Below are 70,536 nucleotides of genomic sequence, written 5' to 3'. Positions count from 1 at the left end.
CATCATTTGAGAAGGAACGTGTTGAGGTGAGCGTTCAGCCTCCTGAAAGACACGCACCCTTGTAGGCAGCGGCCTGTGAGTGAGGAGGAGGAGTGGGGCAGCTCACAGACTTAAGGTGCGTCACACCCAGTGGAGGCATCCAGGTAGATGAAAGACACAGATTGTTGACCGGTTGTGGTGGATTAGATTGCAAAGGACCTCCGTACGGATCGGGGACACAGCGGAGAGAGTTTATCCTGCTGGTGCAGCTTCTGTAGACAACCAGGTAGAAACAAACACATCGTTTCATGAATCGGTACCTGAACCTGTTTGTCTCGAATCCAGGACGACATTTCAGTGGAGTTGTTTTTTTGTTTCCTAACCCCGTGTTGATTTTCCTAACACCACCCAGCTGTTGTAGCTAAGTTTCATTTTCCTGTAAATCACAGGGCTGTACACATGCAGTTGGTTTAATTTTGGTCTACAACAGGAAAACGTGTGAAGTGATACTGATTGTTCAGATGATGTTTTTCTTTTGTCTCTCTTCACAGAATCTACCTGTTGGACTTCAACAGACTTTGGAGAAGCAGAACTTACATTTTGTTTCCAGACTTTCTGAAAATGAACTCATTTCTGTTCAGCCAGGAGCAACATCTTTCTCAACAAGCAGCTTCATTTGTCTCTCTGTGTGACAACAGTGAACCCAGAATGAGAGAGATCACGGACGAGCTTCACTGCATCGCTGCTGAAGTGAACGACATTCAAGAGGAATTAGACAAAGTTATTACTGTCGGACTTGGTATTGGAGGAACTGTAGCTATACTAGCAGTGTTAGTTGCTCCTTCAACTGGAGGTTTGAGTTTTGTTTTAGCTGGAATAGCTGCTTGCTTTGGATGTATCGGTGGTTTCATTTTCGTTGTAAAACAGAAAATAATACAAAATGAAAAAATACACAAAATGAATAACCTATTAGAACCGTTCAGAACGATTATTACACTTCTTACGAAAAAGCTGGAAGATGTAAAGAGTGCATGTGGAAGTGTTCGGAAACAGTCAGTCGGAGCTGAGGCCTTAAAATTCATCAGACTGGAAGTCAACATACTGGAGATGTTCTTCATCACCGAACGACTGCCAACTTATCCAGATGCACGGCGGATTAAAGAAGTGTTCGATGGGTACCAGAAGGTTGTCAATGAGTTTGTAAGGATGAAAACAGAACTGCAAACGTTTTACATTTAGTTAAAGACATTGGGCCTCATCTATCAACCGTTCTTAAGAAGACATTTCTTCTTAAACCCCACTTACACTGATTTTACGAAGATTCTGGCATTTGTCAATGTTTTCTTCTTAGGTAAGAACAAAATCTACGATAAGAACACAGGTGCGAACAAATCCGAGGTGAATATGACTTAGACTTTTTCTTATGACAATTCTTAAGAACAATTCTTTTTAAATTCTTAAGAAGATATTGGTGCATGAGGCCCAATGACTGCTGCTGTGTACACATTAAATCTCTGGGATCCGGTTTAACAGTCTCTGACTAACGCTGAACAGCTGACGTGGATAAATAGAAACCGTGGAGCTGCGATAGCTTGATTCACCACGGCAACAGGTAAACAAAGAGCAGTCTCAATTTAAATCAGACAAGATTATGTAATCCATTCTTGGTTTGGATCTGGATCAAACCTTCAGTGTGTGCTGTTTACTACTTGTAAATGGTAAATACTTGTATCATGCTTTATCACCTTATGATCTCAATGTAATTTAGGGTTCAGTGTCTTGCTCAAAGACACTTGGGCATGTGGACAGGAGCTGGGGATTGATCCACCAACCTTCTGATTAGTGTGCAACCCACTCTACTGTCTGAGCCACAGCCTCCCAGCTGCAGCTTGTTCGCGGGTTTATGATATGTTTGATCCAAAACATCAGGCTTATCCTGATCCCAGCAGGAGGGGGACTCGGGAACAAACTGTAGGAAAACTGTACAACTGATCAAATTATGGAAATGTTTGTATTGTGTAGTTTTTATACGCTGATTAATATGTTGGACTGGATTTGTTGATAAAGTAGAAAAAGTAGACATTAGAGCTCCTGTTATCCCTTTTAGTACAGTTAAAAAAAAAAAAAAAAGAATTCTGTCTGAATAACATGTATAATAACTGGCATTTATAATTTTAAATTGATTACAATGACATCAGAGATGAACTAGTCGAAATGTATTTGTGAATATTGTATTTTGATGTGTTTGTTGTGGGTCAGATGGAGGTCTCGCTGTGAAAGAAGATGTTTTTGTTGTTTTATTGTGCCGTTTCCTGTCTCTTCAAATTAAAATACTTAAAGTGAGCCCATGCTGGTTGTTGTTCTTTACGCAGCTGTAGCCTCCATCGTGATCCGTCTTCGTATTTAGAGCTTGGCGATCTGGATTTGATGGATCAGGATGAACGGGTCAGATGCAGCTTTGAAACAAACAGCACCGGAGTAAAAGAGATTACCTGAACCTCGATTAAATCAACTTTTTGTCATATCTCTGTTTCACTTTTTTTTTTTAAATGTCGCTGAGCAGCAATTAATGTCGACATGTCGTAAATGTAAATACAAACTGACACGAGTTCAGACTGTGTGTGAGCAGCGAGCTGAAGTTACCACATTCACGGACTCGGAGGCCTGCAGCACACTGCCGGCGTGGCGCGTGTCTCTGGTGTCTGTTGCATTTCAGACTGTCAGCAGCTGCAGCTCTGCACCTGTGCAGCTTTCGTCTCTCACAGTGAGGCCAGGAGCAAGGTGGGATGATGCTCCGCCCACGTCACATGTCAATGAGACACAATTATGAAGTTAAGTGAATTATTAATAAATCCTTCAAATGTCTGATTAAAGCAGATAAAACAACATAATTTAAAACACTTACAAACTCAGTGCAGTGAAATATTCCCGAAACTGACCACATAAACTAAATTAAACTGTAAACACGTGTGTCGGAGACGTTGACATATCTGCTGACAGGTTTCTGTTGCTTCAATAAAAAAATACAATACCTAAACATGAGGCAGCGTCTGCCTGGATGGACCTGAACGTCCTGAAGTGAGGACGTCTGTGCACAACCATTTCACACCCAATTATAGACTAAACGAAAAGTTTGTGTAAAAAAAATAAATAAAATGTCACACTGCCGCATTCTGAAAGGTACTTTAGGGTTTTTTTTAAAGTAAAGGACGTCCCCATGTGACACAACAAATATAACTGTCCTCAGAAGATGTGCCCACAACAGTTGAATTGTGGTTTTAAGGACTTTTTGGTTATCTAAACAGGGGGAAGCCTCTCAACGCTGCGAGCAGCCAGCAGAGCTGAATCTGAAACTGAATCTGGAACTGATTCAGTAATCCTCTAAGTGTCCAGTAGGGGGCGCTCTCACCACAGCTGCTTCGGTAATCCTCTATGTGTCCAGCAGGGAGAGCTCTCACCACAGCTGCTTCAGTCTCCAGACAGATGTCAGAGGATGAACAAGTGAAAACTTGAAAATTTGAAACAACATTACAAAGTTCCAGCTCTTCACAAGTTGGAGTCCTGACATGGAAGAACAACGCCGGTGTTGTACTGGAGCGTTTTGATGAAGAGGAGCTGAGGTTTCTGTGTGTTGAAATGTCAGGTAACAAGTTACCTGAAGTGTGTGTGTGTGTCTGTGTTTGTGTGTGTGTGTTTGTGTTTGTGTGTGTTACACCTGGGGAGAAGTAATTCATGTAAAAAGGTCATAAAGAACCTGCTGAACCTTGAACATAATACAATATTGTTACCATCATCTTTATTTTATTGCCTCCCACTAACATGTGATGTAATCATTTTCTTTGCTGACAGGGGCTCGTTGTGACTGCTGCCCGTCGACTCCTTCTCGTTTTTATTACCTGCTAGGTGTTTGTTTAGCTCGCATATCTGGAGGGATATTTGAGTTGACTGACAACAACAGTCAACTCCCAGCAGAATAAACAGAGAACACAGAAAGAAAGCCCACAATACAACAGCTGCAAGGAAAAACTCCCTTTTAACAGGAAGAACCCTCCAACAGAACCAGACTCAGAGGAGGAGAACATCTGTATCAACCAGCTGGAGAGCAGAGAGAGAGAAAAGGGAAGTTTGTTCTTCTTCTCCCTGAACCTTCTCTGCTGCTGCAGGGTTCTGGTCTGTGGTTTCTGACCCACCAACAGTTCACTGTTTCACTCTGCTGCTATTTTATCTCTCTCCTCTCCCCACACTTCTGTGTGTTGTGTTGCGTGTTGCAGTTGTTCACGGGTGTCAGTCTGTTCTCTGATGATGATATTCACATAAAAAGGTCATAAAGAACCTCGTGAACATTAAACATAATAAAATATCAGTGGAGAAGTTATGAAGTGTGTGACCGTCCAGAGTCTGGGTTCTGATTGGTCGCTGTCGAATGATGGCAGGTGAAAAGAGAATGGAAATAACTTTATGATCATCATTTGAGAAGGAACGTGATGAGGTGAGCGTTCAGCCTCCTGAGAGACACGCACCCTGGTAGGCAGCGGTCTGTGAGTGAGGAGGAGGGGTGGGGCAGCTCACAGACTTAAGGTGTGTCACACCCAGTGGAGGCATCCAGGTAGATGAAAGACACAGATTGTTGACCGGTTGTGGTGGATTAGATTGCAAAGGACCTCTGTACGGATCGGGGACACAGCGGAGAGAGTTGATCCTGCTGGTACAGCTTCTGTAGACAACAAGGTAGAAACAAACACGTTGTTTCATGAATCGGTACCTGAACCTGTTTGTCTCGAATCCCGGACGACATTTCAGTGGAGTTGTTTTTTTGTTTCCTAACCCCGTGTTGATTTTCCTAACCCCACCCACCTGTTGTAGCTAAGTTTCATTTTCCTGTAAATCACAGGGCTGTACACATGCAGTTGATTTAATTTTGGTCTACGACAGGAAAACGTGTGAAGTGATACTGATTGTTCAGATGATGTTTTTCTTTTGTCTCTCTTCACAGAATCTACCTGTTGGACTTCAACAGACTTTGGAGAAGCAGAACTTACATTTTGTTTCCAGACTTTCTGAAAATGAACTCATTTCTGTTCAGGCAGGAGCAACCTCCTAAGTTTGCTGATTTACTGAAACATCTTTCTCAACAAGCAGCTTCATTTGTCTCTCTCTGTGACAACAGTGAACCCAGAATGAGAGAGATCACGGACGAGCTTCACTGCATCGCTGCTGAAGTGAACGACATTCAAGAGGAATTAGACAAAGTTGTTACTGGAGGACTTGTTATTGGAGGAATTGTAGCTATACTAGCAGTGTTAGTTGCTCCTTCAACTGGAGGTTTGAGTTTAGTTTTAGCTGGAATAGCTGCTTTCTTTGGATGTATCGCTGGTTTCATTTTCGTTGTAAAACAGAAAATAATACTAAACGTAAAAATACACAAAATGAATAACCTATTAGAACCGTTCAGAACGATTATTACACTTCTTACGAAAAAGCTGGAAGATGTAAAGAGCGCATGTGGAAGTGTTCGGAAACAGTCAGTCGGAGCTGAGGCCTTAAAATTCATCAGACTGGAAGTCAACATACTGGAGCTGTTCTTTATCACCGGACTGCCAACTTATCTAGATGAACGGCGGATTAAAGAAGTGTCCGATCGGTACCAGAAGGTTGTCAATGAGTTTGTAAGGATGAAAACAGAAATGCAAACGTTTTACATTTAGTTAAAGACATTGGGCCTCATCTATCAACCGTTCTTAAGAAGAAATTTCTTCTTAAACTCCACTTACGCTGATTTTATGAAGATTCTGGCATTCGTCAATGTTTTCTTCTTAGGTAAGAACAAAATCTACGATAAGAACACAGGTGCGAACAAATCCGGGGTGAATATGACTTAGACTTTTTCTTATGACAATTCTTAAGAACAATTCTTTTTAAATTCTTAAGAAGATATTGGTGCATGAGGCCCAATGACTGCTGCTGTGTACATACATTAAATCTCTGGGATCCGGTTTAACAGTCTCTGACTAACGCTGAACAGCTGACGTGGATAAATGGAAACCGTGGAGCTGCGATAGCTTGATTCACCACGGCAACAGGTAAACAAAGAGCAGTCTCAATTTGAATCAGACAAGATTATATAATCCATTCTTGGTTTGGATCTGGATCAAACCTTCAGTGTGTGCTGTTCACCACTTGTAAATGGTAAATACTTGTATCATGCTTTATCACCTTATGATCTCAATGTAATTTAGGGTTCAGTGTCTTGCTCAAAGACACTTGGGCATGTGGACAGGAGGAGCTGGGGATTGATCCACCAACCTTCTGATTAGTGTGCAACCCACTCTACCGTCTGAGCCACAGCCTCCCAGCTGCAGTTTGTTCGCGGGTTTATGATACGTTTGATCCAAAACATCAGGCTTATCCTGATCCCAGCAGGAGGGGGACTCGGGAACAAACTGTAGGAAAACTGTACAACTGATCAAATTATAGAAATGTTTGTATTGTGTAGTTTTTATACGCTGATTAATATGTTGGACTGGATTTGTTGATAAAGTAGAAAAAGTAGACATTAGAGCTCCTGTTATCCCTTTTAGTACAGTTAAAAAAAAATAAAGGATTCTGTCTGAATAACATGTATAATAACTGGCATTTATAATTTTAAATTGATTACAATGACATCAGAGATGAACTAGTCAAAATGTATTTGTGAATATTGTATTTTGATGTGTTTGTTGTGGGTCAGATGGAGGTCTCGCTGTGAAAGAGGGTGTTTTTGTTGTTTTATTGTGCCGTTTCCTGTCTCTTCAAATTAAAATACTTAAAGTGAGCCCATGCTGGTTGTTGTTCTTTACGCAGCTGCAGCCTCCATCGTGATCCGTCTTCGTATTTAGAGCTTGGCGATCTGGATTTGATGGATCAGGATGAACGGGTCAGATGCAGCTTTGAAACAAACAGCAGTAAAAGAGATTACCTGAACCTCGATTAAATCAACTTTTTGTCATATCTCTGTTTTCACTTTTTTTTTTTTTTTAAATGTCGCTGAGCAGCAATTAATGTCGACATGTCGTAAATGTAAATACAAACTGACACGAGTTCAGACTGTGTGTGAGCAGCGAGCTGAAGTTACCACATTCACGGACTCGGAGGCCTGCAGCACACTGCCGGCGTGGCGCGTGTCTCTGGTGTCTGTTTCATTTCAGACTGTCAGCAGCTGCAGCTCTGCACCGCTGCAGCTTTCATCTCTCACAGTGAGGCAAGAAGCAAGGTGGGATGATGCTCCGCCCACGTCACATGTCAATGAGACACAATTATGAAGTTATGTGAATTATTAATAAATCCTTCAAATGTCTGATTAAAGAAGATAAAACAACATCATTTAAAACACTTACAAACTCAGTGCAGCGAAATATTCCCGAAACTGACCACATAAACTAAATTAAACTGTAAACACGTGTGTCGGAGACTTTGACATATCTGCTGACAGGTTTCTGTAGCTTAAATTAAAAAAATACAATACCTAAACATGAGGCAGCGTCTGCCTGGATGGACCTGAACGTCCTGAAGTGAGGACGTCTGTGCACAACCATTTCACACCCAATTATAGACTAAACGAAAAGTTTGTGTAAAAAAAATAAAATAAAATGTCACACTGCCGCATTCTGAAAGGTACTTTAGGTTTTTTTTTTTAAAGTAAAGGACGTCCCCATGTGACACAACAAATATAACTGTCCTCAGAAGATGTGCCCACAACAGTTGAATTGTGGTTTTAAGGACTTTTTGGTTATCTAAACAGGGGGAAGCCTCTCAACGCTACGAGCAGCTGGCAGAGCTGAATCTGAAACTGAATCTGGAACTGATTCAGTAATCCTCTAAGTGTCCAGTAGGGGGCGCTCTCACCACAGCTGCTTCGGCAATTCTCTATGTGTCCAGCAGGGAGAGCTCTCACCACAGCTGTTTCAGTCTCCAGACAGATGTCAGAGGATGAACAAGTGAAAACTTGAAAATTTGAAACAACATTACAAAGTTCCAGCTCTTCACAAGTTAGAGTCCTGACATGGAAGAACAACGCCGGTGTTGTACCGGAGCGTTTTGATGAAGAGGAGCTGAGGTTTCTGTGTGTTGAAATGTCAGGTAACAAGTTACCTGAAGTGCGTGTGTGTGTTTGTGTTTGTGTGTGTGTGTTTGTGTTTGTGTGTGTTACACCTGGGGAGAAGTAATTCATGTAAAAAGGTCATAAAGAACCTGCTGAACCTTGAACATAATACAATATTGTTACCATCATCTTTATTTTATTGCCTCCCACTAACATGTCATGTAATCGTTTTATTTGCTGACAGGGGCTCGTTGTGACTGCTGCCCGTCGACTCCTTCTCGTTTTTATTACCTGCTAGGTGTTTGTTTAGCTCGCATATCTGGAGGGATATTTGAGTTGACTGATCACATCAGTCAACTCCCAGCAGAATAAACAGAGAACACAGAAAGAAAGCCCACACTACAACAGCTGCAAGGAAAAACTCCCTTTTAACAGGAAGAACCCTCCAACAGAACCAGACTCAGAGGAGGAGAACATCTGTATCAACCAGCTGGAGAGCAGAGAGAGAAAAGGGAAGTTTGTTCTTCTTCTCCCTGAACCTTCTCTGCTGCTGCAGGGTTCTGGTCTGTGGTTTCTGACCCACCAACAGTTCACTGTTTCACTCTGCTGCTATTTTATCTCTCTCCTCTCTCCACACTTCTGTGTGTCGTGTTGCGTGTTGCAGTTGTTCGCGGGTGTCAGTCTGTTCTCTGATGATGGTATTCACGTAAAAAGGTCATAAAGAACCTCCTGAACATTAAACATAATAAAATATCAGTGGAGAAGTAATGAAGTGTGTGACCGTCCAGAGTCTGGTTCTGATTGGTCGCTGTCGAACGATGGCAGGTGAAAAGAGAATGGAAATAACTTTATTATCATCATTTGAGAAGGAACATGTTGAGGTGAGCGTTCAGCCTCCTGAGAGACACGCACCCTCGTAGGCAGCGGCCTGTGAGTGAGGAGGAGGAGTGGGGCAGCTCACAGGCTTAAGGTGTGTCACACCCAGGGGAGGCATCCAGGTAGATGAAAGACACAGATTGTTGACCGGTTGTGGTGGATTAGATTGCAAAGGACCTCTGTACGGATCGGGGACACAGCGGAGAGAGTTGATCCTGCTGGTACAGCTTCTGTAGACAACCAGGTAGAAACAAACACATCGTTTCATGAATCGGTACCTGAACCCCGTGTTGATTTTCCTAACACCACCCAGCTGTTGTAGCTAAGTTTCATTTTCCTGTAAATCACAGGGCTGTACACATGCAGTTGGTTTAATTTTGGTCTACGACAGGAAAACGTGTGAAGTGATACTGATTGTTCAGATGATGTCTTTCTTTTGTCTCTCTTCACAGAATCTACCTCTTGAACTTCAACAGACTTTGGAGAAGCAGAACTTACATTTTGTTTCCAGACTTTCTGAAAATGAACTCATTTCTGTTAAGGCAGGAGCAACATCTTTCTCAACAAGCAGCTTCATTTGTCTCTCTGTGTGACAACAGTGAACCCAGAATGAGAGAGATCACGGACGAGCTTCACTGCATCGCTGCTGAAGTGAACTCCATTAAAAATGAATTATACATAGGCGTTACTGGAGGACTTGTTATTGAAGGAATTGTAGCTATACTAGCAGTGTTAGTTGCTCCTTTAACTGGAGGTTTGAGTTTAGTTTTAGCTGGAATAGCTGCTTGCTTTGGATGTATCGCTGGTTTAATTTTCTTTATAAAACGGTATATAGTACAAGACGGAAAAATACACAAAATGCATAACCTATCAGAACCATTCAGAACGATTATTAGACCTCTTAAGAAAAAGCTGGAAGATGTAAAGAGTGCTTGTGGAAGTGTTCGGAAACAGTCAGTCGGAGCTAAGGCCTCAAGATTCATCAGACTGGAAGTCAACATACTGGAGCTGTTCTTGATCACCGAACAACTGCCAACTTATCCAGATGCACGGCGGATTAAAGAAGTGTCCGATGGGTACCAGAAGGTTGTCAATGAGTTTGTAAGGATGAAAACAGAAATGCAAACGTTTTACATTTAGTTAAAGACATTGGGCCTCATCTACCAACCGTTCTTAAGAAGAAATGTCTTCTTAAACCCCACTTACGCTGATTTTATGAAGATTCTGGCATTCGTCAATGTTTTCTTCTTAGGTAAGAACAAAATCTACGATAAGAACACGTGCGAACAAATCCGAGGTGAATATGACTTAGACTTTTTCTTATGACAATTCTTAAAAACAATTCTTTTTAAATTCTTAAGAAGATATTGGTGCATGAGGCCCAATGACTGTTGCTGTGTACATACATTAAATCTCTGGGATCCGGTTTAACAGTCTCTGACTAACGCTGAACAGCTGACGTGGATAAATAGAAACCGTGGAGCTGCGATAGCTTGATTCACCACGGCAACAGGTAAACAAAGAGCAGTCTCAATTTGAATCAGACAAGATTATATAATCCATTCTTGGTTTGGATCTGGATCAAACCTTCAGTGTGTGCTGTTTACTACTTGTAAATGGTAAATACTTGTATCATGCTTTATCACCTTATGGTCTCAATGTAATTTAGGGTTCAGTGTCTTGCTCAAAGACACTTGGGCATGTGGACAGGAGGAGCTGGGGATTGATCCACCAACCTTCTGATTAGTGTGCAACCCACTCTACTGTCTGAGCCACAGCCTCCCAGCTGCAGCTTGTTCACGGGTTTATGATATGTTTGATCCAAAACATCAGGCTTATCCTGATCCCAGCAGGAGGGGGACTCGGGAACAAACTGTAGGAAAACTGTACAACTGATCAAATTATAGAAATGTTTGTATTGTGTAGTTTTTATACGCTGATTAATATGTTGGACTGGATTTGTTGATAAAGTAGAAAAAGTAGACATTAGAGCTCCTGTTATCCCTTTTAGTACAGTAAAAACAAAAAAAACAAAAAAAAAAGGATTCTGTCTGAATAAAATGAAGGGCTGTCAGTATGTATAATAACTGACATTTATAATTTTAAATTAATTACAATGACATCAGAGATGAACCAGTCAAAATGTATTTGTGAATATTGTATTTTGATGTGTTTGTTGTGGGTCAGATGAAGGTCTCGCTGTGAAAGAGGGTGTTTTTGTTGTTTTATTGTGCCGTTTAATTTCTCTTCAAATTAAAATACTTAAAGTGAGCCCATGCTGGTTGTTGTTCTTTACGCAGCTGCAGCCTCCATCGTGATCCGTCTTCGTATTTAGAGCTTGGCGATCTGGATTTGATGGATCAGGATGAACGGGTCAGATGCAGCTTTGAAACAAACAGCACCGGAGTAAAAGAGATTACCTGAACCTCGATTAAATCAACTTTTTGTCATATCTCTGTTTCACATTTTTTTTTTAAATGTCGCTGAGCAGCAATTAATGTCGACATGTCGTAAATGTAAATACAAACTGACACGAGTTCAGACTGTGTGTGAGCAGCGAGCTGAAGTTACCACATTCACGGACTCGGAGGCCTGCAGCACACTGCCGGCGTGGCGCGTCTCTCTGGTGTCTGTTTCATTTCAGACTGTCAGCAGCTGCAGCTCTGCACCGCTGCAGCTTTCGTCTCTCACAGTGAGGCAAGAAGCAAGGTGGGATGATGCTCCGCCCACGTCACATGTCAATGAGACACAATTATGAAGTTATGTGAATTATTAATAAATCCTTCAAATGTCTGATTAAAGAAGATAAAACAACATCATTTAAAACACTTACAAACTCAGTGCAGCGAAATATTCCCGAAACTGACCACATAAACTAAATTAAACTGTAAACACGTGTGTCGGAGACTTTGACATATCTGCTGACAGGTTTCTGTAGCTTAAATTAAAAAAATACAATACCTAAACATGAGGCAGCGTCTGCCTGGATGGACCTGAACGTCCTGAAGTGAGGACGTCTGTGCACAACCATTTCACACCCAATTATAGACTAAACGAAAAGTTTGTGTAAAAAAAATAAAATAAAATGTCACACTGCCGCATTCTGAAAGGTACTTTAGGTTTTTTTTTAAAGTAAAGGACGTCCCCATGTGACACAACAAATATAACTGTCCTCAGAAGATGTGCCCACAACAGTTGAATTGTGGTTTTAAGGACTTTTTGGTTATCTAAACAGGGGGAAGCCTCTCGACGCTACGAGCAGCTGGCAGAGCTGAATCTGAAACTGAATCTGGAACTGATTCAGTAATCCTCTAAGTGTCCAGTAGGGGGCGCTCTCACCACAGCTGCTTCGGCAATTCTCTATGTGTCCAGCAGGGAGAGCTCTCACCACAGCTGTTTCAGTCTCCAGACAGATGTCAGAGGATGAACAAGTGAAAACTTGAAAATTTGAAACAACATTACAAAGTTCCAGCTCTTCACAAGTTAGAGTCCTGACATGGAAGAACAACGCGGTACCGGAGCGTTTTGATGAAGAGGAGCTGAGGTTTCTGTGTGTTGAAATGTCAGGTAACAAGTTACCTGAAGTGCGTGTGTGTGTTTGTGTTTGTGTGTGTGTGTTTGTGTTTGTGTGTGTTACACCTGGGGAGAAGTAATTCATGTAAAAAGGTCATAAAGAACCTGCTGAACCTTGAACATAATACAATATTGTTACCATCATCTTTATTTTATTGCCTCCCACTAACATGTCATGTAATCGTTTTATTTGCTGACAGGGGCTCGTTGTGACTGCTGCCCGTCGACTCCTTCTCGTTTTTATTACCTGCTAGATGTTTGTTTAGCTCGCATATCTGGAGGGATATTTGAGTTGACTGATAACATCAGTCAACTCCCAGCAGAATAAACAGAGAACACAGAAAGAAAGCCCACACTACAACAGCTGCAAGGAAAAACTCCCTTTTAACAGGAAGAACCCTCCAACAGAACCAGACTCAGAGGAGGAGAACATCTGTATCAACCAGCTGGAGAGCAGAGAGAGAAAAGGGAAGTTTGTTCTTCTTCTCCCTGAACCTTCTCTGCTGCTGCAGGGTTCTGGTCTGTGGTTTCTGACCCACCAACAGTTCACTGTTTCACTCTGCTGCTATTTTATCTCTCTCCTCTCTCCACACTTCTGTGTGTTGTGTTGCGTGTTGCAGTTGTTCGCGGGTGTCAGTCTGTTCTCTGATGATGATATTCACATAAAAAGGTCATAAAGAACCTCGTGAACATTAAACATAATAAAATATCAGTGGAGAAGTTATGAAGTGTGTGACCGTCCAGAGTCTGGGTTCTGATTGGTCGCTGTCGAATGGTGGCAGGTGAAAAGAGAATGGAAATAACTTTATGATCATCATTTGAGAAGGAACGTGTTGAGGTGAGCGTTCAGCCTCCTGAGAGACACGCACCCTCGTAGGCAGCGGCCTGTGAGTGAGGAGGAGGAGTGGGGTAGCTCACAGGCTTAAGGTGCGTCACACCCAGTGGAGGCATCCAGGTAGATGAAAGACACAGATTGTTGACCGGTTGTGGTGGATTAGATTGCAAAGGACCTCCGTACGGGTCGGGGACACAGCGGAGAGATTTCATCCTGCTGGTGCAGCTTCTGCAGACAACCAGGTAGAAACAAACACATCATTTCATGAATCGGTACCTGAACCCCGTGTTGATTTTCCTAACACCACCCAGCTGTTGTAGCTAAGTTTCATTTTCCTGTAAATCACAGGGCTGTACACATGCAGTTGGTTTAATTTTGGTCTACAACAGGAAAACGTGTGAAGTGATACTGATTGTTCAGATGATGTTTTTCTTTTGTCTCTCTTCACAGAATCTACCTGTTGGACTTCAACAGACTTTGGAGAAGCAGAACTTACATTTTGTTTCCAGACTTTCTGAAAATGAACTCATTTCAGTTCAGCCAGGAGCAACATCTTTCTGAACAAGCAGCTTCATTTGTCTCTCTCTATGAAAACAGTGAACCCAGACTGAGAGAGATCACGGATGAGCTTCACCGCATCCCTGCTGAAGTGAACTACATTCAAGAGGAATTAGACAAAGTTACTACTGTCGGACTTCTTATTGGAGGAACTGTAGCTATACTAGGCGAGTTAGTTGCTCCTTCAACTGGAGGTTTGAGTTTAGTTTTAGTTGGAATAGCTGCTTTCTTTGGATGTATCGCTGGTTTAATTTTCGTTGTAAAACAGAAAATAATACAAAATGAAAAAATACACAAAATGAAGAACCTATCAGAACTGTTCAGAACAATTATTAAACTTCTTAAGAAAAAGCTGGAAGATGTAAAGAGTGCTTGTGGAAGTGTTCGGAAACAGTCAGTCGGAGCTAAGGCCTCAAGATTCATCAGACTGGAAGTCAACATACTGGAGCTGTTCTTGATCATCGAACAACTGCCAACTTATCCAGATGCACAGTGGATTAAAGAAGTGTCCGATGGGTACCAGAAGGTTGTCAATGAGTTTGTAAGGATGAAAACAGAACTGCAAACGTTTTACATTTAGTTAAAGACATTGGGCCTCATCTATCAACCGTTCTTAAGAAGACATTTCTTCTTAAACCCCACTTAAGCTGATTTTACGAAGATTCTGGCATTCGTCAATGTTTTCTTATTTGAGATTTCTTCTTGGGTAAGAACAAAATCTACGCACACTCAAGAGCTCTCTGAAGCACCTCAGAGTGCTGAAATGTTTGTGCCAGCTAACTGGTTAACGTGTTTTCTTCAATTCAACAGTTGTATGATATTATAGCATTTCATCTACAATGATATTTCTTCATAAATCATCATTTTAATGATTATTTTTATTACTTTACAAGGTTTTACGGTTCTGAATTATCACTACACAAACACTTTGATGACTGATCAGCAGATTTGCTGTCCAGGTTTGAAAGCAGTGAATTGCTTGCTCTTAAATTAAAATGTATTAGACTTTTACAGTCCTGATACTTAATACAATATAATTTTGTGTCTCATTGTGTTAGTTTTCTTTTGGTCTATTTGGTTGTTTTGTGTCACTTTGTGGTGGTTTTATTCCAGCGCCGGAAAGAAACAGCATCAGATGACTTTTAATTGGGTTTAACTGTTAAGTGTTCATCAAACTGAAGGTTTTATTCGAGGGGAGAAAATCCAGCTGTAGTGTGTCCTTTTGTCCAGCTGGTGGCAGAGGCTGCACATAAAAGAAACAGACACCTCTTGCAAAACTTTATTTATAAAGCTCTTGCGATGCACATTTCACTTTCAACACGTGGTCTCCTCGGAAGAGACGTGTTGCTGCAAATCAAGCCAAGTTCAGAATGAGAATTTTTTTTTTTTTTTTTTTTTTTTTTTTCACAAAACAATAACATGGTTGGATGGATGGAATATTTGATGTGTTGTCTTTGGTCTATACGCAATTAAATATGGTTTTACATGATTTACAAATAATCACATTCTGGTTTTATTTTACATTTTTCCACACAAATAACACACAAATACAAGCTGATAATTCAAATAAAACCCAAATGAATTTTTTTTTTTTAACATAGTAAAAATGAAGGTTGAAGAAAAAATGTGTTAAGCATAAAAAAAATTAAAAATAATTCAGGAAAACAGAATAAACAGCGAGGATAATAAACAGTAAAAATAAACTTAAAAACCAAGACGGTAAAGATTCCTTCAAAATTAAAAGCCAGGTTAGAGACAGATCTTTAGTTTTCTTTAAAAAGTTTGAGAGTTTGATGTTCTGATATCTGCTGCTGCGTGAACTTTTACTTCAGATACTTGAAGTACTCATGTACTTTTACTGTTTTGAATGCTGTATTTTCACTGTTGTATTCGTGCTTTTACTTGAGTACTTGAATACCCCCCCGCCCCCGGCTGTGTGCAGAGACCATCACGTCCAGTAGGTGGAGACAGAGTCCTGCATCTGCGGTGGACGTTAGCAGGGAAATCAGCTTCAATATTCCACTAACAGTCACTTCCGCCTTTATGGATGACATCATGTCACAGTAAGCATCTTTGTTTTATGTTTCTGCATCCTCTGAATGTTTTGAGTTTATTGGTCATGTCGGCTCTGTGGATACATTTCTGTCAGAATCATGAGTGTCTGAACTGATTTGTGTTTTAACCGAGTGAGGACGACCACTTTCCCTCCTCCTCCTCCTCCCTGCTGCGTGGAGGACGGGAGGAGGAGGAGGAGGGCTCAGAGATCTGACGCAGTGTGGCTCGCCCGCCGCCTCACTTCCACTCCCCGCAGCCAGGAAGAGACGCGGCTACTCGGAAAGCGCTTGGGAAACGCGCGGATCTTACCGGGACAGAGAGAACACAGCGGGCGGCTCGTGGCGGCGATGAGGACGGCTGTGATGGTGAGCGGAGAGCCGCAGCTCCGGGCCTCGGGTTCGGGAGCAAAGCCGGAGCTGTAACCGGGGAGGTCTGTGTTCATTGTGTGCTGAGTGGCGCAGGAGAAAAGGATGCCTCCGCGGCCGCAGACACTCCTCCCGCTGCCGTCGAAAAGCTCGATTATTTCCCGACACGTAGTGGCTCTTCTCTCCTCCCTGCCGGAGGGGCGGCTGTTCAGGAGCGCGCAGGTTTCAGTGGGACTCTGTCCACCATGCTGCCCGCTCAGGATCCATGAAAACTCTCAATGAAAACAACAAGGAGGAGGAGGAGGAGGGGTCCGGCTGCAGCGCCATGGAGGACAAGGAGAACAATCTGAAAACGGCCAGGTTGTGGAGGGATGCCGCCCTCCGCTCCCGGAAGCTGCGGAGCAACCTGCGCCAGCTCACCCTCTGCTCCAAAAACAACCAGATCGTTCTGCCAGAGGACATAGCCGAGGTGGAGGCGCTCAACCTGGGCAACAACTCCCTCCAGGACCTGCCGGACGGACTGGGATCCACCCTCAACAACCTGCGCATCCTCATCCTCCGCAGGAACAAGTTCACTGCCGTGCCCCGGGTGGTGTTCGAGCTGGGGCAGCTAGTGGAGCTCGACTTGAGCCACAACTGCCTGAGAAGCCTGTCTGACGGTGTGGGTCAGCTGAGAGGTCTGAAGAAGCTGTGCATCAGTCACAACAAGATCCAGTATCTGCCGGCTCAGATCGGAGCGCTTCGGTCCCTGGAGGAACTCGACATCAGCTTCAACGACCTGCACGATTTACCCAGATCGTTCTCGGGCCTCGCCAGGCTGCGGACTCTGGATGCAGATCACAACAAGCTCAACCAGTTCCCCCCGGAGATCCTGGCCCTCGGCGAGCTGGAGGAGCTCGACTGCTCCGGGAACAAGTTCGAGGTTTTACCAGCAGACGTCATGAAGCTGCAGTCCATCAAAATCCTGTGGCTCAGCAGTCTTCACATGTCCGCCTTACCCGACACGTTCTGTCGCCTGCACAACCTGGAGAGCCTGATGCTGGACGGGAACAACCTCACGGTGCTGCCTCCTTCCTTTGGTCACCTGCAAAGACTCAAAATGCTCAATTTGTCCTCCAACCAGTTTGAGAACTTTCCCCAGGTTCTACTGAGCATCGCAGTATTAGAGGAGCTCTACCTGAGCAGGAATAAGCTGACGCATGTTCCTGAGGAGATAGGTGACCTGAGGCGGCTGGTGAACCTCTGGCTGGACAATAACAACATCACCTACCTGCCTGACTCCATCGTGGAGCTGGAGAAGTTGGAGGAGCTCGTTTTACAGGGTAACCAAATAGCCATTCTTCCAGATAATTTTGGGAAGCTGTCCAGAGTGAACATTTGGAAGGTGAAGGATAACCCTCTCATCCAGCCCCCGTACGAGGTGTGCATGAAGGGCATCCCTTACATCGCGGTCTACCAGAAGGAGCTCGCGCACTCGCAGCTTGCAGTGAAGCCGCGGCTGAAACTGGTCCTGATGGGGATGAAGAACGCCGGGAAAACCCGACTGAGGCAGAGCGTGGTGAGCACTCAGCAGGACGTCAAAGGAACCCAGGGACACAAAGGCATCGAGGTCACCAACTGGGTGGCGGACGCTGATCGCCATCTCACGTTTCTAGTCTACGATCTGTCAGGGAAGCAAAACTATGACCTCATCAAACCCTTTTTTCTCTCCCCCGGTGCTCTCTACGTCCTCGTCGTCAATCTCAGAGCATATTCACCCAGGAACTTTTATGCCCACGTCGGGTATTTCCTCCATCTGCTCTGCGCCAAAGTGCCCCACGCTGTCTTGCTCTTGGTGGGCACACACGCAGACCTGTGCGGAGAGGTGGAGGTGGAGGAGAAGACTCTGGACATTCACAGGCAGATCGGCCTGCAGGAGAAGAGGGACGTCCAGAGCCTGAGGAGCCTGGCTCTGCAGGTGGACCAGGCGCTGGAGCAGGGCTACAACGTCCGCACCTCCAGCCCCCACGTCCTCTTCTACGGCGTCTCCGACCGGAACCTGAGGCGCAGGAAGGCCCAGCTGCAGTACATGCTGAACCACCGGCTGCAGATCCTGTCGCCGGTCCTGAGCGTCAGCTGCACAGAGACCCAGAGGAACATCCAGAGGCTGAGGGAGAAGCTCATGTCCGTCGCGGACCACCGGGAGATCTTCCCCAACCTCCACCGTGTGCTGCCAAAGTCCTGGCAGATGCTGGAGGAGTTGCACTTTAAGCCCAAAGACCTGTGGCTCTCGTGGTGGGACTCAGCCCGTCTGGGCCTCCAGGCCGGGCTCACCGAGGACCGGCTGCAGAGCGCCTTATCCTACCTGCACGAGAGCGGGAAGCTGCTCTACTTCGAGGACAGCCTCAGCCTGAAGGAGTACGTTTTCCACAACCTTCCACGATTCATCGCAATTCTTAACGTCTTCTTCCAGAGGGACGAGTCCACGCTGCTGGACCGGCTCCTCTCTGAGGGCGAGAGGGGGGACAAGGGACGGGTGAGTCTGGTCATAGAGGACGAGAAGGGTGAGAAGCTCAGGGTCACCCATCTGCAGCACCACGTGGAGGGCTTCCTCCAGCACGGCCTCCTGCCCTCCAACGTCATCCGCCTGCTCCTCAGACCGCTCATCCAGACCCAGCAGGACCTCCACCTCATCATGGAGCTCCTGGAGAAGATGGGCGTCTGCTACTGCATCAACAAACCCCGCAGCAAGCCTCTGAACGGAGCCACCGTGTGGTACAAGTTCCCCAGCTACGTCAGCAGCGAGGAGGCCCGGGCGGAGGCCTCGGGCGGGGCGAACTCTCTGCCTCTGTGTCACTTCTTCTCCGTGGAGCAGCTGCACATCCAGTACAGCTTCCCCTTCCTGTTTCCTCCGGGGCTGTTCGCTCGATTCAGCGTGCAGATCAACGGCCACGTGGTCCAGCGGTCGGACGGCAGGCATCAGATCGTCGCCTACCGAGGGAAGGTCCCCGTGGTCATCAGTCACCGGCCCTCCAAGGGGCGGCTGCAGGCGGAGACCCTGTCCATCGCCAGCCAGGCCTCGCTGCCCAACATCTGGACCGCCTGGCAGGCCGTGACACCGCTGGTGGAGGAGCTGAACATGCTGCTGCAGGAGTGGCCCGGCCTGCACTACTCTGTGCACATTCTCTGTTCCAAGTGCCTCAACAGAGGGTCGTCCAACCCGCACGCCTTCCCGGGTAAGTCCTCTTTCTCATCCCTCTCAGGCAGCCCGCCCTTCACGCAGGTTTTCTTTGTGCACGTCAGTCATGCGACCTGCAGATCAGCAGCAGTGGCGCAGGAATTATTCACATCCTTTTGTTACTGTGTTAAGTAGGCTGCACTGGAAATATGACGTTATAACCAAAAGTAGCGATGGTGAGAGAACTCTTTTCAGAAACCTGAAATAGCCTGATGGACACGGCCGCACTTAGCTCCTGAGGGGCCCCAGGGCAAAGACGGGCCCCCCTCAGCCCCCCCCACTCCTCCCGGTTTAATTATTTCAGCTGACATAAGCTTAAGTCCATATCGTTGTTCTCAAATGTGACCCGAGCTGTTTGTTCGAATGCAGATCAGAGAGAGTTTAGTAACCTCTGACCTCAAGCAGCAGAGTGAATAAACCAACCTGTTTCCAAATCACTTCATCCGACAGTTAAAAGGATCCATTCGGTCTGTTTTGAATGTAAAACATGCGAGTTATTGGAAGAAGAACAGTGAACTTATGAGAGCAAAGAAAGTAGTTTTTCCTGCCGTCTGAAGTGTCCTGACTTTAAAAATGGAACAACTTGTGACTGCTTCTTTCGTCTTCAGTTCCAGTTATTTCCTCCGGTCACATGTGCGACGCCGTTTTCATTCCCACCGGGGGAACTTTTTTTTTTTTTTTTCTTTCTTTCTTACCGTCCTGATTTGGTCATTTTTGGGGTTTATGTTTGTGCTTCTGTAAGTTTTATGTTTATTGTTGTTGTTTCCGTCTTTGTCCTGCAGCCTGCAAAACGCAGTTGAACAGCTTGGTGTATTTTAGTCGTAGTGATTTGACAGACGGCATGTCGGCAAGAGGAAAATGTATTTCTTCTCCTCCTTTAAAGGCTGATGTTGTGATGTGATGAATATCGATCGATCCGATTTGATCGGCTGTGATCCGCTCCGGCGGTCGCGTCTCAGACGGACGTGGTGGAAAAATAACCTTTAAAGTGAAAAGGATGCAATTTTTTTTTTTTTTGGGACTCGCTGTGGTCAAACTTCACCGTAAAAACACATCCCACCTGTGTCCCTGACGTAAGACTGAAACGTCACATGAACGCGTGAAAAGGAAGGAATGAGTGTTTTCGAGGCCTCTGTTTTTTTTTGTTGGACTCGGGCTCATGCTAGTACAAAGCCAATATGTGTAAGCCCCCAGTCCTGCGTGTTCTTTTAATGAGGCAATAGGAGAAGATGTCAGGCTTCAAGATATTTACTTAACAGCAGCAGAATAATCAGTGTTGCAGAGCTCTGGGTCCAGACTATGCTTCCCTGACAACAACAAAGTATGTGTCAGTTCACGAAGTCTGAACTCCTGACTCTCCCTGACCCAGTCTTCTTATAGTACAGGAACCAAAAAGTCATGTATGGTGATGTGCCCTTTGTTGATTGGTCGAGGTGGGCCGTCTTGCCTTGTGGGGACGTGTTGCTCAGGTCAGTAACTTATTCCTGTTTTATGACTCGGAAGAAATAAGAAAGACAGAAGGTGAAACTAATGGTCGTGCCATCAACCGTTACAGCCTGTGGCCTTGTTATTATGCACAGCAGCATGCTGACCCCAACAGGATCGCTGATCTCAGCAGTATCGCTGACTTCTACAGAAACAGCCTGTTGCATCCGCCTGAGGATTAATAGTTGATTAATACGAGATTGTATACAAGGAATATAATATGGCATACATATATAGTATTATTGTAAGCAAAGACTAGCGTAGGATAACAGGTCGGAGTAACCTGCAGCGGACGAAACAGGACCGAACATGTTGGAAATAGTTTATGTGTGATGTCAGTGTGATCGCATCAGCTGCCTTTTAATGAGTGGTTTTAACGGCTGCAGTTCGATAAGAGAAGTTCCCTCCCGCGGGGCCAGTCTGCTCAGTTTTGTCCTGCAGCTCAGCTTTTCATTGTGTTTCCAAAATGTCGTACTTGTGCACTAACACTCTCTGTTTTGAGTGCATAAGTACGTTCACACTGTCCACAAATACCAGGACGATGCACTCAAAACGGTCCAAAAAAATAATTAAAAAAAAGAAGTGTGAAACGCTGGGACACTTTCCATCCTAAACGGGCGGATGTAGAGGAAGGGGCGGGGCCACCGACGTAAAGGATTTTCAAATTAACGCGTCGGAGGAAACCTTTCCTGAACGCCGCAAAAAAAAAAAAAAAATATATATATTTTTCAGTACTTTTTCTGGACAGAAGAGTGTTTATTGCGAGAGCGCACGAAAACATGTTCATTTCTGAATAAAATGATTAAAGCTCCGGATATTTTGGCAGGTGTCATCCTGAGACCTTGCAGGGGTGTTTTTAGAGGGTTAACAACTGTGTCTGCCGTTGGAAAAATGTTTCCTGCTCTCAGTTTCATCCGGCCTTTTATGGTGGTGATATTTTTGGCCACGGCGTGTCGTATGCACTTCGGACTCTGCAGACTCCAACAGACAGAAAAAAAAAGTTTGTCCTCTGTGGAAAGTGGGACTGTTAAAGAGTTTCAGGAAAACGCCGCTTCTTCCTCCTGCAGGCTTCACGTGTGAGTCTGCAGCACGGAAGTAGGTCGTCTGGCGACATCTCGTTACTCGATTGATTAGTCCCTCGATTGACTTCACTTTTAATAACGGATTCATTTGCATTCATTCATCATGCATTTGTTTTTTTTAATTAAACATTTGCTGAAAGCAGCTTTTCACAATGTTGGTTTTTAGTCTGCATGTCCACACTCACACGGGATTTAAAAGGACGAAACCTAAGGTTTTTTTTAGGGTTTTTTTTATGCGAACATAAAAAACAGGTTTTAAGCTGCAAGCAAAAAAACTGTTTGTCAGTAAGAATAAATAAACGGAAGCGGGGTCGAGGGGCCGCCGGGTCGGTAATCCAGCCTCGAGCGGTGGACCGGAGGTAAATACCTTCCTTCAGCCTCGCAGGGTATCGAGTTGGCCCAGAAATAGAAGAGAGTCGACCCCAACTTCAAGGCTCAGACTCATCACATATCTCACCCTCGGTTCCATCCCCGCCATCTCCACATCTCTAAATTTCCCCACTGTGGGATTAATAAAGTCTAATCTAATCTACTGTTTTTATTATTATTATTATTATTATTATTATTATTACTTCTATCAGCGGTACTTCATTAACTCATGACTCTGAGCGTGCAGCGTCTTTTGCGTCTGTCTTCAGGTACATCGTGTTTTTTTTTTTTTTTCCGAGAGCCGCTATTGGCTGTAGCGGGCTGCAGATGCGGCGATCGGTGGATTTGACGCGATCTGATTGGAAACCCGACGATACTACGTCCCGCCCACGGATAGCTGTAAACTGACTGCACCACAGGCCTGTCAATCAAACAGACAAGCCCACAAAGACACAGCTTTTTCAAACTTGTTTACTGCTAAGAAGGAGCGACTTTAGCTAACAACTCCGAGACAACTCGCGGCGAAATTTTATTGACTTTTATATGCAATCTGTGGTCGTAACTCAAAACCTTCTGTAAATTCACGTGGCGTGACGCGTTTGTTTAGAGAAATCGTGGAGGCCGTGGAAGTTTATTTTCGTTGCATGTTAAGCTGATGTGTTGTGATGTTTTTTTTTTTTTTTAGTTACGCAGTGTTTTTCCTCGCAACTGAGATAAAAGGCCGCGTCTGAGGAACACGCGGATCCTCCGCCTTAACATTTCCACGCACTGCGTTTACCCGCCTGTTGCCTCGCTGGACGTATCTGCAGACGCCGTCGGTTCGGCCGGGAGGACACGTGTTGCCGCTCCGGTCGCGGCACTTTCACTCTTGCTGCGAGTCTCAGTGTGACACAGCCGGCTGCTCTTAAACCAGTTAAAGGATCTGCCGGGATTAAAGCCCAGTTACAGATTCAATAGATGAACAGCGAGGCCGGTCAGACGCAGCAGAGCTTATGTAAATCTCACTGCTACGGCGCTGCAGATGCGGCATCGGCCGGGAGGCGGGGCCTACCTGTCCTCCGGTGTTGGCTCCTCCCACGCTTCACTTGGCACCTGTTTACTCGAGGCCCCGGGTTGTTTTTTAGCTGCGGGCTTCGTTTCTGTGTTTGTGGTGGACCTCAGCCAGGTATCAGTGTGAACAGTGTCGGGACTGGAAGCAGTTTCTCTCGGCAGACTTTTATCAAACATAAATCAAACATCCAGTCAGTCGATGTGACGACTGAGGGAGGTTCTGGTGCGCAGCCAAGAGCCTGCTGGAAACACATTTTGAGTCCGCTCTGATTCACTGGATCTGTTTCTCAAGAGTTATTCTGTGAAGCTTTTAGTCAGCAAACTGAGAGCAAACCGTCGGGACGATTGACGGGACAATGTAATGACACCATAACGACTCATGGAAAACATTCACTGACTTTATATTTCAGGAGAGACGTTGATGCCTTTTGAATGGGAGTCTGTTGGTGCCAGAGTTTTTTTTTTTTTTTTTTTTTTTTGAGCCAGAGGTTTATTTGGAGCCCCTAGTGGCCCCTCAGTGGTATTACACTTTAAGGCTTCACTTCAGATCCGGAGACTACAAATAATTTTATACACAGTCTATGGAGTTCTTCCCAACCTCAGGTCAAACTTGGGTTCAGGTGCTCAGTGTGGGAACTAATCAGTTTTATTAAAACTGTTTCATTTGTTTATCAAATTTTTTTTTGAAATTTTTTTATTCACTGCCATAAACATTTAGTCATTTCCAAATGTCAGTTTTAGTTTTCATCTTGGAGAAAAGCTCCTCAACAAATATTTTTCATTAACAAAATGAGCACAGCAGGACGGAAGTGAAATGATGTTTTTCCTTTTAAATAAGAACCTCATGATCTATCATCACGTGTCTTGAGTTTTCACACAACCTGCTGCCAGATCGTCAGCAGAAACATCTGGAAGAGTTCGGACAGGCTTTCATCTTCAGCCGAACATCTCTCATTGATTTCTCTGCCGCTGACATCATCATCATCACTGTCTGAGTCGTTCCTCCGAAGAACAACGACTCACAGCAGAGTGAGTTTGTTAGATGGACGCCAGAAGGTTCTTTTGTCGAGCTATCGATCAATACGTCAGTTTTCAGGGTCGGTACTGATCCGTGTTCAGTTCCAGAGCAGAACTGTCATGTTGTGGCCTGTTGGAACACAACGGATCGGACTGATCGGTTGGTCTCGGGGGAGGCGGAGCTCCCCGGACCTGAGTCAGGTTAACGTATTTATCTAAGTGAAGTGTGCTGGTGAGTAATCTGGCAGGGAGGATCCTGTTACATCACCCTGCGGTAATCCTACTGTATTATCTCAGACATGTGACGGGGAGGAGGAGGAAGAGGAGGAGGACGAGGGGGAGGTCAGCTGACTGGAACGTGTGATAACCTGAGGACCTCCGTCCTCCACCTCGGACCTCCCAAATTGGACGTCCCTGCGACTTCAAACGTCTGACACCAACTCTGAGGTTTCTCTGCTCGGGTCTCAGTCTGCTAGAAGGATCTCAGCATAAAGTCTCCTTTCCAAACAAAACTCACTTTATTGACAAAAATAACTCGTCATTTACAATCAGCAAAACGAACACTCAAAACAAACTGCTGCTCGATAACTAGAGGATGGATGGATTGATGATGATGATGATGATGGATAATGGATGGATGGATGGATGTATAGATGATGGATGAATCATTGAAACAATACTCCATTCGTGTTTCTAATCTATAAATATATGAGCCCTCTGAATGATCATTTTGATTGATTAATACTTTTACTTTTGAAGTACTCCTTAAAGTACTTTTTTCTGACAGTACTAGTGTACTTTAACTCGGTGAAAGACTCCGACCTGTAGTGGAAAAATATTGTTGTACCGTTACATTCCCGCTCGTCTTCACACGTGGACGATGACGTTTCTGTCACGTGAAGTTATTTTTTTACAGGCAGCAGGACTTTCTCCTGCACGTTGTTGTCTGTCCTGCTGCTCGCTCAGCTGTAACCTCCTCCTCCTCCTCCTCCTGCTCCTCCTCCTCCTTCTCCTCCTCCTGTCTGCTCGCTGCAGTTGTCCTCTTGAGGATCAGGCCTCCGTGTCGCTGCAGCTGCTGATCACTTTCTTCAGGCCTCGCTCTGCTCCATTTCACTGATCCTGGATTTCATCGGATCTCTCGGTCTGATGGACTCACAGAGGAGCTCTGCAGAAACTGCTGTGAGCTCAGACATCAGAAAGAAACTCAAGAATGTTAGTCTCATTGACTGTATATAAAAGTGGTCTGAGAAATGAAGCAGATGCAGAAGTGCCTTAAACTGCAATACCACCGCCGTGCTTGTCCAAATATGGTCACTTCCTGCTCCAAACCGCTTCGAACTAGCAGGATGGCGACGGACAAAACCCCGAACTGGAGGCTTCATCACGGGCGTTCACAAACCGACGGGTGACGTCACTGCTGGTTGCTGCTTGGTTCGTCCTCTGGCATTGATCAATCAATAATCCAGATTAATCGATGAAGAGATTTAGAGCCGATCTGATCTGATCAGGGAGGTTTTAATGGATTGTATCAGCTCCGACTCAGAATCAGAGATTATCGATATCTGATGAGGACGTCCCTGATCGATACTCATGTTCTCTGGCCGTCAGGGAGCTACTGAGCACGTGCAGACACACACACACACACACACACACACACACACACACACACACACACACACACACACACACACACACACACACACACACGATGAAAGAGGCACGAAATGGAGTCTGCAGACTGAGTGTCTTTTCCAGTGGCCTGTGTGTGTGTGTGTGTGTGTGTGTGTGTGTGTGTGTGTGTGTGTGTGTGTGTGTGTGTGTGTGTGTGTTAATCCTCAGGCTGATCCGATGGCCTCTGTCAGTGCCACAGCAGCTGCTCGTGTCCTTGGTCATGCTCATTCATCCTCTCTGCCGACAGCGTCTCCGCACACGTCGACCCGGGGGACGTGTCCAGAACGTCCCGGTTCTTTGGCTCCACGTCTGCTCCGGTTCCCCACCTGGAAGACGTGGAGCTGGGGACCGTATTGCGAATGACAGGCTCTATTCGTAAATACCAAATTGATTGATTCATTTAATTAAATAAAATACGTTGTTTTAGTAAATGAGGGGTTAGATTAAAAAATGAGTTATTTCAGTGAATGACCGGTTATATTAGTAAATAACAAATTATTTGAGTAAATAAGTGATTTTAGTAGATGTGGGGTTAGATTAGTAAACAACAGGTTATATTAGTAAATAACAAAATATTTGAGCAAATAAGTTAATTGAGTAAATGACAGGTTAGACTAGTAAATAACAAACTATTTTAGTAAACAAATTATTTTAGTTAATTGCTATTTTAGTGAAATGGGAGGGTTTTTTCCAATTTTAATACATAAATGAAGGGCCACAATTAATGACTTCACTACTCCTTTTGTCCACAGCACACAGATATTCATTTCACTGCGATACGAAATAGAGAAAAGCCCAAAAATCTGAGACATTTGAAAAGACTGGAACCTTGAAAATGTTGGTAACGTTGCTTAAAACTTTTCTGATGAAAACTTCCTGTTTTGGCGTAATCCAGAGAAACTGCATTATTGTATCCTGCTGGCGGTCTGAGGCCTGCAGATCCTCCTCAAACTGTTTGGAGGCTCACAACGGAGCAGGAAGTCAAATCGGATGTCTGAGCAGTTTGTGAATGGAACAGACCCTGAAAGCTCAGCAAGACTTCGCCGTTGATTTTTGCAAACATCCAACATCTCAGTGGGAGTTTCCTGGAGACAGGAAAACCTCTCCTGCTCCCACACAAGTGGCTGTTGCCTTTTATGGCTGAAAGGCTGACGAGAGGAGGAGGAGGAGGGGGGGGGGAAGGAGGTGAGCAGAGCGGGAAATGATTCCTCTACCTGCTGATGGGATATTGAGATCTGTACATTCCTGAAATCAGGTCTTTGTGGGTCATTGTGTGACTCCTCTGGAGGCGGAGGGAGGAGGGAGGAGGGAGGAGGAGTCGACCTAATTCAGGACAGGCAGCCGGATGTCTGAGCTGCTTTCAGTGATGAAACGCACATCTGATTTCCAGCAGAGGAAAAGTCTTCACATCTGTTCGTGCAGTGAAAGCAGCATCACCACAGTTTTATTTGCAAATAACAAGTTATGTTAGTAAATAAGTTCTATTAGTAGATGACGGGTTAGAATCGTAAATAAAAGCAGCATCACCATAGTTGTATGAGTAAGTCACGAGTTATATTGGTAAATAACAAGTAACTTTTATCACTAAATAACAGTTTATATGAGTAAATAGCAAGTTGTGTTAGTAAATATTAGTTTATGAGTAAATAAGAAAGTTATGTCACTAAATAACAAGTTGTATTTGTAAAGAACAGTTTATATTAGTAAATAACAAGTAAGTTAAATCACTAAATAACAACTTGTATTAGTAAATAAAAGTTTGAATCACTAAATAACAAGTTATATTTGTAAATAACAGTTTATACTAGTAAATATCAGATTATAACAGTAAATAAAAGCAGCGTCACACCAGTTTTATGCGTGTTATTTTAGTAAATGAAAGGTTATTTTAGTAAATAAAATATATTAATAAATAAGTTATATTTGTAAATAACAGGTTACATTAGTACATAAAAGCAGCATCACCACAGTTTAAAAGTGCTGCGTTCAAAGACTTGTCAGAAAAGTGCGAATGACGGTAAACGTTGTCCGTCACTGTTGGAACTTCACTCCAGTTCTCCGCGCTTTAGCCTCACGAGCAGCAGCAGGGAGTTCAGGACCGTTTCGGCTGCGAGTTTGTTTTTCCGCAGTCTCGGTGGAAGGTTGTTGAGGGAGAAGAGCTGCAGACAACGCTCAGGGCTGAAAAACCGCCGCAGTGTTCATCAACCAGTCTTCAACAGCTCCAGACACTCGGGGAGAACAGTAGCGATCGATAAGGGCTAATGGTTTAAGTGGTTCTGGCGGACCGAGCAGCTCTTTCTGCCTCAGCCAGCAGCTCCACCTGAGTGCAGGCGGAGGTTCTGAACATGACGCCGGGTGATGATCGGACTTTATTGATTCCTCTTGTAAAGTCTTTTAGCGGAGAGCCGCCGCCCTCCTCGTGCACGTTGAAACACTTTCATCCCCTTTCAATCGCATTCCTTTGAACAAGATGTTTGTTTTAACAAACCCCCCCCCCCCCCCCCCCTCATCGGTTGTTGTAATGCGGTGACAGGTGGTCATCATGACGTGTGTGTCAGAGCAGGGAACAGATGACGGCTCAGGTCCGCTGCGATATCTGAACCAGTTAATCTGGGGAAGCACTGGGCCCAGAAAAGCCTGATTACATAAACTGGACGTGACCCAGAAGAATTACTTTGAAAATCCTGCATTGATCAGATCAGATCAGATCAGAAGATGGCAGGTCACCAGCTGCTGCAGCCCGATCGCATGCAGGCGTCTGATTTCTGGGACCTGTGTGAGTCGTTGAACGGGACCCTGCAGGGTGGGGGTGGGGGGTGGAGCAGACTCGGTGGATGGGACTCCAGATGTCAGTCATGGAGTGTGTGAGGTTGTCATCTTTTAAAAGTGTGTGCCTGGCTGCAGGATGAGGTTTTAGGTCTGATAAGCCCAGAAAAACACGTTATTAACATGCGAGTGTCTTCAGTGACTGAAACACACTGTGAAGATCAGCAGCGATCAATGGCGGTGTTACGTCATGCTCTGAGGCCACACCCGCAGACTGTAGATAAAAATGTTCGGTCTGTAAAGTGAAGCCGTGCAATACCACCGAGGGGCCACTAGGTGCTGGCTCCAACAACAACAAAAAAAACTCTGGCTCATTCAAAAAGCATCAACTTCTCTCCTGAAATACAAAGTCAGCAAATGTTTTCCACGAGTCATCGTGGTATCATTAGATAAACTCCCTCCTGCAAATAACTCTAGCGTTAGTTAAATATTAGGACTCAAACACAGCTATGTTTGGAGGTGGGGCTGTTTGATTGATGGGCCTGGAGTGCAGGGAGGTTTTCGGTATAGGTGGGCGGGGTATAGTGTTCTCGTCCCCAGCTCGTCCAAATATGGTCATTCCTGGCTCCAAAAAACCCAAGGTGTTGACACCTGGTTGGAGGAGGAAAACAACAAAGAGGCTGTAATTCTATTTGTAGACTGGTTTTGAACTCTGTTTTAGACTAGTTTTAGACCGACTTTGGACTTGATTTAAACTGGTTTTGGACTTGATTTAAACTGATTTTGGACTTGATTTAAACTGGTTTTGGACTAGTATTGGACTTGGTTTTGGACTTGATTTAAACTGGTTTTGGACTTGATTTAAACTGGTTTCAGATGTGGTTTTGGGCTCGCTTTGAACCCTGTTTTGAACTTCTTTTAGACAGACTTTGGACTAGTTTTAAACTGGTTTTAGACCGGTTCAGGGCTGCTTTTGGACTGGGTTATTGGACAATGGATGGATGGAAGTTCTGATTGTAGTTCTGCACTTTGAGATGCGGCTGGCAGAACTTTACTTCAATGTAGGGTTGCTGCCTGTCGGTGGAGGAAACACCCCGACAGTCTCAGCTGTACGACTGCAAAGAAAACGGTGAAGAAGAAGATGAAGACACATGGATGGAAGCAGTGCAACAGGATTTAAATTAGTGGTAAAGTTTTGTTGATACGCTGATTGAGCTTTGAGGATCTTTGAGCGCTCGACTGGCGTTAAGCTGCTTTAAACCTTGTTATCTGACCGATGATGGAGAAAATAGGCCAGTTGTTGTTGTTGTTGTGTTGATCCACAGATGGCAGCTGGTTTACTCAGGAACTGTGTGTGTGTGTGTGTGTGTGTGTGTGTGTGCGTGTGTGTGTGTGTGTGTGTGTGTGTTAGTGTTAGTGTGTGTCCTTTATTTTAATCTTTTATTTATATCCACACTGGAAACGTGAATTTTCCAAGGACATAACAACAGAGACAGGAACATCGGGATATCTGTACCCAGAGTCCAGTCACCCAAGCAGCTTCATCATGAACCTTATTGTTGTTTTATTCAGAACAAAGAAAAAAAAAAAAAGATCCGTTTGTACATTTACTGTGTGTCTGTTTGTGGAAACATGTTGTCCGTGTGTCTCTGAGCTGTTTTTAAAACTGTGGCATGTTTTAGAGAGATTATCATCACAGGAATAATCTTTTCATTTACACAAACAAAAATCATCCTAACCACTTAAGTACTGATCAGGTGATTTTTAGGAGCGTAGGTAAAATTATGTTTGACTTTCGCCCAAATTAAATCATTCTTATATGACAATAACCTCTTCGCACAATAAAACTTCTGAAAAAAAGTCCCACAGCTCTGAACTGAGAATTAACCTGCAGTGGATCCTGTCAGACAGAGTTCAGGGTAAAGAAATGACCTATATTTAAACTGCAGTGGATCCGGTCAGACAGAGTTCAGGGTGAAGAAGTGAACTTTAATTAATCTGCAGCGAATCCTGTCAGAAAGAGTTCAGGGTAAAGAAAGAAACACCATTAAGCCAGCACTGACCTGAGATCCTGATTTTCAGCAGCGGGACTGGGCGCCCCCTGCTGGGCCTCAGTCGCATCACTCACGGTGAAATTACTGCCACCTGGAAGTCTGCAGCCTTTTCAAATGACTTTTTACTTTAAAGAAACAAAATGAACCAGTGTGATCAAATATCGCGTGTGTTCACGTGTGTATGTGTGTGTGTGTGTGTGTGTGTGTGTGTGTGTGTGTGTGTGTGTGTGTGTATATGTGACGTGTGTGTCGTGTCGTTCTCTGCAGGCGAGCTGCTGAGTCAGCCGCGTCCCGAAGGTCTGACCGAGATCATCTGTCCGAAGAACGGGTCGGAGCGGGTCGACGTGGCCCTGGTCTTCCCCCCGACCCCCACCGCGCTCAGCCCCTGTCTCAAGTGACTTCTGACACTGCCCCCTCCCCCTTCCCTCCTCCCCCACCCACCCACCCACCACCACTACCACCACCTGAGTCTGCTGGATCGCTGCTTCGCCCGCTCATCTTCCTCACACGTAAGTAGGAATCCTGGACTCTGGTTTCTCAGGTTCTGATCCAGTTTCCTACAAAACTCGGCAGCACATTTCGGTTTCAAAGTTCCAGCTGACGTCTCACCCGCCGCCGATTCTTCGTGTGTCCTTTGTGTTGCAGCTCCTCGGGCCTCTGGTGTCCCATCACGTCGGCGCCGACGAGCACAAACCCCCCCACCCCACCCCGCCCCCCTCAGTGCGTAGCATCCGCGCGGCCGTCGACGGTGCTTCGCGGCTTCCCGTTTGAGCCGCTGCTGCCACCGTGTCCTGCTTTCCAGGCCGAAGTGTAGCTGCAGCTGTGGGACCTAAAAACGGAGTGTGTTTCCTGCTCTTCAGAGACGAACTCCTTCCGAGGAAGTCCTGAATCAAGACGTCCACGTTTTAGAGGCACAGAGGACTCGGACCCGGGGACAACAACAACAACAATAAAAACTCTGCAAGGATCTTGTAACAGCGGGAGTGTGTGGGACGGGCAGCGTCTCCTCCGTGTGAGCGTCCCGTGCAGACCACAAGACTTCAGCCGCGCCGGTCTGTGACGTCCCTCCCTGTCGGTCGGCCATTATTATCAGCGGTTATGAAGCAGCAAGTGCAGATGTGTGTTTTTGTGTGTTTTTTTTAAATACGAATGTACACCAAGAACAACGGGTGAGAATTAGAAACACAAAGTCAAATCTAATCCGGTCTAAGAATCCATTTTTGTTGGTTCATTCATATTTTTATTCGCTTTTGGTTGTGTTTTGTCGACAGTTTACTCACAAAAAAGGAACAAAGAAAAGGCGTGGACGGGCAGGTTTTTTTTTTTATCCTGTGCGATTATACATACAGTATATGGCATGTATGGAACACTAGAGGGCTTTTAATTTGAAAGGATATGAGAAGTTGCATCTTTCAGCCATTCAGCGAAGTAACATCGTCATCACCGAGTCACTTCTGTCGATTCTTTGGATCAATATCAAACTGTCGCGCCCTGACCACGCCCACTTTCATCTGAGATGATTTGTGGGACGTATTTTTGGCCGCTCCCACAAACACGAATGTTCGTCAGTGAGCGAGAAATCAAAGCGACACCATCGGTTGGACAAACGCAGCTCCTCAAATTAAAAGCTCTTCTTTCAAATTAAAAACTTGTTTCGATTTTATAAGCCCTCGTTTTAAATTAGAAGCCCTTTGGTGCTTCATACACGGTCCAGCAGTTCTTGTTCACTTCCTGTTCTCCATTATTTTTCATCCGAAGTTCTTCACTTCCTGTTTGGAGGCGGCAGTGAGGGTTGGTTTGTGGTATTTATTCATGCGAGTTTTCCTTCCTGTTTTTTTTCCCCGTAAGAGAAGATATTTCATTTCCTGTTGTTGATCAGAACTGACACACATGACCGCAACCAGCTGACATGCAAAAATACAATCACTTATTCTAAATAGAATGAATACATATTCTTAATCGGTCAGACTAAAGAGGAGCGCTGAGTTTACACTTTTTTTTTTTTTTTTTTTTTGTCTTTATCGGTTCCTTCTGTCAATCGACTTATCAATGAATTACAGATCCGTCATCTGACATCATCGTTTGAACATGGCGTCCGGAAGCCTTGTGGTCTGCACTCGCTCTGCACGGAGTCCGGAGAGTGTCGGGACACTGCTTCGGGTCGGGATCTGAAAAAAAAAACACACTCCGCTTTGGGACGGAACTCGACAGCGGAGATGAAAATGTAAAGTTTTGATGCCAAGGATGTTGAGTTCATGTGTACAGATGTTTCACTGCCTCCTCTGATCAAAGAAACGAAGACTGAGCAGACGCGTTGTGTAAAAAAAGAAACAACACGCACGAGCATTTGTTTCACCTCACGTCGAACTCTTTCCGGTTTTTTTTCCACTGAAGTGTGTCGTTTTTTTCTGTCTGATGTAAATAATATCTTTATTTTTGTATGTTGACACTCGAGCTTTGACTTTATTTACAGTTGCAATGTTGTGCATGACTCACGGCGAGAGTGCACACGGGGGTTTTATATGCAACTGGTTTCAACATTTCACAGGACGAACGTGACAAAACCAAATAAAACGGAGAGCTGGCTTCAGAACCACGACGGCTGTGGCGGTGATTTCATTACGGTTACTCTCACTTACAGGCACGGTACTTTTAAAAAATGAACGTGGTTTTAGCTCACGTATTTTCCACTGTTTCAGGTTTTAATAAAGTAAAATGAAATGAAGAAAGGTGACTAGTTGATTAGACATTGAATTTTTTTGTAATGATCAGAGTCAAACAAAGTTGAATTTAATTACCTCTAATGAAATCTCTTTTGTGCTGATCAGCCAAAATCCAGCCACATGATTTTATTCTCAGCAATTTGTGAGCTTCATTTACTCGTTCTCAGGACGTTTTCAGGACAAAACTTCCATTTTTTTTTTTTTTTTTTTTTTTACTAACTTCTTTAAACAACAAACAGATCAAAATATGTTTTCTTAAACAAATTTTTTTTTTTCTAATTTTGATTTACTTGTTTTAGTTTATTTTATCCGTTTTAGATTATTTTAAGATTGTTAATTTAAATTTTTTAAATTTTAGTTTTTAAATATTTTCTCAATTTTATTTATTTGTTTTAGTTTATTTAAATTTTTAATTTTAGATTATATTGACTATTTTAATTTAATTTTAATTTTTTAATTTAATTAATTTGTTTTAGTTTATTTTTATATAATTTCTATTTCTATATGTGTGGCTGTGAAGAGCTCCCTCTCCCACATTTTAATAGATCAATAGTAGTATTACAAACTCTACATCTTGCTTTTCTTTGAAGTCGTAGTTTTTGAGCTCAAGCTCTTGAAATGGGGATTTTCCTTCGTTAGCAACTACAGGAAAAAACAGAAAGTGTTGACTGAAGTGGTTGTTGATGAGCTGGAAGGAGATAAAAACGACTCAGGACAATAACACCAAATAAAATAATGCAGGGAAAATATTACCGTTTGATTAAATTTAAACAAAACTCCACAATTTTCCAGGACTTGGTCCCAAAATGATCAAATCCCCTGACTTTAATGTCTGGAAGAGGCTGCATCCAGATAAACGTCTTACTGAGGGGTCCGACAGCCAACCAGGCAACAACCTCCATCTTTGTCTCCTTGGTCTCCATGGCGCCTCCTTCCCCCCGCTGCTGGAAAGTCATGTTGCTGGGCGGATTAGATCATGAAGATTATGATGAAGGTAAGATTATAAGAAAGACCAATAACGGAACATTTCATTCATTTAGTTTTCATGTATTTTATATTGGTTGATACTTAATATACAATTTAACTTAAATCAGTAACAACAGGGCTAACAATAAATGAGGTAGCAGACTCGTTTCAGGTCTGTTGTGTATTCTGAAAATGACACAAATTGTTAAATTGTTAAATTGCCCAACACATTAAGTCTGTTACGGTTTTTACATGTTACACGTGTAACAACACATTTTAATGATTTAACGCTTTCCTTCTAAAGGTTTAACGTTACCATTGAAACTTACTCTTCATCCGTGTATCGATAGAAACTGATTTAGTTACAGATTGATTCGTAAACAAACTGAAACAGTAAACATATATTTTCTGCATGGTTCCGGGTGTTGTATCGTTTAACTATTATCCATATTGGATAATCCTGATCACCCTCTCCACCACCTGCTGCAGGGACAGCAGAGCACTTTCTCCAAAAGACTCCTTCAGCTCCGCTGTCACAAGGACAGATACAGGAGATCATTCCTGCCGACCGCAATAAGTCTGTACAATAACTCACCTCTGGCAAAATCCATCACACAACAATAACACTGTTGTCTGTGTTTCTTGGTTGTTTGTATATAATATATATAGATATATACTGTACTGTATATACTGTATATACTGTGCATTTTATATTTAATATTTTTGTTACTGCTATTTTATTCCTTTTTATTATTCTATTATTATCTTATTGCTTCCTGTATGCTGCTGTAGCGAAAAAAATGTCCCCTTGGGGATTAATAAAGTAACTACCTACCTACATATTGTAGTACATATTATGTATATAATATATATAGATATATACTGTACTGTGTATATATATATATACATATATATGTTGACTGTGTTTCTTGGTTTGTTTGTATATAATATATATATAGATATATAATGTACTGTATATACTGTGCATTTTATATTTTATATTTTGTACTGCTATTTACTGCTATTTTATTGCTTTTCTATTATTCTATTCTATTCTATTCTATTCTATTCTATTCTATTCTATTCTATTCTATTATTTTTATTCTATTATTTATATTATTATCTTATTGCTTCTGTATGCTGCTGTAGCGAAAAAAATTCCCCTCGGGGATTAATAAAGTAAATACCTACATACCTACATACCTACCTACCTACCTATCTACCTACCTACCTACCTATCTACCTACCTCAAAGTGTGAAACATTGCCCCCTGCTGTCCGGTGCGCCTCACCGCACTCTCAGCGACTCACCCTGGGCGTTGCAGTCCCTCTTCCCGGCCGGCAGGGGGCGGTGAACGCTGCAGCAGGCAGAAGAAGAGGCGCGCCGCCGCTGACACTTCCTCTTCCCTCCGCGGCCCTCAGAGGTAGGAGCTCAGTCCCTCTCATGAGGACCACAATCCGTCTTAAATCTGAATTAAATCTCCACCATCCTGCCTTGTAACCTGCCGGTTTTTGTTGTTTTTGTGTAATCTCTCGAGCTGAAGTGAAATTTCCGCGTACAAAACGTAAATTCCGTTTTTATTCGGCTTTTTGTGGAGGTGGCTGTCGCAGCTCTCCGCCATGTTGGTTTTCTTCTGACGATTAAAAAAAACAAAAAACGGGACTTAAATGACATATTTGAATTAACTGCAGAAACTCTCGGCGTCTTTTTAGTGTCTGTGTCGGTTTCCGGTGAGTTATAACGTTCACGGCCGTTTCCCGGTTTGTTGTGGACGGTGCTCAGCCCTCGAAAACCTGACTGGAAGCTAACAGGCTAACAGCTAGCAGGAGTAACGCGGAGAGCCCGAGACGCGTTTTAACTTTCTCAACATTTCTCCTCTTCTTCCTCCAGATATCTGAAGATGGTCCGCTACTCTCTCGACCCCGAGAACCCGACTAAATGTGAGTACACGGTTTGTTTTGTGTGTGAGCTCGCTCAGCTCGGTTGCTGTGATGACTTCTTAGGACACCTTTGGATAAAACGTGAAAATAAATCGATGATCTGAGCCACCGAAATATATAAAAAATAAAACACGTTCAGAGCGATCGATCTGCTGTTTGTGGTTTTAATAATTTAATTCTGTTTCAGCATGCAAGTCGAGGGGCTCCAATCTGCGGGTTCACTTCAAGGTAAGCTGCTGTAACGATGAATATGATGGTGAAGAAGCCACATGTTTGTTTGTTTGTTTGTTTGTTTAACCTCAATGCTCCATTTTGATCATATTATGAGTGTCAGTCCCTCCAGGAGTTTAGTGTCGCTTACAGCAGCTTTTATCAAAATGATCAACATATTTTGTGGAATGTAAAGTCTTTTTTTTTTTTTTTTATCTTGCAGAAAGTTAAAAGTATGAGGGGAAAAAAACCGGTCTAAAAGTGACGTAGCTTTACAGAACAGATAAAATAAGACCACATTTCCCACAAACCCAGTTACTTAAGATGAAGAACTGCTAAGTAAATACGTAAATTAAGTTATTTTGTTTATTAATAATGTCAAATGTGTTGTGTTATACAAGCTGGGGGGAAAAAAATGCTTCTGTTGAGGGAACTTTTCCTGCGCAGAAATAATTTTGCAAGCTTCCCTCCAAAGTAGAGTGGAGATGGATTGAACTTGTGTTGATTAACGCGATCAGATTTCCTGGAGGGACTGCAGCTTTAAACGGGTCGTCTGTCCGACTCTAGTCTGAGTTCTAAAGTCTTATAAGTCTGGCAGCTGCTTGTTTTCCTGCCCAAAAAACGTCGGGATTTACCAATAATTACCATCAGAAATCGGTGATCAGCCCTGAACGGACTGCGGTGATGACCATTTAGGACACCTTTGTATTACCCATGAAAACAAAACAACAGTCTGAGCAGTCTGTGATCACCCGAGTTACACGTATGTACGTTTTGGAAACGTGATCCGAACAGGCGTCGACTTTCTCCTTCAAACCTGTTCATCTAATTTGTTGTTTAGTCTAAATAATAGACTGTAGAAATTGTCATTCTGTCCCGATGTTTACTTCCTGTTTGTTGTATTAAACTGAGAACCTGCAGAAACTCTTGATACAGCAACATGTTTACTCAGATTCTCATGAAGACATTTAATATCCTGCTTTAAAACTTCAAATTTGATCCGGTTAAAGGTGCCCGTGTGTTTCCAGATGAACTTGTTTCGACGCGTTGGTTTTTAAAAGACGTTCAATGCTTTAAAAGTCTGCAGGTGTTGGATCGCGTTGTCGTTAAACTGCTTCCATTAACAACAAGAAAAGCAGCGGACGGTCAGAGGCGGGAACATATTGATGTCTAGTGATCAGGTCTGATCGGTTCTCAAACCTCTGCGGTGTGTTTGGACTGAAGACGTCCGGTTAATTAAAGTATTAAAGGTTCTGATAACACAGTCAGTAGGTTGAGTCGTGTTTTGCAGTTATTTGTTGCGCTCGGTATCTCGTGTTGTCAGTGTTTCTTCTTCTGCGGTGCCGGCGAGGCAGAACACGAATGACCGATCTCGAACCCCCCCCCCCCCCCCCTTTTTTTTTTTTTTTTTTTAACAGAACACCCGTGAGACAGCTCAGGCCATCAAGGGCATGCACATCCGCAAGGCCAACAAGTACCTGAGGGACGTCATCGTCAAGCACCAGTGCGTCCCGTTCCGCCGCTACAACGGAGGCGTCGGCCGCTGTGCCCAGGTGAGATCACGGAGAGACGGACGACATGTTCATTTATGTCGGCGATGAAAACCGGACCCCGACGCTCACCGTCGGTCGCTCTCTTCTTTCTAACCGCGTCTGTTGCCCTCAGGCCAAACAGTTCGGATGGACTCAGGGCCGCTGGCCCAAGAAGAGCGCCGAGTTCCTGCTGCACATGCTGAAGAACGCCGAGAGCAACGCTGAGCTGAAGGTGAGCGGCCGCCGGCGTGCGTGTAAACGAGGGCACCTGGGAGGACCAATAGGACGGCAGCATGTCGCGTCACGTGGTGCCCCGGCGCTGACACATCAGGAAGAACTTCTGATACTATTTAATAATATATATTATAATAATAATAATAATAAAATACGTTTGTTAGAAGACAAAATTTGACCTGAAGCTCAGTCTGAGAGTCCAGATAACTGCACGCGGTTCTTTTTTCAGCAAGAGGAAATAGATTTCTCAAAATGTTGAAGCATAATTACAAGTTGATTAAAATATATGTATAATAAAAATAAATACGCATAGAATAATAATAAATATATGTCGAATAATATATTTGCGTAGAATAGATATAAATGTACAACAATAAATACATGTAGAGTTTTTATAAAAACATGTAGAATAATGCATAATAATAAGAGTAGAACTCTTGATTTAATCTGACGGTTACCATGGTGACAAGACCGATGCATCATAGAGGTCCGATCCCATGCGTAACATAAACTTATGACAGACGGTGTGGATTCAGTGACTGGAACAGACCGCAGTGATGACCTTTTAGGACACCTTTAGATGAACCATGAAAACACAGTACGAGTCTGAGCAGTCTGTGATCACCGAGTTACACACCTGTCTGAGAGCGTCACACATCTGTTCCTTCATGGAATACGGGAATTAGTAAAACTAAAAATACCAAAATAAACTACACGGTTATGCCAACTAACACTCGACTCAAATGCAGAAATAAGTAGTCATGTAAATCAATTAATTTCCATCTTCAGTTAAATAACATAAAAACATGTACCAAGAAAAACCAGGTGAGATGTAACCGAGATTTAATAAATCCATCAATGAAATTTAAAAAAAACCAGACTGAATATGTCGGTCGGTCCTTTAGTTTGTTCAAAGTATGAACACTTCCTCCGACTTTTAGATCCGAGTCGGTTCGTTTGGTCTTGGCGTCTCCGTGGCGATGTACCATTCAGCCACTCGGGTGGCCCGAACGGTGTCAGAGCTGCGGCCGGTCGGGTCAGTTCTCCGGTCAGACGGCCGTCGGCTGCGATCTGATTGGCCGAGAGCCTCGCTGCGTTGTTTTCCCCCGCCCGAGGAACGTGAAGGAACCGTGTTCCGGTGGTTCTGACCGCGCTCCCGTCTGTGGTTTCAGGGTCTGGACGTGGACTCTCTGGTCATCGAGCACATCCAGGTGAACAAGGCGCCCAAGATGAGGCGGCGCACGTACCGCGCCCACGGTCGCATCAACCCCTACATGAGCTCGCCGTGCCACATCGAGATGATCCTGACCGAGAAGGAGCAAATCGTTCCCAAACCCGAGGAGGAGGTGGCCCAGAAGAAGAAGGTACGCAGGATGAAGGGCAGGGGGAAGGGGGCGGAGCCAACAGACGGGCAGCAGGAAAACGCGCTCGGATCACGTGATCCAAGTCTGTTTTCCTGCTGCATATCTGAACGCTCTGCCTCCTCCGGGCCTTTGTTTGTTTGTTTGTTAGCTGCACTGATGACTACTTAGGACACCTTTGGATCACTCATGAAAACAATCTGTTGACGTCTGAGCGGCAAGCGTCGACGCGCCCGCCGCCTGACGCTGTTCCTGTAACGCTCTAACGACGCCGTCTGTCCTCCGCAGGTTTCACAGAAGAAGCTGAAGAAGCAGAAGCTGATGGCACGGGAGTAAAAAATAAATCATCCAATAAAAGATCGATAGTTATAATCCGAGGCTCCGCCTGCTTTATTTCACCCAATCAACTCGTCCACCTCCGCTGCCCTTCACAATAAAAGCCTTTCACACATTGTGGGAAACTAACGAAAACAGCCGTGGTACTTCAATCGACAAATTATCGATCACAGCTTTATTTCAGTGAATCCAAACATCTGGATTTTTCTCACCTTGCTTTAATCCTCCAGATGTTTTCAGTTTGTTTCAGATCAGGTTTTATATATTTTTTTTAACTTATTAGACTTCCTGTCAGTTTTCATTTACAGGAAGTTTCCAAAACTTTATTTATATAAGCAGTTCAGTTTCCTACATTACAAACTTCAGTGTCTTTAAGTGGCTTCATTAAATAGATTTCAGTCGGCTGTAGCATTACTCAAATATTACATTAACAATCCAATACTCAAAATATAAACATGATATATCGCTCTATAATATATATATATATATATAATATAAGTATTCACCAATTGTCTGATATTGATTCTTTATGACTGAAGACCAAAAACAAAACACTAGCTTTCTGACTCTGCTGGTCTTTGACCTTCAACAAGAACTAAACAGGGAAAAAAAATTATAAAATCTAAAATAAAGTCAATAGAAATAGTTTAATAATGTTAATGACTTTCAGTATTGTTAAGACTGCCAGACTGGTCTGATCGATTTTATTTCTCCACAGCAGGAAGTCTGTCTGTCCTGTCGGTCTCTGTCCGTCTTTCTGTCTCTTCCTGACGATGTAAATAACAAACATGTTTCCACACTAAAATATAAATGAAAAGAAACTGAATGTAACAGATGTGTTTTCAACTGAGCTGTTGGATTGACTCGTGTTACATAATAATAATAATCATAAACTTTATTTGTAAAGCAGTTTAAAAAAAAAAAAAACAGCTCGAAGAGCTTTAAATAAAAACGTGTTAAAATGTCATTTAACAATAAAATACATGAGAACAGATCAGATTAAACGCAAGATGACACATTAATAAAATATTAAAATATAAAGTAAAACATTTTTTATTTCTGTCTTGGAAAACAGATTCTGATGATACTCAATTGGATTTCTAGACATTTGATCCGAGGACAGAATCAACAAAAAACGTCATCCATGTTACATCTATGTAACTGAGCATGTGCACACGGTCATCACTGCAGCTTGTTTCTGATTGGACAATATTCCAGGTGTTCTCCTCTTCACTGTAATGTTGAAATACTTGAATTGAAGACTTAATATTTCTGCATGACAAGAGTGAATTAAAGCTGCAGGTCTTTGTGCTGCCGCAGACTGACCACAAGGGGGCGCCTTTGTCTCACTTTCTATTGGTCCAGATTCTCTGAGCAGATTTATACCTCTTCCTCAGCAATCATCATCATCATCATCCTGGCTGCTGATGTTCATGAGTCTTTTAAAAGCTGCTTCATATTCATTTATTTTACTTTTTCTGTTATTGAATTCAAAAATCAGACTTTTTGATTTTAACGTCTGAAATATTTACATCATATTTAACGTCTTGTTTAGTTTTTGAGGAACTTTTCACATCTGTTCTACAGATTTAAATAATTTCTGCAGGTGTTACCATGACAACGCTTCATGTTTCAGTCCCTGTATTTTTATGTTAAACATGGATCAGTTTTCTGATCGATAAAGAAATTTGAACTTTTGAACAAACAGGTTTTAATAACTTTTGTATTTTTCATGTTATTTAGTCTTATTGCTTCAAACTGCTGCACGTTATTACAGATAAAATATGATGATTTATTACCCAGTAGTAAACTTATTATTTGTATTATTCTTTTTGTTTTCCATATAGAAATATTTTTCAAAGACTTTTAGATGTTTTCCTGATTTTTTTTTTTTTTTAATTCAGAGTTTTGTGACTTCCTTTATATATTTTGATTCCTTAAAAATCAAGTAATCGTCTGCTGAACTGATCAATCAGTCAGGATGTTGATCCATCATGACATTAATCAGCTGTTGATGCAGCACGAATAAGAATCTTCAGTGGCGAAACAAAGAATTTAAAGATGTTGCGTTTACTGTCACAGAAACTAAAATGTTCACATTTTAATTCTATTAATCTTCTGTCAATACTTTAATTGATTAATTCACCTGATCAATACAGCAGCAGGAGGTCTGGTGTCTGATGATTTAATTACATTTGATCAGCTGATTCAATAACCAGAAAAAAACAGAATCCAAACATTTATGCTCTCAGGTCAACGGCAACATTATTATTATTATTATTATTATAGTTATCTTTATCATTATCATTATTATTTGTTGCATGTTTGAATCCATGACATCATAACATCTGACAATCAGTCAGTAAACAGTGAAGTGCTTTTCTCAGCAACTTTATTTACTGGTTGATTTGTAATCACTAATCATTTTACTGTCAGCTGATATATTTAGTTGTTAAAATCAGAATTTAAAAAGTCATAATGACTTCAGCTGTAAACACAAAAAAAACTCCAGACTGTTTCGTCAAAGTCCTCCTGAGAAGATTTAATCTGACGGAAAAAAATCTCTCAAAAACTAATGTTTCAGCAGGAAAATCAAAAAAGAAAATTGAGATTAAACTGCTTCTTTAATGTCACATAATAAAACCGGATACTTTCTGATAAATGTGAAAATTATTTTAAAGTGTTGGACCAAAAAAATTAAGTATTTCTAGCGTCGATGACACTTTTTATTACATTTTTATTTCTGTTGTCAGATCACAGATTTATCTGCAAGTAAAAAACTGATCAGGTGTTGTTGTTTTTTTTAACCTGGAAACACAGAACAGCCTCGGGAGTTTTTAATCCCCGAGTTCTGTCTGAAGGTCACAGAAAATAAACGGCAGGTGTGTGTTTCCTGCAAGACGAAGTTCAGGGCGTCATGTGGGGAGTTAAACACTCTCACATTATCAACACAAATATAATCAATTATTTCTGAAGTCACATTTAAATCCTGCAGGAGTCTGAGGGCCCTCCACACGTGGCCCCGCCCACCTCCACCTGCCATCCGGATAGGCGCAGCACCTTCTCAGGTATTTAATATCTTAACTGAGCCTTCAGCCAATAACTGACCTTTTATTCCTGAAATAAAATGATGATAATCATTTTTATTTTCTCCTCAGATTAAACAGTGATAGAGGCTCTGCAGAGTTATAGGTGAGTCTTTTTTTTAAAATTTATTTTAGTTTGCTTGTTTATAGTAATATTCCTTGACATAAGTAAAATATCTGTTTTCTAATAGTTTATTACAAATAAATATCCTGCATGAAAAATCTGATTATTTAAAAATATCAGCAGAGAAATGTGTCCTGTGACTGATGAAGACATTTTTAAACTGTTGAACATGCTGGTCTTCAAATACCCATAGTTCAACGGTTTCCAACCTGAGGCTTCGAGCCCCTGCAGCGGGTCGGGAATGTGATAAATGTTCAAATATTCATCTGAAAAATAACTCAAAACTAAACCTTTCCTGTTCCTATCTCAGCTGAAACACTCGAGTAAATTATTTGGACTAAACAAATATTCATGTGCATAATTGATATTTCAAAAAATTTGGTAACATTTAAAAACCTTGTTTATAGGACGCCCCCTGCTGGTTTATTGTCTCTGCAGTCTGAGTTTTTAATGTCAAAATTATTTGTTATTTTTGGTGTTTGTTACTTAAAACGTTTCGAGCTGAACTTCCTGACCATGTGGAGACATTTAAATCATGTTTATTTATTAAATACAGTTGTTTCCCAGCAGCTCCTCTTCACAACATTAATCTCCTTCATCGTGTTTCTCTGCTGACCTTTAAATTCTTCTTCTTCTTTTACAAACTGCACAAGTCTTTTTCATTTCCGGTCACTGATCTGATTCTCTCTGATGGCGGCTCATCTCAGAGCTGCCGCTCAGCCAATCAGGAGGCTCTCCCAAAGCCAGACCGCCTACGTCACCGTCGGGTCACCCAATCCGGGCAGAGACCACGCCGCTCCCCGCGCGCTCCTCTCAAAGTTTGGATGTGCAGCTGATAGACAGCCGGAGCAGATGATCAGCTTTTATTATCTCCCGCAGCTTCGAGCCAGCAGAGTCCTGCTCCTGAACGGGATCCGGACCCGGGCTTCTGGATCCGGGACTGTCTGCGCGGGACCTGACTTTCGGCGCATTTGTGGAACATTTGTGGATTTTGCTGCAGGCTGAGCCTGAGATGGGCTCTGACCGTGACTCCAGCTCCGTCTGAGTGTGGACCCTGTCCGCCGCAGGACCCGAAACCCCCACAGACCGGCTCCGTCGTCCCGGATCACCGCAGAAGAGAGTAATGTTAGCGGTGGGTCAGATGGACGGGTCCCGACAGAGCACCTTCCTCCTCAACACCCCTCCTCTGGCAGCTCTGCACAGCATGACCGAGATGAAGACCCCGCTGTACCCGGCCTACCCGCTCTCCTCCTCCGGCCCCAACTCCTCTACCTCACCGGCCACCACCTCCCCCAACCCGGGCGGCATGGCCGTGTCCTCCCCGGGGATCAAGAGCTCCAGCGGGCTGTGCTCGGGGCTCGGCTCCCCGCATCTGTGCTCCTCCGCCACTCCTCACGGAATAAACGACATCCTCAACCGGCCCTCGGCCATCGCCGCAGCCGCAGCCGCCGCCGCCGCCGCAGCCGCCTCCTCCTCCTCGGCGGGGATCCTGTCGGGACTGCCCCGGTTCAGCAGCCTCAGCCCCCCGCCGCCCCCCGGACTTTACTTCAGCCCCAGCGCCGCGGCGGTGGCGGTGGCCCGGTACCCGAAGCCGCTGGCGGACCTCCCGGGCAGGACGCCGATCTTCTGGCCGGGAGTGATGCAGAGCCCGCACTGGAGGGACGCCCGGTTCGCGTGCTCCCCCCGTAAGTGTGCGCGAGGGAAGCAGCAGAGCAAAAAAAAAAAAAAAGGCCCGTTAATATAAATAAAAAAGCAGTTCATTAGAATAAAATAGAAAAGTGCACGCGGGGACCTGTGAGATCAGACGGATGTTTAAATGCTGAAGTGATGAATAACTGCGGCTGTTTGTTGTCTTTCAGATCAAAACTCCGTGTTACTGGACAAAGACGGAAAACGGAAGCACACGAGACCCACGTTCTCCGGACAGCAAATATTCGCGCTGGAAAAGACTTTTGAGCAAACAAAATATCTGGCGGGACCGGAGAGAGCGCGGCTGGCCTACAGCCTGGGCATGACAGAGAGCCAGGTGAAGGTGAGTCACGCGGGAGAAAAACAAAACAAAGCAACAAACACGACGGAATACTAACATAATTAATCAGCTGAATGTTTATTCATTTAAATTTTATGGTTATTTTTTTCTACACTGGAAAAAAACCCCAAAACAAAACACAAATTATTTTTAATTTGTAGATAAAATGCAGCTAATTAATACTAATGACAATAACCTAATAATAATAATAATAATAATCTTCAACATTTTCACACTTTTAAACACACCTATATTTTTTTTTCTTTCAGCCTTAAATAAGGGATTCATTTTTTTTAAAAGTCTAAATGCAATTTAATTAAATTAAAAGGCCTTTCTGTCATTTGGCCACTAGCTTCATTTAATGCTCCCAGAATGCATCGGGTTTATTTTATTCTATTTTATCCTTATTTTTTTTAAAAAATTATATATATATATATATATATATATATATATATATATATATATATATATATATATATATATATATATATATATATATATTATTTCCGTGCTGAATATTCAGATCAGTGCAGAAATCAGTTTAATTTGTGGGACATGAATTATGACGTGAAGGCCGCTGGCTTTCCCGCCTGCAGCTGTGCGGACACGTCACTCGTGAAAAGCGTGAAAACAAAACAAAACAAAAAAGTGACCGGAACCTCTGTGTGTGCTGCTGCTCAGGTGTGGTTCCAGAACCGGAGGACCAAGTGGCGGAAGAAGCACGCGGCGGAGATGGCGACCGCGAAGAAGAAGCAAGACTCGGAGACGGAGCGGCTGAAGGGGGGCTCGGACCAAGAGGAGGAGGACGACGACTACAACAAACCCCTGGACCCGAACTCGGACGACGAGAAGATCACGCAGCTGCTGAAGAAACACAAACCGGGCTCCGCGCTGCTGCTGCACACGTCAGAGAACGACAGCTCGTAACTCCCGGGAGGAGCGGACCCGGAAACAAGCCCACACCCTTCTCTCACCCGGGACTCACCTGCAGCTCCACCCGGTCCGGTCCGGTCCGGTCCGGTCTGGGCTTTTTTTTTTTCTGCACTCGCGTCCGGACAGACTGAGAGAGTTTTCCCCCCCTACCCCGGACCGGAGGTGTAAATAAGAAACGAACCTGCTGTGAATAATTTATGTGTAAAAAAACAAACAAAAAAAACAGGTTTTGTAAAGACGCACTCCTACCGAAACCAGCTGCAAACACCTGGTTCCGGACTTGGGACCCCTGAGTCTCCCGCTCCGTCCGCGGGGGGCCCCTGAAGGCCTCCTCAGATCACAGGAGGAGACCCATGAACGCACCACCTGTACATACATGCAGAAATATTTGCTCACACCGTTTTTATTTATCTGTTTGAGTTGTGAGTGAAGCTCCTGTATTAATGCACTTTTATTTAATAAAAACTTTAATGTTTGCTCCTTGTTTCACACGGAACTTTAATGATGCAGTACCTTTAACACGGCTGCCTCTTATTAAAATTATTACGAATATTATTACCTTTATTAGTATTATCGGTATTATTATTATTATTGGACATAAAGCCAGATTTTTGAACGTTTGGAGAACCAACCAGAGTCCATGTACATTTTTAGGGATTTTAAACAGGAGACTTTTGGTTTCTGCAGCTTCACGGGTTCTTCAGTTCTGCTGCTGTTTCACTGATCACACGTGGATCCGGATGTTCAGATTAATCCGTGAGGCCGGAAACAGAAAGATTTATCATTTAAAAACAGGTCGTTTTAGAGTTTAAAAGTGTGGCAGATTGCCGCGCTGCTCTGCGTCCTGTCCGCGCGGACATTATCAAGAATAACTACAAGTGATGCTTCAACTCATCAACACTTGACAGAAATAATTCTAAAACAAATGTATTTATTTTCATTCTCAGCTCATTAAAACCGCATTACAATAATAATAACAACTCTGTAATCAACACTCGACTTTAATATCTGCAGGTTCCTGTTTTTATGGTAATTATTTAACTAATATAATATTATATATTATATATATAATAACTAATGTTCAAATTACAGTGCAGGATTTATAACAACAAAACTGAAATTGAATACCGAAAATATTCCGATTTATTTTAACGTCTTTATAAAATAAAACGTGCTTTAAGTTCACAGTTAAACACATTAAAGTGTGTTTCCATTTGCTCTATTGACGCATCATTAGTGACCTGTATTTAGTTCAACGTTCAGTACGAGAACAGCACGCAAATTTAATAATGAGTGCACGTGGAAATATAATTTAGTTATTTTGCACTTTTGTGTTTTGTTTTTTTTTACCGCAAAAAAAAAAAAAAAACGAGCTCAAAGTTTTAATGTAAAAAAAATATGTCATGTTTTATTTATTTAGCCTACTTCTGAAAGTTCATGTTAATTTTCCTGGCACAGCAAAGCTTCCTGTTTTCTGCTCAACAAACTATTATTATTATTATTATTATTATTATTATTATTATATTTCTCGTTTTTCCCTTTCTCATTTATCCGGACTGTATTTTTTTTATTTTTTTTTTTTTTTTTTTTTTTTTTTTTTTTTAACATGCAGGGAAACTACTTTTAAAACAAACAAACAAACTGGAAGTAATTCTGTTGTTGAAAAAAAAAAATACAGTTATAATATTTTCTCTGTCGGTGAATTGATCAGATCAATAATCGATCGGTGGGTCTCGCTGTTTGAGTTGAAGAAGACACAAACCGTCCTCCATTCCGGTCGGACTGTGACGCTGTGATCGTGGCGGGATTGTTCTCAGACGTGTTGACAGGAAGTGAGTGAAGTGACAGGAGAGGATTTTTTTATTATTTTTTTTTTTACCTTCAACTGAGGCTCGTGCCGGGTTCAGGACGAGGTTTCCTTTCAAATAATCCGGATTTAAATAATTTGACCTGCTTTAATCTGCTGTCCGATTGAGAATCAGTCTGACTCGTTGTGAAGTTTGTTTCATCAGATTTCTGAAAACATCTGGTTACATCGTTTTGGATCCATGCAGGAAAACCTGGAGGCAGAAACTGCAATTATTTTTTATTAAATGAGTGAATTTTCTCTTTTAACACAATTTATCTGAATCCTCTGAAGTCCAATCGATCCTTTTTTTTTATTTTCTGAGCAGCCTCAGAAATTAATTTCATTTTATTGTCAGAAAACTGAAGAAGTAAAATCGTTTAAAATCAGAAAAACTGCGATTATTTTCTTATTAGTTATAAATGATTTATTTTTTTTATTTATGTGTGTATCAGAGCTGCTGCTGATTGATTTTCTGTCTGATTCTGATTCAGCCGCAGTGTTCTGGTTGTTTCTGCAGAAATCAGGAGAGTCACGTCTGTTCTGGGGCCACTGGGGGCCCCAACGACACATTTCAGTCTACAGGGGCCCCGTCAGGGGGTTTAACCATGACCCCTGCACGGGTCCGGCCCCTCATGTTGGGAACCGTCACTTTTAATTTTTATTTTATTGCCAGAAACGTAAAACAAACTGGAAGTGAAATCTACAGGTGTAAAAAAAAAATTAAATAAATAAATAAATAAATAATAAAAAAAAAAGTAACAATGCAATCATTGGTTGGTTGATCAATAGGAAGGGAAGTGGTGTCAGATGATCCAATATTTCTGTCAAAGTAAAATGAAGATCAGTCGAATAAAAACCAACGCCAGGACGTCAAAGTGAACGAACGACGAGTCGATCAATCGAGAAAACAATCAGCTGATCGACGGATCAGTCAGTCAATCAATCGATGGAGCGCAGCTGCACCTTTAAACTTTTATTTTTCTGATCGAACATTTAAATTGTATTAACAATTACTGTGAGCTCATTTAAATTAATTTGGCTCCCGTTGACTGCACACGCAAACCTTCATCATCATCATCATCATCCTCCATCATCTTCATCGTCCTCCGTCACGTCGCCTTCGACTCATCGCTGCAGTTTTTAAACAGAAATTAAACAGAATTTAATTTGACAGTCAGGCGACATCATCGATGACATCACCACCATGCAATCTAAACAACAGATACCATCAATAATAGAGTCACAAATAAATAACACACCCCGCCCCCCCACACACACACACACTGTGCCCCAGTGAGGAGAATATTTTAATGTATTGTATTATTTAAAAACAGTTTGGAGGTACTTTAATATTTCCAGACATTCCTCTCCTCCTGCTGCTGCTTCTCAGACACAAATATTAATAATATTATCAGTGTTAAATAAAATATGTTTTAAAAATTATACACATTTAATTTGTGAGTTTATCAAATATATTTCTTATTATACTGAAAAAGATTTTACAAGAAAAAAATACAAAACATTAAATTTCTTTTTAAATGATAAAACCAGAACATTAGAAGATTAATGCACCAATATACAATAGTAAGTTTATTTTTGATACTTTAATTTACTCAAGTCGTGCCCTCATAAACATTTCTGAGGTGCTTGTTCTTTAGTTTTTATGTTCAACACATTACATTTTTTAATTTATGAAATATATTTTTGATCGTATTGAAAAATATTTTTCCAGAAAAAAAACAACTCATAATTTTGGGTTCCAGCATCTTAAGTTTTGCTTTAATAATAAAACCAGAACATTAGAAGATGTCACTTTATGCTTTGAAGGTGATTTTCACTGCTCTTATTGATTAGTTGATAAATAAATTGGCAGAAAAATCAGCTGCAGCTCACAGCAGTTTATTAATACATTAAAATACAAAAGTGTTTTTATTTTTTGTTTCATTTATTTCACAGTTTTTTTTTTCCTGCATGTAAATATTCCGATGTTTGTATGTTTCCTGCAGGCTGCTGATCAATAACCGCCAGCTGAAGCTGTGTGTGAAGTGGAAAACATTAAAGTGTCAGTGTGGTTCCCAACATGAGGCGCAGGACCCCCGACAGGCCCGGAGCAGCAGTCGACTAAATCGATCGGTGAATGAACAGAAATTGAATCTGTTTGGTTGATAAGATAAAGATTTTATTGATCCTCAGAGTGAAGCTGCGACACCTTCACTGCTTCCAGCTCTCAGAGATTTTTCTTCGTCAGTAAACTGAATCAGTTTAGGTGGTTCAGACCTGCTGATCAAACGGGCCTAAATATCAGTGAGAAGGGAAATTCTTTACAACACGAAACGTATCTGTGACTATTTTCTCAAAGATATCAATCCCAATAATTACCAAAAATTTAATGAGGTATTCATTATTTGATGGGCGGTTTGAGGTCGAACAACCCGAACTGGAGCAGCGAGTTCTCATCTCAGGTCGTGGAGATGTGTTTGGTTTAAGCACCAGAACTCTGAGGTGTCGCAGTGGGATTCTGAGGGTCTGAAGACAACGTTAATTTGGATTTAATTGTTGTTATAAATAATAACGAGGCGTGTGAAGCGATCTCAGGTTCAGTGTTTTAGGTTCCAGATCGGGTTTTTGGAGCTTTCAGGAAGTAACTTCGAATCAGTGGTTTTGGTCCCGGTTGGGTTTCGGAGCGGTTGAGAAGTTGCTGCTTGTGTTTGACTTGAGTCTGAAACGTCCCAGTCGGATTCTGGAAGACGTTTTCTGTCTCAGTCTTTCAGATCTTCTGTCCTGAGCTGGTATTTTCAGGTCCAGGAGAAGATCGTGGTCTGGGTTGAAATAATAAACAACTTACCGTTTATAGCTTCTTTTTTTTTTTTTTAATTTTATTACAAAATTTCCCCACTGTGGGATAAATAAAGTCCAGAGGTCAGGCCGACATCACGTGAAACTCCTGTGAAAGTTCTGGCTCCTTCCATCGAACCACCTCCTTCCTACACAGACCGAACCCGTCTTTCTACTCCGTCACATGACCCTCTTCTTGCGTAAGACATGTTCGTATGTTTATGAACCACGCGTTTTTGTCGTGAACGCTATCGCTCACATACTGGCTTCTGTACTCTGCGTGCTACTGGAGGACTCCACTAGAGGGCGCACCAGATAAATAATTGTGAGCACCCACCCACAATTTAGAATCCACAGTGCAAGAACGAAGTCTTGTTCCCATTTAGTTCCCTCTCGCGACTCCATACTGCCCCTGCAGGTCATCTTTATATTGCATCTTAATTTCTGAGGCCGTGCACAACCAACGCTCCAAACAGACGCAGGACACACGAGGCAAGACAGTATATCTCCGACCTCCGACCCCTCAGCTGCCTCGATGCCCCGGCGGAGGAGAGCCGGCGACAGTTTTCTACTGAAATCTCACAGCAAAGCATTTTCAACTCTCAGCGAGGAGGATAAAACATTTCAGACCTTTGAAACTGAAGACACGTCTGAAGGACTCCGTCAGATTAACTTCATAGATTCAGATTAATAACAGAAAATAATGCTAATGATTCCAGGTGGAGGGGAACATTGCTTTCACGTGTTGCGGGTGTAGTGAACACGGCCCCCGGCCCTCAGGGGACCCGCTGCAGCATCTGTTCACTCTCTTCTCTGCCAGCCTGAGCTGCAACTGCACCCGCCCATACTGTTCCTGCCCGGGTCCCGTGTCGAGGTGTCTACAACCCCGTTTCCCCAAAAAGTTGGGACGCTGTGTAAAATGTAAATAAAAACAGAATGCGGTGATTTTAAAGTCATGTAAACTCATATTTAACTGAAAAAAAGACAACATATCAAATGTTGAAACTGAGTAGATTTTTGTTGCTGTTATGAAAAATATCTGCTCATTTTGAATTTGATGGCAGCAATATGTTTCAAAAAAGTTAGGACAGGGTCAACAAAAGACTGGAAAAGACCTGGTGGAACATCTCACAACTAATTAGGTTACCCGGGAACAGATCAGTAACATGATTGGGTATAAACAAGAGAATTTCAGAGAGGCAGAGTCTCACCACTCTGTGAAAGACTGAGTGGGTAAATAGTGCAACAATTAAAAATAATATTCCTCATTGTAGAACCGCAAGGAATTTGTGGATCTCATCATCTACGGTTCAAAATATCATTAAAAGATTCAGAGAATCTGGAGAAATCTCTGTACACAAGAGACAAGGCTGAAAAACAATATCGGATGATCGTGCTCTTCGGGCCCTCAGGCGGCACTGCATTAAATACAGACACAATTCTGTAGTGGAAATCACTGCACGGGCTCAGGAACACTTCTGGAAATCATTGTCTGTCACAGTTCATGGCTGCATCCACAAACGCAGGTTAAAACTCTCCGAAGAAGAAACCAGATATAAGCGTGATCAAGAAGCACTGCCGCCTTCTCTGGACCTGAGCTCATTCAAGATGGACTGAGGCGAAGTGGAAAACTGTCCTCCGGACAAAATCTAAATCTGAGATTCTTTGTGGAATTCATGGACACCGCGTCCTCCGGGCTAAAGAGAAGAGGGACCATCCAGCTTGTTATCCGCGCACAGTTCAAAAGCCTGCATCCGTGATGCTATAAGGGTGCATTAGTGCACATGGCGTGGGTAGCCTGGACATCTGGGAAGGCAAAATTAACGCTGAACGATATATACAGGTTTTGGAGCAACATATGCCGCCATCCAGACGACATCTCTCTCAGGGAAGGCCTCGCTTATATCACAAGTCGACACACGGATTACCCTCTGACTTGTGACAGTAGAAGCATGAAGTTGCCTGAAATAAAGCTCCCCGCTTGCGTCGCTGCCCGCTTCAGACGTGTTGCTGATAAAGCGATGCGACCTGTTAGCAGCTGTCAGCTCTACCTGTTGACTCCCACTAAATCTCCCCGTTTGCCGGCGTGACTAATGTGTGGCCCTGAATAAAGGGCCCATTGACAGGCTCTCAGTTGCCCGTGTACTACAAGAGATTACACACAAGGACATGTGTCACGGGGGAAGTGGAGGCGGTGGAGGGGGAGGTGGGGGGGGCTGCGGCTCCCACAGAGCGGCGGCCTTATCTCCTTTTCGAAAGCCGCCTGGAGTCCTGCGATAAGGAGCGCCTGGGGATCCTGCAGTGTGAGCCGCCGCCGCAGCAGCAGCAGCAGCGTTAACCACACATGCACGGTTGAGTGAAAACATTGTTGCGCTGCAGCTCAGAGTGTCGTTAGTTCACACTGAGAGCAACAATCAGCAGCACGGAGATGAAGTCTGTGTTAATGATCGGGCTGCTGCAGCAACTCACCGACAACTACTGTCAACCATTAACTCTGTGTGTGTGTATTTATGCGTGTCGATGTGTATATATATATCTGTGTGTAAGTGTGTAACTGTGTGTATATGTTTGTATGAGTATATATGTGTGTTTGGGTGTGTATGTGTGTATATGTCTGTGTATAACTGTGTGTACATGTGTGTTAATAAATGTATGTGAGTGTGTCTCTCTGTGTGTGTGTGTGATAAACTCTGCCTACTCACCTCGTTGAGGTGTTCATTCTCAGATAATCTCCTTTAATGATGTCTCTCCTCCTCTCTCTCTCTCTCCTCTCTCCTCCTCTGTCTCCTCCTCATGAACAGGTGTCCTCACATGAACACCGTGTTTTTAGGTGTGTTGTTTTGCTGTTGGTAAAATGCTCCTACCGCTTTGCGACGAAATGCCCCAAATTCAAGAACGTGGTGTGATCGTATCGTGAATGATGATGCGTCGTATCGCTTTCGTACAAATCCCGAAAAAGTAGCGTCAGCTCGGAAATGACTTGAAAATTTAGTTCTTTTTGGGTTTTTTTTTGTGTGCAATATTTTCAAGAAATCTTCCATTAAATGACATTAAACTTGGTAAAACTGACACCCCTGGGATTCCCCTCGGTCTGTAAAAAAAAATGACCTCCATAGGGATACCATGTCGCAAGTTTTTCAACGTTTCAGTTTATCGTGAATAACTCCCACACCGTGACTCATAGAAGACAAAAATCTTTTTATGAGGGATTTCTTGGATCCATATTTTTCTCTTTTTCTCTTACTATTCTCCATATTTCATTCAATCAAAACTAGGACATACCCTTTTTTTTTTGGAAAAGTGCAATAAACAAGCAGGAAGTAATTTTTGTAAAATCAACAACTGTCTTGACTGGAACCCGTATTGAAATCATACATACAAATCTATGCACAGACAAACACCGAGCACCCACCCACAATTTTGTTGAAATTGCCCCAAGGGAGCGCTACAATAAACAAATGATCTCTGTAGTGCTCCCTATTGTCTGTATTTGATCCAATCTTCACCAAAATTGGTGTCGTACATGTTTAAAAGAAGGAGAAATGGCGTGGAAATTTTGGTGCCGATAGACGTTACGGCGTTTCTACAATTGTTTAGCATAGGTCAGGAGGAAAAAATTATTCCCCGAACTCAAGATGATGAAGGCGTCTGAGCGAGCAAAGCAAGTTTTGATTACATCAACAGGTGGCGCTACAGCAAGGACCATTACCTCCCTCTCTTTGATGCTGTGTACCTTTTTAATTTTTTTCACTACCTTTTGTAGTTATTATTATTAGGGCCCGAGCACCAATGGTGCAAAAGCCCTATTGTTATTCAAACGATTATTATTCTTATTCTCCGTAAACAACTGCATTTTTGGAGGCTTTAACATACTCAAAAACTAAAAAAAAAATAAAAAAATATCGTATTTTAGCAGAGTGCATAGGGCAAGTCCCCTTAATAAGCCACACAGTTCATGGAGAGCAAATCCCTCATACTCCAAAAAGTGATAAAAAAGTCATCCAAAATATCCAAAGTATGTCATCCAAAATATTCAAAGAAAAGTCATACTATAGCATGTTGTCCAAAAGTGACCCAAAATTAATTTTTGGATATAGTATATAGTATATAGTATATAGTATATAGCATATAGTATATGGTATAGCCAGGGCGATGTGGCTAAGTTTGATGTTTCGCTGTGACGCAGGAAGTTGATGTTTAAGGACAAACGATGCTCCAAACCTCACGAAACTTTGCACATGCGTCAGGAACCAACTTTCATGAGTTTTTGAAGATGTTAAAGCCGCCAAAAAAAGCCTATTTTTAAAAAAAAGCAGAATAAGGAACGAGATCGAGAAAATAATTCAAACTAGAAGTGGGAATATGCGGACCCTCGGCTGCTCCACGTCAGGGAGCCGGCGGTCCAGACCCGCTGGATCCCCAACGTGCAGCGTGCGAGGGCCCACATATCACTCCTTGGAGTTTTAATTATTATTATTATTGTTATTATTGTTATTATTATTGTGTTCCTCGTGTTTCTCCTTTACCACATTTCAGAGGGAAATATTTTCACCACAGACTGTAGATAAAAGTAGAGGTGGCTTCCGGCTCTGAAAAATGATGCAGAAGTGCCTAAAACTGCAATACCTCTGAGTGCCACTAGAGGTTGGTGCCAAAAAGCCTCCAGAGAGTCCCATTCAACTTCTCATAAAATTCTCAGGGAGTAAAATTTCTCCACGAGTTATCTCGGTGTTGTTATCTAAAATCCCTCCTTTTTGTTAGTTTTCTGGCGGTCCTTCTGAAAATAATCCCGTCATTAATTAGGAAATAACCCTCAAAAAGCTTTTTTTTTTTGGGGGGGGGGGGGGGGGGGTGCCCTGTGGTGCAGTCAGGTCACGGCTATCGGTGTGCGGGACGTAGCATGGCCAGGTTTCCAATCAGAGCGAGTCAGACCGCCCCCCCAGCTCATCCAAATATGGTCACTAGCGGCTCCGAACTAGCAAAGGTGACGGCGGCCAAAATCCGAACTCGAGGCTTCACAGCGGCCGTTCACAAACCGACGGGTGACGTCACTCTTGATGTTGCAGCTTTGACTGTCTCCAAATAAAGCGGAGACAAACCGTTGTGATTGATTATGAGGCTGAAGTCGGTCGTGGCCTTCCTGAAGGATGGACGGCGGTGCCTGTTACCCCACCCCCCTCCCTCGCTCAGGGGATGATGGGAAGACGAGGAGGGGCGTACGGGGGGGGGGATGGGGCTAAGTAATGACAAAATGAGCACCTTCAGTAGACTCTGGCAATGAAAAAGCCTGCCCTCATCACCCGAGTCTTTTGTTCAGAATTTTATTAGCACTAGCCGCGCTAAAATAACCTGTTAACATGTATCATAGTGCAGCAATAATAACCTCCTCAATCATATTTTAAAAGTCACGTCAAGGCGGCCCGGCGTAATTCATCTCTATGCAAATACGTCTGTGTCAGCCCATTAGTGTGTTGCTACAGGGGTTTTATTAAAATGCTTTCTCCTCTCTGCTCCTCCTGCTCCGGACTAATAAAACACGAAGCCTGCTGCACCAGAATTACAGCAACTATCAGGCGAACATACGGTGGAGATAAAACCAACAGACACGGGGCAGGGTCAGGAGGAGCAGGCTGGACGAGGAGGAGCAGGCTGGATGAGGAGGAGGGTGGAGGAGGAGACAGGAGGAAGAGACAGGAGGATCAGAAACTCAGGAGGAGGAGACAGAAGGAGACAAGAGGAGCAGGCTGGAGGAAGAGGAGGCTGGAGGAGGAGCAAATAGGAGGAGCAGACAGGAGGAGCAGAGGAGTCACAGATTGATGTCCGAGCGTCCAACGCAGATCTGCGTGTCTGATTATGCATTCATCTGGTGTCCTCCCTGCACCCTCCTCCCCTCTCACCTGCACCTCCCCTCTGCTGCTCCACAGCCATAAACAGTGAAGACAGTAAAAAGGTGATAAACTGCGTTCGGCCTTTAATGAAATTAAAACGATGGAGACGGATGCACTCTGTGATCAGCAGGCGTCTTCTGAGGGACTCATTAATGCCGCTGCACCGTTTGTTGTCCAAGCCGCGGCTCGCAGGAGGACGCTGAGTCACTGTTAGGTTTTAATGAGGCCTGATGTGGTTTTAATCCTCGGATAGAGACGCTCCACAGAGGGAGGTGGAGCTGCAGCAGCGACCCTCAGGGTTCTGTCACCGACCTCGTGTGTGTGTGACGCGGTCCTTTAAGAGCATTTCGTTCCGCTTTTATACAGACGATACGCGGACGTTCGTGTCTTTCAGGCCTGAAAATGTCTCACAACGCACGAGAAAAATCGTTTTACTGGGTTACAGTGAGACAATCCAGAAAACAAACCAGCAAGCAGTCCGGAAGACTGAAAACAAATCACGGCGGGAAGAGACGTCTTCAGAGGGACAACAGCGAAGTCCGTATTTGTGCTCCAGAATTTTTCGTTTAAGTTTCCTCTTTACCGATTACGATTACTTCTGAGATGACGTCACCTGTCGGTTTTGTGAAATTATTCACAACCAGACGTGACCATATTTGGAATGAGCTGGGGCGGAGCAAGGGGACACTAAGCCCCGCCCACATGTACCGGAAATGAAAGTTCATCCAGGTCATGTTCAAGCCAGGTTTTATCCTAAAGGAAACCGGACTTCTTTTGGTTCCTTGGAGATGTTTTGCTCCTCTTTTCGAAAAGCTTCTTTCGGTTTCAAGGTTTTAAACTTCTTGTGGGTGACCGCGGCCGGAAACAGGAAGTGAACAGCCGTCTCCTATCGAACCATCCGCCCAACGCGCCTCCTCTTAAAAAGAAAAAACTGTCACTTCTGCGGACTGTCGTTGTTTCTGTGACCACTAGAGGGTGCGTGTAGCTTTGAGATGTAGCTGTGAGCCGTAATAAGCTGCTCGCTTTTCACGTGAGAAGTTGATGCTTTTTTTGAATGCGAGTCTGTTGGATACAGAGGCTGTTTTTTTTTTTTTTTTGGCCAGCTCCTGGTGGCCCTCAGTGGTATTGCACGTCACTTTTCAGAGCCGGAGAGGAGGAACATTTTAAATACAGTCAATGGTTTTTCAATGGTTTGTGGACGACAGTTGAGTTCTTGATGTGCACGTGTTATGTGTTGGATTTGTTGAGAATAAGAATTGTTGTCATCTGGCATCAGGACGAATGCAGCACAGCTGAGACTGGTCCTCACATAGAGACTGTCCACAGACAGTGAGGAGGTGCTGCAGGGACTGACCTCCCCCCTCCCTCCGCACCCCCCCTCTCTCAATTATGTCATTTAACGGTTTATCAAAGTCAGAGGATCCCGCCATGCTTGTGTGAGCGCTGGATTTTTCTGTTTTATGGAGTCATTAATTTCTCGTGGATCATTAGGCTTCATACAGATCCCTGTTTTTGACAAATGCAGCCGGTGAATTATGCACACAATGTGCTTCCTCCTCCTCCTCGTCCTCCTCCTTGTCGTCCTCCTCCTGAATGCATCACATGATAAACAGGAAGCGCCCCATCACATTACCCAAATGTTTTTCCTTGGGGGGGGGGGGCGCGAGGGTCTGTCACTCCATTACAGGGGGGAAACAACATTAATGTAACACTCAGAGTGAGAGATGAAGTCAGGCCTGACGTCCCCCCTCACATGAAACCACGCCGAGCCGCAGGAGGAGAGGGGCAGCTCGCATTTGGAAAGGAAGATTTGGAAATCTTAAAGGAGAAGCTTCAAGCATCGGGAAACAGCTGGATCAGTCACTGCCACGCGTCCTCCGTGTCACAGGATGACGATTTAAAATCCGCTCCCTCAGGTTTTTAAAAAGCTTCATTTTAAAAGCATCTCTCACTTCTGAGCCCCTGAAATGATTCTGTGCAGGAATTTATCCTCAAACGTGGAGGAAACATACTGACAGGATGTGTTCACGTGTTCAAAATAAAAGTCAAACAAAAATAACTTCTCATTTAATGTCAGCGGCTCTTCATCCTCTCATCATCTAAACAAGCTGATGGGGTATATGGGAATTATAGGCGACCAGTTGTCAACTGACATCAAGACATTTATAACAATGGTGCAATTGTGCATTGTTGAAAGAGACCGCATTTTGTTTCTATGTTGAATGAAGGTGATTTAAAATGCATTTAAAGCTCTTATTTTGACAGCAGATGTAACGTTTGTATTTTATATTACAGCCACAGACTGTCTGTTCTGTGAAGCTGCGTCACTTTTCACACGTTTTTATCACTTTGAGTTCAGAAAAAACAAACAAAAGACGAGAACTAAAATATTTCCAATTCAGTTTGATTGTTACCAAAGGAAGTGATCACATATGATCGTGTCTTTATTTGGTAGGTCCTTTTCATTCTTCAAATGCCCCAGTGCATGCTGGTCCCACACCTGCCTTAATAATCCAAAATGTTACACAATTTTCTAAATTAACACTGAACTAATATAGCAAATGAAAATACTGTCAAAAGAGCCTGAAATATAGCAAATATCTGAAGTAATCCAAACTCAAAGCAAATCAATAAATATTAGAAAAGACAAAGAACAATCAATTAAAAAAACAAAACTCAGTGAAATCCTACAGGGACTGAAGAAAACTCAGCTGTGTCAAACTAACACACACACACACACACAAAATAAAATACAGATTGTATTGAGACCTTTATTTTGGCTTGTTTTGTATCAGCAGTGTGCTGATTGGTCGTCGCTCTGATTGGTCGTCGCTCTGATTGGTCCGTGGTGCTCATCAGTCAGGAACACCTGTGCGACCGCGGCAGGTGAGCAGGAACGGAAGGAGGCAGGTCGGAAAGAAGCACGAGCTTTCCGAAGCAGTTTTAATTCCAGTCAAGTCGACAGGAAGTTGTGTGTTTGCGGGAGTGACGTCAACTCGTTACTGACGCCGCACGTCTTAGACAATGGCTAACGATGCTAACTGTTAGCTGCCTGCTAACCGGGAGTAACAGCAGTGGCGGCTAGCACCTGTTAGCTTATGTTAGCCTGGACCGGACACGGAAACCACCGGAAAACGAGGTGTGACTTTTAGTTTAGTTTTAACGTGTCGATGAATGTTTTATCATTTCATCAACATCGTCAGCATGGTTCATGCAGCAGTTATATAGTTAAAACTGTATTTTTGTTGTAACGTGTTGTGATTTCTCAGTAAAACCTTCTAATGATTGTGATCTCAATAAGCTTAAAAAAGTCTATTAAATTACTTGTACTTTAATAAGTTAATAATATATACAAATAACGTTATTTTCAGTGAGAATTAAGAGTCTTGCTGATGATTCTTATGGAGACGAAAAAAATAAAAAAAATGTTCAATATTGTCTGTGATCTGAATAGAAACACGTGTGAAAATCCTTCCTGCACGGTTACAGATTGGGTTTTTAACATTTGGAGAAATGTTACAAAATGGAAAAGGACTTTGTTTCCGAGTCTGTGCGATGCAACAAACGATCCATTAGTCTTCAGGAAGGTCCTCTGCAGCTGCTTTGATAATCATTGATGGTTTTTCAAGGAGAAATCGCAGACAAATCGGTCAGTTCCACTTCTCACACGAGACGATTTGATGTTGTTGTTGTTTTTTTTTGTCGACAGTAAATTGAATCTCTGCTGAAGGTTCAACTGAGACGTTTCAAACAACACAGAAATCAATTTAATACCAGTTTTTATGATCCAAAACATGTGAATGACTGATGAGTCCTGGAATTAATAGTGTGTTGACATTTATAGCACATTTGGTCAGAGATCTATTTCTGAGAAAAATAGTAGAAATCTTATGGGTGCAGATAGAATTTGGTCCCTCACAGATGAAGTTTTTAATTTATTGTGGGGAAAAAAAACATAATTTTGTGCTATAGGTGGCCGTTTCAAGTGATGTTTAGTAAAAGGAGAAGCATGCAAGAGTGAAGGGAAGTTCCTGAGAATATTATGGATAAATCATAATGTACGCACAGTCTGTATAAACACTGACACCTAATTTAGGAAAATATGAATTTACAATATTAATAATTACCCTAAAAACTATAACGAGCAAAAAAAAAACATGGAATGTAATTCAATAACATTTATATAAGCCTATCAGAGAGTTTGATTTTTAAAGAAGAGCATAGAGACATTACATTAAAAAAATATATGTAGAGAAAATGTTTGGAGGAAATATATCTACAATACAGAAATACTTTCATGATTTATGATAATAAACATTTTATAATAATATTTTTTTTCAGTTCATTGCTTATTAAACACATTGTTGACGCTCAACAGGAGCTCACAGGTCTGAAACAGAAGTACTGCTGAAAAGTTTCTGAAAAAAAATATTTCATAACATTTAAAATTCAATATTTGGTGTTTAATACATTTTAAAACATACTTTTTGTGATCTTAAATCAACCTGCAGATTTGTTTTTAGGCGGCGTCACCTTGAGCTGTGGGAAATTATTATAACTGACATTTTCTCCGTTTTCTAATGTTTAACACACATTTAATAATTAATTGATCAAGAAAATCACTAACAGTTAATAGTTGCAGCACTGGTGGATATTATGATTGATATTATTGTGCTGATACTCAGGCTGTTTTCTTGTTGCTCTGCATGGCTTCTGAAGGGCTGATGCCTTTTCTGGTTCCAGTTAAAAAAAATTCATCCGCTGGTACATTTACAGAAAAGTTGGATCAGTCTGCGTCGTTACGAATAAAATCAATAACTAAAATTGAATTGAATGAATTTGCTTTCATCTGCTCTCCTTTGGTGCGGCGTACCTCAGGGTTCTGTCCCGGGTCCTTTAAACGTGATGTCATCCCGCCGTCGTGCAGACGCCAATCACATGCTGGCAGACATTATCCTGCAAACCGAGGAGCAATAAATACGAATTCTTTAACCTGAAATTGTTTGGGACTTTTTCCAGATGCCGACCGGACCTTCATCTGCCGCTCGCTCCTCTTCCTCCGACAGCAGCTCGTCTCCGCGGGACTCAAAACTGCTGTAAGTTCCACATTTAGTTTACTTTTACCTCTGCGGCTGTGAGTGATAAAACTTCAAGATGGCGAAATGCACCTTCAGGTTTTTTCGGTTTATTGCTGTGTGTCTCGCCAGTAAAAAGATCAAATCTGGAATATCAGCAGCTTCGTCAGTAAAGCGTCTTCTCTGTGTTTTTGGGTAATTTGGGCCAACAGGAGCATTTTAACACAAAGAGTTTCTTGTGGTGCCGCGGGTCAATCGGAGGTCACGATTGTAACTCTTCACAGGTAACTGTGGCTCAGAGGAAGCGTATTGACGTTTTAGATTGGATTGTTCTTTTGTGTCTGTCGGAAGCTTTTCGTTTGGGTTTTTCCTCTGTGACCTTGTTGTCTCGGCCCGGACGCCGGCTCAGCCCGATCCGACCCGGCCCCGCTTGTTTGGTTTATTGACTGACCGCAGACGCGCCGCCGCACCTCCATCCGCTTAAATGGCTTTTCATTTTTTATTGGCAGGCTGTTTAGTCGAGGCTCTTTACACTTTAACAGCTCAGGGTTTCAACACGTGTTTTACTGGCTCTCGTAAAATCAAACAAAATGAAATAAAAAAAAAAAAAAGGACGCGCTCAGCAAAAAAAAGAAAACAAACAAAAAAAAGAAGACGGTCCAGGAGGAGACTAAAGAAGACGAGCTTGTGCGGGAGGGTTTTTTTAGTAAGTGGCGTGACATTAATCAGTCAAAATGGATTTCTTATCATACTTATGGTTCCATCACGCAGCCTTTTGTTCGAGAGGGGATCAATAAGTTCAGAGAGTGTTCCTGAACGCAGCACGGTGATGCACGCGGAGCAGGAGGAAGCGACAACCTTCATGAGGATGTATTCCGAGTGTCGTCTCTTGATCGACATCGGCGACAGAGTTGTTTTGTGACCGGCGGTACGTGAACATTTGTGATTTCACAGCGGACCTGAAAACTTGAGCAGAGAAACATCCGATTTTGGGGTCAAATGTTCGGGGAACAGTCAGAAGTTTCAGGGAGGAAAATCGGGTGAGTCGTCGGAGGACGATAAGGTGGGAGGAGCTATGACTCTATTCCAAAGTGGGAGGGGCCAAAGCGTGTGTGTGTGTGTGTGTGTGTCCAGAGTAACATACCCTAATTGTGACGGGCCCCGTGCAAATATTTTTCCCGGGCCCCTCCCCTCGACAGGCAGTGAGGTCATTGGACAAGCATATCACCATTTCCCAGCATGCCCTCTTCCTTCATAACGTTTGAGAAGAAATCAGCCAAATTAAAGAGATCTACGTGTTTTTTTTTTTTTTTTTTAAGAAAACATGCAGTTTCAGAACATCTTAAAAAAGACAAAAAATAAAATAGGCCATGGCTCAAAACTATAAAGTGCACAAGGTGAGAAGGTGGGCCATAAATATATGCATTATTTCCTACAATCTAATCAAAAGAAGCAGATGTAACAGAAAAGAGGAGTGAATGTCATCCCCATTGTCTGCTGGATTTGAACCGCAAAGCGACTAAAAACGAGCTGGTTGAGCTACGATTGTTTAGTTGTGGTTGAGAAACTTGCCCGTTTTCGACGCGGCGTGAGCGCCCGTTGTCCCGGTGATAACGACGTTGTGGGTCGTACAGCTCGGGATGTTTCTCGACCCAGAAACCTTTTTCTCTGTGGGGGAAAAGTATTTTTTTTTTTGTGTGGGCGACGCGGCGACGCTGGAAATCCGACATGTCTTTGGGCCGAGGTCCGGGTCTAAACATCGGCCCGTCTGTATCGACGTAAGGACGGCTGTTGTGTCTGTTAACCTACAGACTCTGCAGGGGAACCAGCAGCAATCCGACGGTGACCTCGTAGTAAAAAGGACACCCCCCCACCCCCTCACCTCACCCCTAAGAGCTCCAGCTTCGTCCCTCCCCTCCGACAGACCTCCTGACAATAAATAACTCTATGAAGAATGAGGCGGGAGGGAACGCGCCGTCACCCGCTGAACTTGAGAAACCTCTTCTCATCGATTATGGAAATCTCTCCGCCGCTGACCCCGGCTGTTATGAGTCTTAAGTATTGACTAAATACGCAGAGGAAAAATACTTTGGCAGTTAAATCGGACGTTCATTCGATTAGCCTCGCTGCTCGCCGCCGCTCCAAATCAGCCGCTCTTTTAAAAGGATTTCATTTTTTTTTTTGTGTTGTGCTGGAAATTGAATTAGCTCGGTGCATTGTTAATGCGGGGGGGGGGGGTGACCTTGGCTGGGTTAATGACCTCTGACCTTTTTAACCTCGGCATCTGGTCATAAGGAGAAGTAGAGCAGGGGGCGGAGGGGGGCGCGGACCCCCGATGCACTTAAGCCCCTCGTCTTCTTCGGCCCCTCTGCGATTCCGATTCGGCGCGGACGCATCAAATCAGCCGGATCAATAGATTCCCCCGCAGAAGTGGGTCATAAGAAGCATTTTGGTTATTAGCGGCGGAGTTCACGCTCCCGCCGCGGCCTCAGAGAGAGCCGGTAGAGCTGAGCTCGCGTCTTCTCTGGACACTTCCGTCAATACTCGAGGATATTGATAACTCCCTCCGAAACCCTGCGGCGTTAACGGCCGTCCGTCCGTCCGGCCGGCGAGCCGCCGCAGCTGCTTCTAATGGGTGTAAGTCATCGGTCTGCCCTCTGCCACGCCGATCGGCGCCGCACTTCATAAATCATCAACGCCCACGTGTCCGAAAGGTCGTAGTCTCAAAGCTGCCATTTTATTAACCAAACATCCAGGAAAGCGTTAAAATGGAAACATGAATGGGTTCTTGTTTCCGTCCAGATGCAACACTGCTGCTTCATCAGACCGGTCCTCACAGCTTCGCTCTGGAGCCGGCCGAGGACCTCGGCATTTCCCATCAAACAATCAGAACAGGAAGCGTGGCCCTCGGTGCGGAGGAGGAGCGGCTCTCGGATCTCGGGACAGCCTCCAGCCATTTTTGTTGTTACGAAATCCAAACATGCCTGGTTGCAGTTCGAACCTGCCACTTCTAAAAGACGTCTCAAAGCATCACGTCCTCGGCCCGAAAGACCCGAGCAAGGAGCGTCAGGTCAGGAGACACCAGGTGGATTTTCTTTGACGTCGGCGGGGTTGTGTCACCGTGAATTCGTCCCCCAGGGTCAGACTGTCAACACCGAGTTCCACTGGGACCTTCTGAGGCGTCTGTTACGGTTTGGGCTTCTTTTCTGCTTTGTAGTCTTCAGGTCAGTCTGGGTTTTGTGCTCCCTGTTTAATTTTTGAAATGACTCTCCTAGTTTCACCTGTCCCTCGTTGTCCTTCCCTCCCTGCTGTGTTTAGTCCGTGCGCTCTTTTTCTTCTTCTTCTTCCCTCTTTGTCAGTTTGTTTCAGTCACCTGTCCGTCACTGCGTTACTTTTGAAACACAGAGAACACAAACCACCTGAACCGTGGTCGCCATGACAACAGGGTTCTCCCAAACCCGAGCATCAAAAGGAACTTGTAGGTCACTCCTCGTATATCCACAGGCCACGGGTTAATCAAGGCGTCGCTCAAGCAGTCACATAAACTCTTCTTCTAGTCGCTCCAGGTTCCACACAAATGAACTGGAGTCTTTTTTGTTTTTTGTTTTTTGTTTTTACCATGAAACACTTTGCTGTTGATAAACCAGACGGAACCAGAGTCAACACGTCTTGCTGGGAGCCCTGGTGCAGCAGAGGCTCTGATTTACGAGCTCCGACGCAGGAAGAGGCCCTTTTCACGGGCGCTGACGCCGCCTGGGAATGTTGGTACACACGATAGAAAGTTGTCAGCTCGGTGCAGACAGGAGGCAGAGACACACAAGGCTCCGGATTGTGCCTTGTTTTTCCCCTCCGTCAAGTCACCGCAGGGCCATAATGCCGTTTTCCCATGCTCGCCGAAGGCCCCCGGCGTTTGTTTAGCGTTAATGCCTCTTTAGTTATGCCACCCGGAGCGAGCTGAGGGGATCCCGTTAACCCCGTCACCTCCAGCCCTACACGGGAGGCTAAATCATTCATTCGTGCAACGACCTGCCGACCACGGCGAAACATCCCGAGTCCTCTCACGTACTCTGGAGGTACGCGGCCCCATCAGGACCCAGAGCCAAGTCCCTGTGTGTGTGTGTGTGTGTGTGTGTGTGTGTGTGTGTGTGTGTGTGTGTGTGTGTGTGTGTGTGTGTGTGTGTGTGTGTGCGCGCGTGTTTCCTGAACGCACCACTTTAATGAAGAGCTCGCAGCTGCGGTTACAACTGCTATTTATTTGTAACGTTTAAATCTCTGCACATAAGAAACGATCCGGAAAACCATATTTGAGTTCCGTGTTTTGTCAGGTCGTGGCTTTCGGGTTCCGATACGTTCTCGGGAAAAACCCCAGTGAAACGCTGAGATGTTCAAGTTCCGACGAAGCCGCGAGACGATGGCCTTCTTTCTCCCCCGAGAGACTGCCGCCGCCGCCGCCCCGTGGCGGTAATCAGTCCGTCGGGCGGATCGGCGCGCCGACCTGCCTGAATAATTCAGTTTGGGGCGAACACGGTTTCACACGTTCCCGGGCCGCTCGTGTCCGGCGGGTCGGCAGATTATAACGGCTCTATAAAGTCTAGTGACCTCACGGTCGCTCTCATTTACAGCCAATGACTTTAAGTGTGTCCAATCCAATCCGCAGGTATTTATTGAGAGAGAAGTGCTCGGGCCGGCGCTTCCTAAGTAAATTGAAATCGCCGCCGTCCCCCGTGGGACCCGGGTTCAGTCCGGCATCCGGAGGGGGGCGGCTGCAGGGCGGAGGAGCATCAGCATATTTAAACACCGCCGATCACCTTATTACCAGATATTCATTGTGAAGACGTGTGCAGCTGCAAATCCCTTTTCTATCCGACTGATTGGTTTTAAATAAAACAGACTTCCTGAGTGATTTTTAAGTTTTGGTTTTCTATTTTTATATCACCGACACTGAATCTGACTTTTTAAAAGGCCGCCTCGGACTCTTATTTGTTGGTTGCAGCCTTCACCGTCTTTGTGACATGCCGGGAGGGAACCAGTGATCAGTTATCCCTCACGGTGCTGCTGTATCCGGCCCACACACATGTTCAGCATGAAATACAGCTGTGGTACCCTTCTTTTAAAAAAACAAAAAACAACAACAACTTGAAACTGTCAACAGTAATCAGCCTCCATCATTTTTTTTTTCTTCCATATTTAGTGAAAAATCTGACTTAAAATTTTTGATTCAACAGAATATTTAACATTTTAAAACAAATGAAAACTCTGGACATAAATGTTTAGTATAATATTTATTTTTACAAACTTCAATCAGTGCAAACCGATGACTTGTGTGGCTCTCAGTGAGACTTCCTGTCTCAGGTTTTTGAGGGCTGCCTTCAGCTCTTTCCGTTGATGTTTTTGATAATGATTGACATCAGGATTCGTAGTGGGCCACTTTAGAACAGTCCAATGATTTGTTCTGATCCGTTTTGGCTGCTTTCAGCCGTGCGTTTTGGCTCGTTATCCTGTTGGAAGGACCCGTGACGGAGGCAGAGCTTTTGTAACGCGTTTTGTCGCAGACCGCCTTGATAGTCTTGAGACTTCGTTGACGCCCTAAAACAGAACCGAACCTCCTTTGATGTTTCACAGCAGGTGTGGTGTTCTTTTTTTTTTTTTGGGCCAACGCGGGCCCCCCGTTTGTCGCAGCACTCGGCGCAAGCTGTGTAAAATGGCCGGTGTGCGAAATGGAATCTGTGTCGGTCGGTGTCACGCTAAGCAAACAAATACAGCGATGTCATAAAGCCCCGCCCCCTCCCCTCCTCTCCCCGCCTCAGCTCGGGGAATTAAAGACACAGTTCATCACGGGAGAGGCACTTTAACCCCGCGGACACGTCTTAACGGCCGCCGCTCGACGGCCGCTCATAAATCAGATAATGATAAATCCACCTGATTGGTCTTTGTTCTGAATGGGGCGCCGCGCTGTGTTCTAATGCAGAAAGATGGATTCTGATGTAAAAATCAATGGAGGATGTTCTGCAGAGAGGTGTCAGCGCTGAGTGTCATGGATCTTTCCTGACGGAGGAGCGGCAGCTGCTGCCGCTCCTCCGAGCTGAAAACGTCGGGAGTTTTGTCAATCGATAAACGGGCCACTTCTTTCACCATCTTCCCTCTTGCAGCGGCATCCGTCTTCTCGAGCACACTCAGACGTCCACTTCTCAGATATTCTAATGATGATCCTAAATCACATTTATCCATTTATCGCTGATCCAGGAGATCTGAGCAGCTTCACGTGCTTTAAAAGGACCCGTTTATATTCCATCAGTGAATCAGGTCGTCGATAAAAGTGAAAAACGTCGTCTTCCGTCTGACGTCGGTCCCAAACCGGAGAGGTTCCGTTCAAACGGATAGAAGCGGGACGTCCCGCAGTTTGGATTCAACGGGACCTCAAAAATGAACGAATACATTTTGTTTTCGGTTGATCGTTTCGTAAAACTTCAATGTGTAAAATCAGCGTAATGGTCCTTTTTTAAAACTTCCCATCAGAAAACAGAAGCCTTTGGACCACAGGATTTAAACTCAAAGGTGGTTTGACTGTTTTCCAGCATGTTGAGCGTTTTCTTGTTTCCTGCTGCAGACACAAACATTAGTCCTTATTTTAGTCCTTTTTGTTAATCGATATTTTAGTCGTTTCAATCACGGTTTATTCAATATTTTAGTCAATAGTGGAGTCCTTGTTTTAGTCAATATTTTATTTGTGTCTAAGCAAATATTTTTGGCTTTATTTAAGTTGCTTCAGTCGTGTTTTAGTCATTATTTTATTGCTGATATTGGTCCTTGTTTTGGTTGTGTTTTAGTCAATATTTTAATGATATATTTCATTTTAGTGATTGGCTTCATGCGTTTTTTGCGCGTGTTGTCGTGCGACTGTCGGCAGACGTGAAGCAGCTTCGGACTGCGGAAACATGAAATCGATCTTGTGTTTTCTGGGCCCGTGTTCCGTTAATTTAAAGATATAACTAGAATCGGCAGCTGGAACTTCCTGACAACGACACCACATCATAATTCATCCGCATTAATTGATTATTATCGGCCTGATCGGGTTGATAGTGAAGCAGGTATATTTTAAGTTTTATTATGAGGTTTTTACTGAAGGTGTTTTTTTGTTTTTTTTGTTTTTTTGGGGGGGGGGGGGGGGGTGTTATCAATCGATGAGCCGATTTCCTGTTTGGACTTTGTTGACAGCCCTGCTCCTTCCTGTCACGTGATTCGAGGGCCCGCAGATACTCGGATGAAGACATTAAGGGTGCAGAAACCTCCTCCTCCTCCTCACTGCTTATTGTTTTATAAACCGAGCGTTCAGACCCTCGGATTGATTACGCCGCTGCTCTCCATTGATCGAGCCGCCTGCTGCTCGGAGAGGAGGAACGACAGAAGCACTTTGACTCCTGTTTGTATTTATTCGTCCCACCCCCCCTTTATTTTTTTTATTTTTTTGAAGAGCCGAAAGAATAGTTTTTTTTTATTAATTTCATGGATTATTTGCTCATTACGCATTAATCATGGCGCCCCATCTGGAAGGTGCAGCCGCGACTCGCTGAGAAACAGCCATTCTGATCTCAATTAGATTCTGCCTCTGCTCGCCGTCTACCCATAAATCACTTCTCCAAAGTGAAATTAACAGTTACTGGAGCGCATTAATATCCCGAGCCAGGCGTGAGAGGGGGAGTGGGAAGGGGGTGGGGGGGGGGGTGGTGGCAGCGACTGGAACCGGCCGCTCCCACAACAATGTTTTTAAAATAAATAAAAAATGATTTGTGGGAAATCACACACACGCACGCACGCACACACACACACACACGCACACACACACACACACACCCTCCCCCTTCACCTCCTGTCAGGTCACACCGCAATCCAAAACTGATCCTCCCAGAATCTGAATCCTTTCTGTTTCCGTTTGCGCTTTTTTAACTTTGAAAACTGAACCGGGAATCCGATTTCTTCCTTTCAAACAGACACTCGAACGAACTGGAAGCCGAATTGATTTTCCAGTGGGACGGTTCGATCGCCCGCAGACGTCCCTCCTCTCTGTTCTCACGTTTTAACGTCAGTCCGTCGGCGTCGCTGAGGAAGTCGAGCGCGGACTCGCCGAACTTTTCTGCAGCAGTTAAACAAGTCAGATGATCGTTGGAAGAACATCGAGTTTAGTTTGTTAAATGTAGAAATATGTTTTGGGATCAGATGAAGCTGGCAGCTGGTCTCCATCCGAGATCTCATCAATCAGTTTTGATCGATTATTTCAGTAATTCTTCAATCAAAACAACTTCTAACGAAGATGAAGATTCGGTGTCTCGTACGATCGTGAACCGTCGGGCGGCGGCGATCCGTCGATCAAACGGGAAGTGGATCTCCA

The 70,536-nt window shown here is 43.6% G+C and overlaps 3 protein-coding genes and 4 non-coding genes across 9 annotated transcripts; all 7 read left to right on the top strand.

Annotated features, from left to right (window-relative positions):
* The first annotated feature begins 15,894 nt into the window (after positions 1 to 15,894).
* Positions 15,895 to 33,625, top strand: mfhas1 (multifunctional ROCO family signaling regulator 1). Of its 3 annotated transcripts, XM_069167361.1 has the most exons (3): positions 15,897 to 19,533; positions 31,297 to 31,538; positions 31,675 to 33,625. In XM_069167361.1, exons 1-2 carry the CDS (start codon positions 16,584 to 16,586, stop codon positions 31,425 to 31,427), a joined length of 3,081 nt encoding a protein of 1,026 aa, XP_069023462.1. In that variant the 5' UTR covers positions 15,897 to 16,583; the 3' UTR covers positions 31,428 to 31,538; positions 31,675 to 33,625. The 3 variants fall into 3 exon arrangements, with proteins under 3 accessions (XP_069023453.1, XP_069023472.1, XP_069023462.1); XM_069167352.1 differs by lacking the exons at positions 31,297 to 31,538; positions 31,675 to 33,625 and adding an exon at positions 30,453 to 31,278 and having other exon boundaries at positions 15,895 to 19,533; XM_069167371.1 differs by lacking the exons at positions 31,297 to 31,538; positions 31,675 to 33,625 and adding an exon at positions 30,387 to 30,472 and having other exon boundaries at positions 15,896 to 19,533.
* Positions 33,626 to 36,118: 2,493 nt separating this feature from the next.
* Positions 36,119 to 40,367, top strand: rpl17 (ribosomal protein L17). Its single transcript, XM_069167339.1, has 7 exons — positions 36,119 to 36,141; positions 36,609 to 36,658; positions 36,846 to 36,886; positions 38,287 to 38,421; positions 38,534 to 38,632; positions 39,807 to 39,998; positions 40,284 to 40,367. The coding sequence occupies exons 2-7, from the start codon at positions 36,619 to 36,621 to the stop codon at positions 40,329 to 40,331; spliced, it is 555 nt and encodes a 184-aa protein (XP_069023440.1). The 5' UTR covers positions 36,119 to 36,141; positions 36,609 to 36,618; the 3' UTR covers positions 40,332 to 40,367.
* On the top strand, positions 36,702 to 36,767 carry LOC138212566 (small nucleolar RNA SNORD58). Its single transcript, XR_011179462.1, has one exon. It is a non-coding gene; the product is annotated as a small nucleolar RNA SNORD58 (small nucleolar RNA).
* Positions 37,545 to 37,610, top strand: LOC138212573 (small nucleolar RNA SNORD58). The gene has a single exon (XR_011179463.1). It is a non-coding gene; the product is annotated as a small nucleolar RNA SNORD58 (small nucleolar RNA).
* LOC138212585 (small nucleolar RNA SNORD58) lies at positions 39,184 to 39,249 on the top strand. Its single transcript, XR_011179466.1, has one exon. It is a non-coding gene; the product is annotated as a small nucleolar RNA SNORD58 (small nucleolar RNA).
* LOC138212579 (small nucleolar RNA SNORD58) lies at positions 40,147 to 40,214 on the top strand. Its single transcript, XR_011179465.1, has one exon. It is a non-coding gene; the product is annotated as a small nucleolar RNA SNORD58 (small nucleolar RNA).
* Positions 40,368 to 44,214: 3,847 nt separating the features above from the next.
* Positions 44,215 to 46,979, top strand: nkx6.1 (NK6 homeobox 1). The gene is made up of 3 exons (XM_069159846.1): positions 44,215 to 45,226; positions 45,401 to 45,573; positions 46,252 to 46,979. The coding sequence occupies exons 1-3, from the start codon at positions 44,665 to 44,667 to the stop codon at positions 46,495 to 46,497; spliced, it is 981 nt and encodes a 326-aa protein (XP_069015947.1). The 5' UTR covers positions 44,215 to 44,664; the 3' UTR covers positions 46,498 to 46,979.
* The last annotated feature ends 23,557 nt before the right edge of the window (positions 46,980 to 70,536 follow it).

The sequence above is a fragment of the Embiotoca jacksoni genome, unplaced genomic scaffold, assembly GCF_022577435.1.
Source record: "Embiotoca jacksoni isolate LCO1_2020_lvr unplaced genomic scaffold, fEmbJac1.0.p SCAF_10, whole genome shotgun sequence".
Taxonomy (NCBI): domain Eukaryota; kingdom Metazoa; phylum Chordata; class Actinopteri; family Embiotocidae; genus Embiotoca; species Embiotoca jacksoni.
This window is presented reverse-complemented; position numbering and strand designations above follow the sequence as displayed.

What these genes read in the sequence shown, in the direction of transcription:
- nkx6.1 (XM_069159846.1), top strand. Translation starts at nt 44,665, where the DNA reads ATGTTAGCGGTGGGTCAGATGGACGGGTCCCGACAGAGCACCTTCCTC. An exon ending in CCGGTTCGCGTGCTCCCCCC is followed by an intron (nt 45,227 to 45,400) that starts GTAAGTGTGCGC and finishes GTTGTCTTTCAG; the next exon opens with ATCAAAACTCCGTGTTACTG. An exon ending in TGACAGAGAGCCAGGTGAAG is followed by an intron (nt 45,574 to 46,251) that starts GTGAGTCACGCG and finishes GCTGCTGCTCAG; the next exon opens with GTGTGGTTCCAGAACCGGAG.
- mfhas1 (XM_069167352.1), top strand. Translation starts at nt 16,584, where the DNA reads ATGAAAACTCTCAATGAAAACAACAAGGAGGAGGAGGAGGAGGGGTCC. An exon ending in CAACCCGCACGCCTTCCCGG is followed by an intron (nt 19,534 to 30,452) that starts GTAAGTCCTCTT and finishes GAATTTTCCAAG; the next exon opens with GACATAACAACAGAGACAGG.
- rpl17 (XM_069167339.1), top strand. Translation starts at nt 36,619, where the DNA reads ATGGTCCGCTACTCTCTCGACCCCGAGAACCCGACTAAAT. An exon ending in ATCTGCGGGTTCACTTCAAG is followed by an intron (nt 36,887 to 38,286) that starts GTAAGCTGCTGT and finishes TTTTTTTAACAG; the next exon opens with AACACCCGTGAGACAGCTCA. An exon ending in AGAGCAACGCTGAGCTGAAG is followed by an intron (nt 38,633 to 39,806) that starts GTGAGCGGCCGC and finishes CTGTGGTTTCAG; the next exon opens with GGTCTGGACGTGGACTCTCT.